Genomic DNA, 72089 nt, shown 5'->3' on the forward strand with positions numbered 1-72089 from the left:
AATAAATTTTAAATAGATCTTAGATAAAAATATAAAAAATAAGAACATACAAGTGTGTATAGTCTGTTCTCACACTGCTAATAAAGACATATCCAAGACTGGGTAATTTATAAAGGAAAGAAGTTTAATGGACTCACAGTTCCACAGGGCTGGGGAGGCTTCACAATCATGCTGGAAGGCAAAACGGAAGCAAAGGCATGTCTTACATGGCAGCAGGCAAAAAAAAACTTATGCAGGGGAACTCCCATTTATAAAACCATCAGCTCCCATGAGACTTATTCACTATAATGAGAACAGTATGGGGAAAACCACCCCCATGATTCACCTGATTCAATTATCTGCACCTGGCCCCATTCTTGACACATGGGGATTATTACAATTCAAGATGAGATTTGAGTGGGGACACAGAGCTGAACCATATCAAGTGCAACATAAAAAGTGAATTATTTTATAATCTCCAAGTGTGGAAAGTTTTTTTCTCACAATGACTCAAAACCCAGAAGCAGTAAAGAAAAAATCTTAATACAAAAAGTAATGAGAAAAAAACCACCATGAACATAGTCAAAACACAAATAAATCAGAAAATAATTCTTAATTATATTAAAGAATATCTACTGAAATGTAAAATGTTCTTAAAAAATAGCGGTGACAAGACCTGAAAACTTGTCAAAAAAAAGAAACAGGAAAAAAATTTAAACATGGAGTTAATGGGGGTAGGGGTAGTGTGTGTGGGAAGTGGCTCTTAGATATATTAAAAAGAGAAATGCAGAAAACTACCTGGAAATATTACTTTTTGTCTATTAAATTAGCAAAACTCCTATTACCCACCTATATTAGTCCGTTTTCATGCTGCTGCTAAAGACATACCAGAGCCTGGGCAATTTACAAAAGAGAGAGGTTTAATTGGACTCACAGCTCCACGTGGTTGGGAAGGCCTCACAATCATGGCAGAAGGCAAGGAGGAGCAAGTCACATATTATGTGTTTGGTTGTAGGCAAAAAGAGAGAGCTTCTGCAGGAAAACTCCCATTTTTAAAGCCATAAGATCTTGTGAGACTCATTCACTATCATAACAGCACAGGAAAGATCCACCCCCATGATTCAATTATCTACCACCTGAAACCTCCCACAACACATGGGAATTATGGGAGCTACAAGATGAGATTTGGGTGGGGACACAGAGCCAAAACCTATCACCACCCTCCAGCCCATTCTCCACTTCCCAGAAAATAAAATGTGTTGGCAAAACTGTTATGAAAAAGGCACTGTCACACATGACTGGATGAAATGAAAAAGAGTACAAATGTTATGGAGGAAAATTTCATAACATAAAACAAAATTACACATGTACTTTGCTTTTTAATCAGAAATCTAATTCTTAGGAATCTTTCCTAAAGATATACCTCAATGCATATCAAGAACAAAGACACAAATTTATTCTCTGTCCAGAAGTAGGGAGTGTTTAAATGAGGATTTTCTGATACTGCTGCAAAATAGAATACCATGAGAACTTAAGACATAATGAAGATTACCTCTATGTGCTGATTTGGAATTATCTTCAGTATGAATTATCAAAAGGAACAAATCAAGGCTCAGAAGAGTATTCACATAATGCTTTCATTCCTGTTAACCACAGGTTCTCAACTTGGGGTGATTTTGACCCTCAAGGCAATATTTGGCAACATCTGGAGATATTTCTGGTTTTTATAACTGGAAAGGTCCTACTGGTATCTAGTGGGAAGAGTCCAGGGATACTCAGAACAACCCCTACAACAAAGAATTAGCAATGAAAACATCTAGCAATCAGATCTTGGTTTCCTCATTAAAGGAATCATGGATCTTTGGGGGAGTGGCTGGTACTCGATCTAAGATAGGGAATATGTAAATTGAGTTTGGAGCATCTTCTTGTGCCAGAAAGCAATGATGCATCAGAGTCTAGGGTAGGAATGTCAAGAGAAATAAGATGCCAGTTTGCAGAGGCTTTCATTGACCAATATGGGCAAATTTGAAAGTAAAAAGTTGTGTACAAAAAAATACCTATAATTGATTGTAAAGATGAAAGAGAGAAAGAGAGTTTTATCTGCTGCCTCTTATAAGGGCACTAATCCCATCATGATAGCAGCATCCTCATGATCTCACTTAACCCTAATTATCTCCCAAAGACCCCATTTCCAAATACTATCACACTGCTGGCTAGGGGTTTAACATATACATCTTTGGGGGAAATGCAAAAATTCAATATATAACAGTTGATAAAGGATTTGCTTTTTTTTTTTTTTTTTTTTTTTTGTAGAAGAGTACCAGTTAACGTAATGAAGAAACAATAGATTTAGAAAATCAATATTCAGCAAACTTTAAAGAAGTAACTGACTTAGGCAAGAATCACCAATGGATGCTAAAATGATTAGGTGGAAGTTTGTGGGAAACAGAAAATTTCCAAAGTGCTAGAGCCCCACTCCACCAATTGTTTATAAGTTGCAAAAGAAAATGATACCTTTAGGATCAAGAGATCTTAACCAAATAATCAAACTTAGTATTGCTAATAATTGGCAATTTGATATGTGCATTTTGATGTGGTAATGTGTTATACCATAGCATCACCTCTAGAGGTTTTTTTTTTTGACAAAAATGTTTTATCTGAATTTTACAAAGCCTTTTAGACCTAAATTCAGTTTTAAAGAGATACAGATCAAATAACAGGTTAGCAACATAATGAGGAAGCAATCAGGTAACTCTAAAATGTGGAACTGTTTATATAACAACTGACCTATTTTGATAATGAAAAAGAGATTGGTTTAGAAAGAAAAAAATCATAATCATACTTTGGAGACAGTTAGGGAAATTTGAATTTTATCTACATGTGGAAATGTAGATAAAACAAATATGGTAAAATATTAAAATTATCTCATTTTAAGATGATTATTTTGAATTTTCCATATATTTGAAAATTTTATAATAAAAATAGAATAAATACCAGAACGTTGATAGAATAATAAAGGGAGTGAACTCCTGGGCAAGAGAGAGTGGTACACACACGCCTTATCTCCCTACCACCCAACTCCCAATACATAAGAATTGTGTGTGTGTGTTTGTGTGTGTGTGTGTGTAAGATACATGATGATAAAATGTGTGTTCAGATAAGAAGAGAAAACTCTAAATAGTAAGAATAAATTCTAGTACCAAGAAGAAAGTGGAGGAAAATATAGGCAGAGTGATTTAGGACTTTTAAAACCATGTTAAATCATGGCAGAGAACACAATCTACATGTCAGAGTTAGGGGCTGGATTTAGTGCTAGTTAGTGAACTCCAGTTCAAATAAATTTTACAACTGTTGTGGGTATGGTCAGAGAAGCACCTCTTGCCAGTGGCCTAGGAAGAAAGAAATGCATCTAAATGCAAACAAACAAGAGAGAAGTGACAAAACAAAAACAGAGTAACAAAAAAGAAATACCAAAAGCATGCAGAACAGCACTAGCAGTTGAGGAGGAAAGTGCAAAATGCAAATATAGAGGTACTAAATAAAAGTTACTGAACACATTATGAAAGACTCAACATACAGAACTCATATGGAAAGAAATATTAAAAATAATGTCATCCAAACAAAGTAGTTATTATCTTTGAAAACAAGAGAGAACTTTTCTTTAAAAAGGAGTATATGAAAATGAAATGATTGCAGGTATCAGAAACTAATATCATATTTATTAAAATAAAATTTAGGAGAAATATTTAACAGAATGATACAACTGGAATTAGTGAATTAAATAGAACTGAATAAAAATTGTTAAAAATTTTTAAGAGACACGGAGGAAGGATAGAATGAAAAGTTTCAATATACATCTTATAAGAGAGAAAGCAAGTGGGAATGGAGCAGAAGTGTAATAATGGGAGAGAGAAAATATTTGGATTTGAGTAAATCTGTGAATGTTCAACAAAAAGTGCAAAATAAAGAGCAGGATATTTGTTCTTTCATATTTTGGTAACAACACCCCGTAGAAATTTCTAGGCCTGGCTGATGCCTCTTTCCAGAAAAGAATATATTAAATTTGTGAGTCAATTATTCTAATTAATTTTGATTTATTCAAATATAATTTCCTTGATTTTCATAATAAAGTCCTATTTTCTATATGAAATTTTATTTTTCTTGATTCTTCTTCCCAGTGGTTCATATTTTACTACTGTTTTAAATAACCAACTTTGGATTTTTTGATTACATTAATTTTGTTTGTTTTTATTATACTAACTTATGCTGTTGATTTTATTTCTTTTCTTATACTTTTAAGTTCTTGGGTATTATTTTTTAATAGTTTCTGAGATCGAATGCTGTATTTATTTGATACAATTTAGCATCAAATAACCTTACATCAAATATCATACTTATTGTTGAAAATTTAGAAGAGAAATAAAAGCGTGTCTGTTATCACTCTATTATTTCACATTTAGTAGCGATCTCAACCAATATAATAGGATAAGACAAAGAAATGGGATGTGTGAATATTGGAAAGGAGAGAAAAGCTTTTCATTTAATTTCTTTCATTTCTTTTATTTTGCTTTCTCTTTGTGTCTCAATGTTTGTATACAGTATAATTGTCTACATATATACCCACATGCTGAATCAATAAGCTTAATAAAATAGATGATAAAAACAAATAGCGGCCAGGTGCAGTGGCTCATGCTTGTAGTCCCAGCACGTTGGGACGGCGAAGCAGGTGGATCACGAGGTCAGGAGTTCAAGACCAGCCTGACCAACATGGTGAAACCCTGTCTCTACTAAAAATACAAAAATTAGCTGGGTGTGGTGGCACACACCTGTAGTCCCAGCTACCCGGGAGGTTGAGGCAGGAGAATTGCTTGAACCCAGGAGGTGGAGGTTGCAGAGAGCCGAGATTGCGCTGTTGCACTCCAGCCTGGGTGACAGAGCAAGACTCCATGTTTAAAAAAAAAAATAGCACTTTTCTTTAATAGCAACAGTGAAAACCATTCGCAAAGCAATTTTTTTAAAAACTTCAATAAGGTCATTTGGAACTTCAAGAGAAAAATACAACTGTATAAAAATAGATGTTTAGTTGGGTAAACAGAGAAACAGTCCATGTTCTTAGATGGCATGACAATATTATAAAGGTATAAATATTCTTCAATTATTTTACAAATTCAATTCAATACCAATAAAATCTCATTTGATATTCTGAGAAATTTAATAACTTAATTTTAGTTTGTATATGGCAGAACTAAAACTCAGAAATAGATGAGTAAACATTTGACAGGAAGCATAAAGCATAAAAATGGAGTTATGTGTTCTCTCAGGTAATTTGATATATTACACTTCTCTGGAATTGAAAATAATGACAATGATGCAAGAATAAATGAACAGTCTAATGCAACAGAAAAGAGCTCAGAGGCAGACCCATGTATACATAGGATCTTATTTTATTAAATTTTTACAATATATAGTATATGTATAGAGAAGTATATATAGACAGAGTTCACTTTTTTTGCATTAGCTTCACTGTCTCATCATTTAAATATGTCATTGTCCCCCTTTGTGTTGAGGAAATTGTCATTGAACACAGAATTACAGTTAGGCAGTTATTTTCTTCCTGCACTTTAACAATGTAACTCAATCATTACTGTTTCTGGCTTGAAGTTAGCTGTAATTTTTACCGCTCCTTTTCAGGTACTCTGGGTGCTTTCAAAACTCTTTATGTTTTTGGGTTTCAGCAATTTTCCTATGGTGGGTCAAGTGTTATTTCATTTATCATTCTTCTTTGGGTTTGTAGTACCTCTTGAGTTTGTGGCATTGTATCTAAATGAGTTTTGAGAAAATTCTCAAATGATAGCTTTTCTCATTGTTGCTTATACCCCATTCTTTTTCTTCCTTTCTTCTTCCTTAATATAGTAATCACCCATTTATTAAATTATTTCATTTATATATAAATATATAAAATGTAAGTGTGTATGTATATATATATGTATATGTATAAACAATCACATATTAGATTTAATTTTATTTTTATTAATATATGTGTGTACTTCCAGGACACATGATAATTAAATACATTCACATAATTTATAAAGATCAAATCAGTGTAACTGAGATATCTATCACCTTAAATATTTTTCTTTCTTTAATGCTAAAAATATTCAAATTTTTGTCTTCTAGCTATTTGAAAAGATACAATAGAGTATTGTAAACTATAGTTCCTCTGCTAATCTATAAAACACTAGGTCTTATGTCTTCTGTCAAACTGTTCTCACACTGCTAAAAATAACTACCTGAGACTGGGTAATTTATAAAGAAAAGAAGGGTAATTGACTCAGAGTTCCACTGGCTGTACAGGAAGCATAGCTGGGGAGGCCTCAGCAAACTTAAAATTATGGCAGAAGGCGAAGGGGAAGCCAGCACGTCCTATATAGCTGGAATCAGAGGAAGAAAGAGAGCAAAGGGGAAGGTGCTACACACTTTCAAGGAACCAGATCTCATGAGAACTCCATGATGACACAGCACTTGGAGGATGGTGCTAAACTGTAAGAAACCACCCCTATGATCCAATCACCTCCCACCAGGCCCCACCTCCAACACCTGGGATCACAATTCAACATGAGATTTGGGTGGGGACACAGAGCCAAACCATATCACAAACTGTATGTTTGTACTCATTAATCATCCTTTTCATCTCTTCCATCCTCACCCTTCCTGGTCCCTAGTAACCACCAATCTACTCTTTATCTTCATGAGATCCACCTTTTCACCTCCCACATATATGTGAGATTATGTCATATTTATCTTTCTGGCTGGGCTTGCCTTATTTTTAATTACCATAATATCCTTCAGTTCAAACAATATTACTACAAATGACAGGACTTTATTTTTTTTAAGGCTGAGCAGTACTCCATATTGTGTGTGTGTGTGTGTGTGTGTGTGTGTGTGTATGTGTAAGTATCTTATCACATTTTCTTAACCCATTCATTCACTGATGGGCACTTAGGTTGATTACATAGTTTTGCTATTAAGCTGATTACACATTTTTGCTATTGTGACTAGTGCTGCAATAAACATGGGCATGCAGATATCTGTTCAATATATTGATTTCCTTTTTTGCCTATATACCTAGGAGTAGAATTGCTGAATCATATGGTATTTCAATTTTTAGTATCTTGAGAAACCTCCATACAGTTTTCCACAGTGACTGCACTATTTTATATTCACACCAACCGTGTACAACCATGTTTCCATTTTCTCTACACACTCACTGGCATTTGTTATTTCCTGTCTTTTTGATAAGTCATTTTAACTGGGGTGAGGTGACATCCCTTTGTGGTTTTGATTTGCATTTCTCTGATGGTAAGTTATGTTGAGCATTTTTTACATATCTGTTAGCCATTTAAATGTCTTCAGAAATATATATTCAGATCTATTACACAGGTTTAAAGTCAGATTTTTTTCTTAGTTGGTTGAGCTCTTTATATATCCTGGTTATTAATTCCTTGTCAGATGAATAGTTTGCAGCTATTTTCTCCCTTCCTGTGGGTTTTCTCTTCACTTTATTGATTGTTTCCTTTGCTGTGCAGAAGCTTTTTAGCTTGATGTAATCCCATTTGGCTATTGTTGCCTTGGTTGCCTGTGTTTTTGAGGTCTTATACACAAAAGTCTTTGCCCAGATCAAAGTTGTGTGGTATTTCCCCAATGCTTTCTTCTAGTAGTTTTGTAGTTTCAGCTCTTAACAGATTTAATTCATTTTGATTTAATTTGTACATATGTTCAAAGATGGGGATTTAGGTTCTTCCTCCTGCATATCCAGTTTTCCCACCATCATCTATTGAAGAACCTGTTCTTTCTTCATTGTATGTTCTTGAAAATTTCATTAGAAATGAGTTTGCTATAGCTGCATGGATTTATATCTGGGTTCTCTATTCTGTTTCATTGGCCTATGTATCTGCTTTTATGCCAGTTACCATGCTGAGTTGGTTACTAGAGCTTTGTAGTTTATCTTGAAGTCAGGTAGTGTGATGCCTCCAGGTTTCTTCTTTTATCTCAGGATTGCTTTGGCTATTTGGGGTCTTTTGTGGTTCTATATTATTTTTAAGATTGTTTTTTCTAATTCTGTAAAGAATATCATTAGTAGGCAATTTGATAGAGATTGCACTGAATCTGTAAATTGGTTCGTGTAGTATTCCCATTTTGACAATATTAATTCTTCCACTCGTGAACATGAGATACCTTTCCATTATTTTGGTCTTCTCTTCAATTCCTCTCATCATTGTCTTATAGCTTTCCTTGCATAAATCTTCCTTTTCATTGGGTAAATTGAATCTTAGGTGTTTTATAGTCCTTGTAGCTATTGTAAATGGGATTTGCTTTCTCAATTTCTTCTTCAGATTGTTTGCTGTTGGTACATATAAATGATGCTAATTTTTGCATTTTGTATCCTGCGACTTTATTGACTTTGTTTTTTGGTGGAGTTTTTAGGGTTTTCTAAGTATCAGAACATATTGTCTGTGAACAAGGATAATTTGGCTTCTTCCTTTTCAGTTTGAATGCCCTTATTTCTTTATCTTACCTAATTTCTCTGGCCAAAACTTTCAGTATTATGTTGAATAAAAGTGGTGAAAGTGGGCATCCTTGTCTTGTTCAAAATTTTTAGAGAAAAGGTTTTAAAGTTTTCCCCATTCAGTCCGATGTTTGCTATGAGTTTGTCATATTTGGCCTTTATTATTTTAAGGTTATGTTTCTTCTATGTCCAGTTTAAATGTTTTTAATCATACAAGGATATAGAATTATATCAAATACTCTTTCAGCATTTATTGAAATGATCACATGGGCTTCGGTCTTGGTTCTGTTAATGTGTGTATCACATTGATTGTTTTACATATGGTGAACCATGTTTGCATTCCAAGTGGAGATTATCCCACTGGATAATCCCCACTTGCTTGCAGTGATTTGGTTTTTTTTTTTTTTTTTTTACTATGTTGCTGAATTTTGTTTGCTAGTATTTTATCGAGGATTTTTGCATCTATCTCTATTAGAGATCATCCTGTAGTTTTCTTTTTTATTGTGTCTTTGTCTGGTTTTGGTATTGGGGAAATGCTCCTTTGTAGAATGAGTTAAGAGGCATTGCTTTGTCTTTATTTTTTTTTGAAAATTTGAGTAGAATTGGTATTAGTTTTTCTTTAGATGTCTGGTAGAATTCAGCAGTGAAGCTCTCAGGTCCTGGGCTTTCCTTTGATTGAAGAAATTTTACGTTCTGGTTTTCTATTTGTTTGTGGTTCAGTGTTGGAAGATTGTATTTGTCTAGGAATGTGTTCGTTTCTTCTGGGTTTCCTAATTTGTCAGTACATAGTTACTCACGTTAGTCTGTAATGATTTTTTGTATTTCTGAGGTTTCAGTTGTTACATCACAATTTTTTTTGTCTGATTTTCTATATTTGGGTGTTCTCTTTTCTTAGCCTGGCTAAAGGTTTGTCAATTTTATTTATCTTTTCAGAAAAATGTTTATTTCTGCTGGCATGGTGGCTCACACCTGTAATGCCAGTACTTTGGGAGGCCAATGTGGGCAGATCTCTTTAGGTCAGGAGTTTGAGGCCAGCCTGGTGAACATAGTGAAACCTCTTCTCTATTAAAAATACAAAAATTAGCTGAGTATGGTGGCAGGTGCTTGTAATCCCAGCTACTTGGGAGGCTGAGGCTGAGGCAGGGGAATAGCTTGAACCTGGGAGGCAGAGGTTGCAGTGAGCTGAGATTGAACTACTGTACTGCAGCCTGGTGACAGAGTGAGACTCTGTCTCAAAAAAAAATATTGCACTGATATACTGAATTTATTTTTGTCCTAATTCCCTTTGTTTATGCTCTAATTCTTTACTTATTTCCTGCTACTATTTTGGGTTTTGTTTGTTCTTGCTTTTCTAGTTTCTGGAGGTACATAATTAGTTTTTGTATTTGAAGTCTATATATTTTTTGTTATAGATACCTATTGCTATAAATTGATCTTTTAGTACTGCTTTTGTGGTATCCCACAGAGTTTGGTATGTTGTATTTCCATTTTAGTTGTTTCAAGAGATTTTTTTTTCCCTCTTAATTTCTTCATTGACCAGTTGATTATTCAAGAACATGTTGTTTAATTTTTATGTATTGTGTATTTTACAAATTTTCTCTTGTTACTGATGTCTAGTTTTATTTCATTTTGTCAGAAATTATTCGTATAATTTCTAGATTTTTGAATTTGTTGAGACTTGTTTTATGGCCTAATATATGGCTTATTCTGGAGAATGTTCCATGTGCTGATGAAAATAACAGGTATTCTCCTAAAGAATCATCAGTTAGGCCTATTTGGCTTCAGGTATAGCTTAAGTCTGATGTTTCTTTGTTGATTTTTGTTTGGATGATATGTCCATCACTGAGAATGGGGTGTTGAAGTCTCCTACTATTTTTGTATTTCAGTTTATCTCTCCCTTGACATCCATTAATGTTTGCTTTATATGTTCTAGAGCTCCAGTGTTGTGTGTGTATATGTTTAGAGTTATTATATCCTCTTGCTAAATTGATCCCTTTATCATTATTTAATGACTTTGCCTATTTTTACTGTTTTTGGCCTAAAGTCTGTTTAATCTGATGTAAGTATAGCTACTCCTGTTCACTTTTGGTTTCCATTTGCATGAAATATCTTTTTTCATCTTTTTACTTTCAGTCTGTCTAGGTCTTTAAAGGTTAAGTGGGTTTCTCGAAGGCAGCATATATTTGGCTCTTGTTCCTTTATTTGTTCAGCCATGCTATGCCTTTTAATTGGAAAATGGAGTCCATTTATATTTAGTGTTTTTATTGATAACTAAGGACTTGCTATTGCCATTTTATTACTGGTGTTCTGATTGTTTTATAACTCCTCTCACCTTTTCTTACTGTATTTTTTTGTGATTGAGTGATTTTCTTTTGTGGTTGTATGTTCTAAATTGTTGCTTTTCATTTTTATTAGTTACAAAATATAATAGTTATTATAATTATATGTTCTCACATTGTGGTTTCCATGAAGCTTTCCAAAAACATCATATAGGTATAACAAGTCATTATAAGGAGATGACAATTTATCTTAGACAACAAAAGAGAAATAGAAACAGAGAAAAAAAAATTTAGTACTTTAATTCCATCACCCCCACATTTTGACTTTATATTGTCTCAAGTTAAAATATAAATTTAAAAAAATATTGCCTATCTTTCAATAGGTTGCTGGAGCTATTATTTTGAATAAAATTTCCTTTTGAGGTTTATATTAAAGTTACTAGTGGATTGGACACTAATGTTATTAGGGTATTCTGGGTTTGTCTGTGTGTTTAATTTTATCAGTGAATTTTATATCTTCAAATGTTTTCTTGTTGCATATTAGTGTTTTGTTTTCTTTCATTTTCAGATTGAAGAACTCCCTTTAGCATTTCTTGTAAGATCATTCTGGTGGCAGTGAATTATCTCAGCTTTTGTTTATCTGGGAAAGACTATCTTATTTAAAGGATAGCATTACTGGATACAGTGTTGTTGCATGGCAATATTTTTCTTTCAAGACTTTGAAATTATTGTCTCACTTCCTCCAGACTTGTGTGATTTTTATTGAGAAATCTGTTGCCAGAATAATTGGAATAAAATAATTATTAGATGCATTGGGGTGGTCTTATTTGGGTTAAATCTGTTTGGTGTCCTCTGACTCTCCTGTACCTAGGTTTTTATCTCTTTCTCAAGTTTTGGAAAGTGTTCTGTTATTATCTTTTTGAATAATAGCTTCCCATACCTTGCTCTCACTACTTCTTGAAGACTAATAATTCTTAAATTTTGTCTTTTGCAGTAATTTTTTAGGTAAAAATTTTTTAGGCAAGTTTTTGTAGGCAATTTTTGTTTCTTTTCATTCTTTTTCTTTTCTGACTATGTATTTTCAAATCCCTTGTCACTGAGCACATTGATAACTTTCCTCTACTAGAACCATTCTGCTGTTGAATCTTTAATAAATTTTCCAGTTCTGCACATGTATTTCTCAGTTGTAAGATTTTTGTTTGACTTGTAAATTATTTCCATGTGTTTAAAAAATTTATCTGATACATTTCAGAATTGCTTTTCTGTTATGGAGATCACTGCATTTCCTTAAAACTGTTAGTTTGTATTCTTGGTCAGAGTATTCACATACTGCCATCTCATTAGGGTTAGTCATTGGTTACTTATTTTGCCTGTATGGGAAGGTCATGATTCTCTGCTGCTGTTTTTTTGTGGATGTACATCAATGTCTTTGCAATGAAAGATTTGTTATTTTTTCCAGGCTTCTCTGTGTGACTTGTTTTGATTATTACTAAATACGTTTCCTTAGAGAAACTTGGAAATTTACCTACTAATTTTCCTCCTCCTTTTTTTTTGCCCACTAGGTCACTGCCTCCTTTTTGTCAATCAATGGTACCTTAAACCCAGGTTTGCCTTGGTTCTAGTAAACTATCAAGAGTTCTGCCCATCCCAAATAGTTGAGGTCCCAAGGGGAAAATCCCAGAAGCACAGGAAGGCTGGATAGTCATTTTTGCCCAGGGAACTTATGGACAAACCTCCTACAGTTGTGCTGCTGAATATGATTTAGCATTTCCTTTGGCTGGGTTACAGAGCAGAATTTCTAGAGCTGAGGATGGTAGTTAGCCTATCCCCTTGTCTCTGGCTGTCCTCAGGGATATGTCTCCCTTCAGATACTCTCAATGCTTACTGGAGGTTGAGGTAAAGGCAGGTATCCTGCCAAGGAACCAAGATGTGGTGAAGCTGGTTGTCCACCTTAATCTTAGTTTTTTTGAGACTGAGTCTCGGTCTGTCACCTAGGCTGGAGTGCAGTGGCAAGATCTCAGCTCACTGTAAGCTCCGCCGCCTGGGTTCATGCCATTCTCCTGCCTCAGCCTCCCGAGTAGCAGGGACTACAGGCACCCGCCACCGCATCCAGCTAATTTTTTGTAATTTTAGTAGAGACAGGGTTTCACCATGGTCTCGATCTCCTGACCTCGTGATCCGCCTGCCTCGGCCTCCCAAAGTGCTGGGATTACAGGTGGGAGCCACAGACGCCTGGCCCAATCTTAGTTTTTTTCAAGGTTGAACTTGAGTCAGAGGAAATTTTCTGCACTCTTGGTGCTGCAGATTTCAGGGAGGTGCATCTCAGATACGTATGTCCAATTCTGCTACCATGTTCTTAGGGTTTTTTTTTTTTCACTTCTCTGTGACCCCAGGAAATGTCTTACTATCATAGGGGAGTTCTGAGATATTTCTAGTAATAAATTCAGCAGTATGTGTTTGTTTCTGATTTTCTGTTGAGGGAGAGTGAAGTTAGCTTGCTTCTATGCTGCTATTTTGGAACTGGAAGTTCTCCCTTTTGTTATATTAATTTGCCTCTTATGTTCTCTTCTACATATCTTCTTGTGTCTCTTGAACTTTATTCTTCAGATATTCTTTTGATCCACTTTCCAAATTACTAATTATTGAGCTTGGACCATGTTTTAAAAAACCCTTTCACTAAATTCCTAATTTTACTTATTATATTTTAGTATCTAGAATTGTAATTTTTAAAAATGAATAAATAAAACATGGAATATTTATTCAATGAAACACTATTTAGCATGTAAATAAAAGCTATATCTTTATAAATTATCCCTGATGTTTCTCAAAAATATGTCTAATAAAAGAGGACCAAATAAAATGTTTAGCATATCATTTATATATCATTTTAGAAGCATTAGAAAACAATATTCTAAATCACACATGGATACAAGCATACAGACTGAATAGACTGAAATAGACACTGAAAATATATACATTGAATCACTGTGGTTTTGCAGTGGGCGGAAAGAGGATGCTGGGGGAGGTATGAAGACAGAACCTCAACTGCATGCTGTATTTTAATTCCTCAGAAAGTAAAAAAAGACTTGAAAGAAATGTAATCTAGGAGAGGGTGTAGGGCATGCCCAAGATGGCTGAATAGGAACAGCTCCAGCCTCCAGCTCCCAGTGTGAGCAACACAGAAGATGGGTGATTTCTGCATTTTCGACTGAGGTACTGGGTTCATCTTACTGGGGCGTGTCGGACAGTTGGTGCTGGTTCGTGGGTGTAGCCCGACCAGTGAGAGCTGAAGCAGTGCGAGGCATCGCCTCACCTGGGAAGCACAAGGGGGAAGGGAAATCCTTTTCCTAGCCAAAGGAAAGTGAGGCCCACGACACCGGGAAAATCGGGTAACTCCCACCTTAATACTGCACTTTACCAAGGGTGTTAGCAAATGGCACACCAGGAGACTATATCCCACACCTGGCCCAGAGGGTCCCACACACACGGAGCCTCCTTCATTGCTAGCACAGCAGTCTGAGATCTAACTGCAAGGCAGCAGCGAGGCTAGGGGAGGGACGCCCGCCATTGCTGAGGCTTAAGTTGGTAAACAAAGCGCTGGGAAGCTCAAATTGGGTGGAGCCCACCACAGCTCAAAGAGGCCTGCCTGCCTCTGTAGACTCCACCTCTGGGGACAGGGAATAGCTAAACAAAAAGCAGCAGAAACCTCAGCAGAGGTAAATGTCTCTGTCTGACAACTTTGAAGAGAGCAGTGGATCTCCCAGCATGGAGGTTGAGATCTGAGAATGGACAGACTGCCTGCTCAAGTGGGTCCTTGAGCCCTGAGTAGCCTAACTGGGAGACATCCCCCACTAGGTGCAGACCGACACCTCACACCTCACACGGCGGGGTACACCCCTGAGACGAAGCTTCCAGAGCAAGAATCAGACAGCAACACTTTCTGTTCAGCAATATTCTATCTTCTGCAGCCTCCACTGCTGATACCCAGGCAAATAGTGTCTGGAGTGGACCTCAAGCAAACTCCAACAGACCTACAGCTGAGGGTCCTGATTGTTAGAAGGAAAACTAACAAACAGAAAGGAAACTCACACCAAAACCCCATCAGTACGTTATCATCATCAAAGACCAAAGGCACTTAAAACCACAAAGATGGAGAAAAAGCAGTGCAGAAAAGCTGAAAATTCAAAAAATCAGAGCGCATCTCACCCTCCAAAGGAATGCAGCTCATCGCCAGCAACGGAACAAAGCAGGATGGAGAATAACTTTGACAAGTTGAGAGAAGAAGGCTTCAGTCGATCAAACTTCTCAGAGCTAAAGGAGGAACTAATAACCAGTGCAAAGAAACTAAAAACCTTGAAAAAAGATTTGACGAATGGCTAACTAGAAACACCAATGTAGAGAAGTCCTGAAAAGAACTGATAGAGATGAAAACCATAACATGAGAACTACATGAAATTCAGAAGCTTCAGTAACCGACTTGATCAACTGGAAGAAAGAGTATCAGAGATTGAAGATCAAATGAATGAAATGAAGCGAGAAGAGAAGTTTAGAGAAAAAAGAGTAAAAAGAAATAAACAAAGCCTCCAAGAAATATGGGATTATGTGAAAAGATCAAATATACGTCTGATAGGTGTGCCTGAAAGTGAGGGGGAAAATGGAACCAAGTTGGAAAACACTCTGCAGGATATCATCCAGGAGAACTTCCCCAACCTAGTAAGGCAGGCCAACATTCAAATTCAAGAAATACAGAGAACACCACAAAGATACTCCTCGAGAAGAGCAACTCCAAGACACATAATTGTCAGATTCATCAAAGTTGAAATGAAGGAAAAAATGTTAAGGGAAGCCAGAGAGAAAGGTCGGATTACCCACAAAGGGAAGCCTATAAGACTAACAGCAGATCTCTCAGCAGAAACTCTCCAAGCCAGAAGAGAGTGGGGGCCAATATTCAACATTCTTAAAGAAAAGAATTTTCACCCCAGACTTTCATATCCAGCCAAATGAAGTTTCGTAAGTGAAGGAGAACTAAAATCCTTTACAGACAAACAAATGCTTAGAGATTTTGTCACCACCAGGCCTGCCATACAAGAGATCCTGAAGGAAGCACTAAACATGGAAAGGAACAACCGGTACCAGACATTGCAAAAACATGCCAAAATGTAAAGTCCACCAATGCTAGGAAGAAACTGCATCAACTAGCGAGCAAAATAACCAGCTAATATCATAATGACAGGATCAAGTTAACACATAACAATATTAGCCTTAAAAGTAAATGGACTAAATGATCCAATTAAAAGAAACAGACTGGCAAATTGGATAAAGTCAAGACCCATCAGTTTGCTGTATTCAGGAGACCCATCTCACATGCAGAGACACACGTAGGCTCAACAATATTAGCCTTAAAAGTAAATGGACTAAATGATCCAATTAAAAGAAACAGACTGGCAAATTGGATAAAGTCAAGACCCATCAGTTTGCTGTATTCAGGAGACCCATCTCACATGCAGAGACACACGTAGGCTCAAAGTAAAGGGATGGAAGAAAATCTACCAAGCAAATGGAAAACGAAAAAAAAGCAGTAGTTGCAATCCTAGGCTCTGATAAAACAGACTTTAAACCATCAAAGATCAAAAGATACAAAGAAGGCCTTTACATAACGGTAAAGGGATCAATTCATCAGGAAGAGCTAACTGTCCTAAATATATATGCACCCAATACAGGAGCACCCAGATTCATAAAGCGTGTCCTTAGAGACTTATAAAGAGACTTAGACTCCCATACAATAATAATGGGAGACTTTAACACCCCACTGTCAACATTAGAAAGATCAACGAGACAGAAAGTTAACAAGGATAGCCAGGACTTGAACTCAACTCTGCACCAAGCAGACCTAATAGACATCTACAGAACTCTCCACCCCAAATCAACAGAATATACATTCTTCGCAGCACCACATCACACTTATTCCAAAACTGACCACATAGTTGGATGTAAAGCACTCCTCAGCGAATGTAAAAGAACAGAAATTATAACAAATTGTCTCTCAGATCACAGTGCCATCAAACTAGAACTCAAGATTAAGAAACTCAATCAAAACCACTCAACTACATGGAAACTGAACAACCTGCTCCTGAATGACTACTGGGTACATAACGAAATGAAGGCAGAAATAAAGATGTTCTTTGAAACCAATGACAACAAAGATACAACATACCAGAATCTCTGGGACACATTTAAAGCAGTGTGTAGAGGGAAATTTATAGCAAGCACTAAATGCCCACAAGAGAAAGCAGGAAAGATCTAAAATTGACACCCTAACATCACAATGAAAAGAACTAGAGAAGCAAGAGCAAACACATTCAAAAGTTAGCAGAAGGCAAGAAATAACTAGGATCAGAGCAGAACTGAAGGAGATAGAGACACAAAAAACTCTCCAAAAGATCAATGAATCCAGGAGCTGGATTTTTGAAAAGATCAACAAAATTGATAGACCGCTAGCAAGACTAATAAGAAAAGAGAGAAGAATCAAATCGATGCAATAAAAAATGATAAAGGGGATATCGCCACTGACCCCACAGAAATACAAACTACCATCAGAGGATATTATAAACACCTCTACACAAATAAACTAGAAAACCTAGAAGAAATGGAGATTTTCCTGGACACTTACACTCTCCCAAGACTAAACCAGGAAAAAGTTGAATCCCTGAATAGACCAACAGCAGGCTCGGAAATTGAGGCAATAATTGATAGCCTACCAACCAAAAAAGTCCAGGACCAGACGGATTCACAGCTGAATTCTACCAGAGGTACGAGGCGGAGTTGGTACCATTCCTTCTGAAACTATTCCAATCAATAGAAAAAGAGGGAATCCTCCCTAACTCATTTTATGAGGCCAACATCATCCTGATACTAAATCCTGGCAGAGATACAACAAAAAAAGAGAATTTTAGACCAATATCACTGATGAACATCGATGCAAAAATCCTCAATAAAATACTGGCAAACCGAATCCAGCAGCACATCAAAAAGCTTATCCACCATGATTAAGTGCGTTTCATCCCTGGGAGCAACACTGGTTCCACATATGCAAATAAATAAACGTAATCCAGCATATAAACCGAACCAGAGACAAAAACCACGTGATTATCTCAATAGATGCAGTAAAGGCCTTTGACAATATTCAACAGCCCTTCAGGCTAAAAACACTCAATAAGTTCGGTATTGATGGAACGTATCTCTAAATAATAAGAGCTATTTATGACAAACCCACAGCTGTATCATATTGAATGGGCAAAAACTGGAAGCATTCTCTTTGAAAACTGGCACAAGACAGGGATGCCCTGTCTCACCATTCCTATTCAACATAGTGTTGGAAGTTCTGGCTAGGGCAACCAGGCAAGAGAAAGAAATAAAGGGTATTCAGTTAGGAAAAGAAGTCAAATAGTCCCTGTTTGCCAATGACATGATTGTATATTTAGAGAACCCCATCGTCTCAGCCCAAAATCTCCCTAAGCTGATAAGCAACTTCAGCAAAGTCTCAGGATACAAAATCAATGTGCAAAAATCACAAGCATTCTTATACACCAGTAACAGACAGAGAGCCAAATGATGAATGAACTCCCATTCACAATAGCTTCAAAGAGAGTAAAATACCTAGGAATCCAACTTACAAGGGATGTAAAGGACCTCTTCAAGGAGAACTACAAACCACTGCTCAGTGAAATAAAAGAGGACACAAACAAATGGAAAAACATTCCATGCTTATGGATAGGAAGAATCAATATTGTGAAAATGACCATACTGCCCAAGGTAATTTATAGATTCAATGCCATCCCCATCAAGCTAGCAATGACTTTCTTCACAGAATTGGAAAAAACTGCTTTAAAGCTCATATGGAACCAAAAAAGACCCTGCATTGCCAAGACAATCCTAAGCCAAAAGAATAAAGCTGGAGGCATCATGCTACCTGACTTCAAACTATACTACAAGGCTACAGTAACCAAAACAGCATGGTACTGGTACCAGAACAGAGATCTAGACCAGTGGAACAGAACAGAGCCCTCAGAAATAATACAACACATCTACAGCCATCTGATTTTTGACAAACCTGACAAAAACACATAAAAGCCCTACAAGAAAACATAGGTAATACCATTCAGGATATAGGCATGGGCAAGGACTTCATGTCTAAAACAGCAAAAGCAATGGCAACAAAAGTCAAAATTGACAAATGGGATCTAATTAAACTAAAGAGCTTCTGCACAGCAAAAGAAACTACCATCAGAGTGAACAGGCAACCTACAGAATGGGAGAAAATTTTTTCAATCTACTCATCTGACAAAGGGCTGATATCCAGAACCTACAAAGAACTCAATCAAATTTATAAGAAATAAACAACCCCATCAAAAAGTGGGCAAAGGATATGAACAGACACTTCTCAAAAGAAGACATTCATACAGCCAACAGACACATGAAAAAATGCTCATCATCACTCACCATCAGGGAAATGCAAATCAAAACCACAATGAGATACCATCTCAAACCAGTTAGAATGGCGATCATTAAAAAATCAGGAAACAATAGGTGCTGGAGAGGATGTGGAGAAATAGGAACACTTTTACACTGTTGGTGGGACTATAAACTAGTTCAAGCATTATGGAAAACAGTGTGGCGATTCCTCAAGGATCTAGAACTAGAAATACCATTTGACCCAGCCATCCCATTACTGGGTATATAACCAAAGGATTATAAGTCATGGTGCTGTAAAGACACATGCACACGTATGTTTATAGTAGCACTATTCACAATAGCAAAGACTTGGAATCAACCCAAATGTCCATTAGTGACAGACTGGATTAAGAAAATGTGGCACATATACACCATGGAATACTATGCAGCCATAAAAATGGATGAGTTCGTGTCTGTTGTAGGGACATGGATGCAGCTGGAAACCATCATTCTCAGCAAACTTTCGCAAGAACAGAAAACCAAATACTGCATGTTCTCACTCATAGGTGGGAATTGAACAATGAGATCACTTGGACATAGAAAGGGGAACAGCACACACTGGAACCTATTGTGGGGAGGGGGTGGGGGGGATAGCATTAGGAGATAATGTAAATGACGAGTTAATGGGTGCAGCACACCAACATGGCACATGTATACATATGTAACAAACCTGTACGTTGTGCACATGTACTCTAGAACTTAAAGTATAATAAAAAAAAAAGAAAAAAGAAATGTAATCTGTATTAACAGTTGTTAATTCTGTGTGAATATACAAGTGATCATTATATTTGTGGTTTTCTGCAATTATAAGATTTCAATATTTAAATTTATATATCCCACTGAATAGTTTGGAAGGAAGTACACAAAATATTAATGATGCTGTCCTCAGGGTGGTGATGTTATAAGTATTTTTTCTTCTTTAAGTTGTAGAATTATAATTTTCAATACTTTTGTTTAAATCTGCTGTAGTTCTTTATCTTGCCTTGGATCCTCTTGAATATTAGCATATGTTTTACTTTTATTCTCTTTTCTCCTTATGACTTCATAGAAAGTTAACTGAGTCTGTGCTTCAGCAAAATAAAAGATTAAACCAAGTGAAAAGATAGTGATCCAGAAAGTGAGGGGATTAATACATGAGAGAAGCAATTGAAGTCCCAGGAAGGCAGTCATACCATATGCTTATAAGATAACAGGATAATTAGAATAGGTAAATTGTGGTTTGGCAGAAGGTCTTTAGGGAGAAAACATTTAATTGGTAGAATTCTTATTGCCTTTGAGGAATTAGAATTTATTACTGATTAATTATTTTTAGGAAAAATGGTGTCAGTTACATAAAATAAAAGCAAATAAAAGATTGAGGCAAATAGATGAAACAAAATGTTAACAAGAAGAAATATGTAATCATAATGTGTTACTTGACTCAGCAGTGAAGGCAAATATTGGTTAACAAATTGTTAAAGGATTCTATTGGGAAGATAAGGAAAAGGGAGAAATACATACACTTTTATAAGAGTAATAAACATGACTTATTTTCAGAGAAGATAAAATAAGGTCTAACACTGACAAATCAAGAAGCAGAAATTTAGGTGCCTTATTATTCAAATATGTGAGTGTTAATATAAAGGAAAAACTTAGAGTTGAAAAGGTTGCCTCTGTGTAGCAGGACTAGCAGATAGCATGTATGAAGCATAGACTGTTTCATTATATCTTTTAATATTAGCAGTATTAAAATAATGTAATATGATAATTTTAAATTAAAAATAATGTGCATGGCCGGGCGCGGTGGCTCAAGCCTGTAATCCCAGCACTTTGGGAGGCCGAGGCGGGCGGATCACAAGGTCAGGAGATCGAGACCACAGTGAAACCCCGTCTCTACTAAAAATACAAAAAATTAGCCGGGCGCGGTGGCGGGCGCCTGTAGTCCCAGCTACTCAGGAGGCTGAGGCAGGAGAATGGCGGGAACCCGGGAGGCGGAGCTTGCAGTGAGCCGAGATCGCGCCACTGCACTCCAGCCTGGGCAACAGCGTGAGACTCCGTCTCAAAAAAAAAAAAAAAAAAAAAAAAAAAAAGTGCATTTATTCCTTTTATAGAAGTTAACATTAATTGAAAAGTTGTGACATTGCATCTTACTTATTGTATGTATTGAGGAAAATTACTACAATTCCCTTAGTTTACTCATGTTAACAAACATCAGTGTTACCATCTGATCTTTGACAAACCTGACAAAAACGAACAATGGGGAAAGGATTCCCTATTTAACAAATGGTGCTGGGAAAACGAGCTAGCGATATGCAGAAAACAGAAATTGGACCCCTTCCTTACACCTTATAAAAAAATTAACTCAAGATGGATTAAAGACTTAAATATAAAACCTAAAACCATAAAAACCCTAGAAGAAAACCTAGGCAATACCATTCAGGACATAGGCATGGGCAACGACTTCATGACTAAAACACCAAAAGCAATTGCAACAAAAGCAAAAATTGACAAATGAGATCTAATTAAACTGAAGAGCTTCTGCATAGCGAAGGAAACTATCATCAGAGTGAACAGGCAACTTACACAAGGAGAGAAATTTTTTTTTTTTTTTTTTTTTGAGACGGAGTCTGGCTCTGTCGCCCAGGCTGGAGTGCAGTGGCCCGATCTCGGCTCACTGCAAGCTCCGCCTCCCGGGTTCACGCCATTCTCCTGCCTCAGCCTCCCGAGTAGCTGGGACTACAGGCGCCCACAACAGCGCCCAGTGAATTTTTTGTATTTTTAGTAGAGACGAGGTTTCACCGTGGTCTCGATCTCCTGACCTTGTGATCTGCCCGCCTCGGCCTCCCAAAGTGCTAGGATTACAGGCATGAGCCACCGCGCCCGGCTAAGAGAAAAAATTTGCAATATATCTATCTGACAAAGGTCTGATATGCAGAATCTACAAAGACCTTAAACAAATTTACAATAATAAAAATAAATATATCAGGGCTGGCTGCAGTGGCTCATGCCTGTAATCCCAGCACTTTGGGAGGCCGAGGCAGGCGGACCATGAGGTCAGGAGATCAGGACCATCCTAGCTAACAGGGTGAAACCCCGTCTCTACTAAAAATGCAAAAAATTAGCCGGGCGTGGTAACCGTCGCCTGTAGTCCAAGCTATTCCGGAGGCTGAGGCAGGAGAATGGCGTGAACCCAGGAGGCGGAGCTTGTAGTGAGTGGAGATAGTGCCACTGCAGTCCGGCCTAGGCGAAAAAGTGAGACTCCGTCAAAAAACAACAACAACAACAACAACAAAATCAAACTGGGCAAAGAATATTAGCAGACACTTCTCAAAAGAATACATTTATGTGGCCAAGAAACACATGATAAAAAGTTCAGCATCACTGGTCATTAGAGAAATGCAAATCAAAACTGCAATGAGATACCATCTCATGCCAGTTAGAAAGGCAGTCATTAAAAAGTCAGGAAACAACAGATGTTGGCAAGGATATGGAGAAATAGAAACACTTTTACACTATTGGTGGGAGTGTAAATTAGTTCAACCATTGTGGAAGACAGTGTGGCAATTCCTTAAGGATCCAGAACCAGAAATTCCATTTAACCCAGCAATCCCGTTACTGGGTATATACCCAAAGGACTATCAATCATTCTATAAAGACACATGCACAAATATGTTTATTGCAGCACTATTTACAATAGCAAAGACATGGAACCAACCAAAATACCCATCAACTGATAGACTGGATAAAGAAAATGTGGCACATATGCACCATGGAATACTATCCAGCCATAAAAAAGGATGAGTTCATATCCTTTTCAGGGACATGGATGAAGCTGGAAACCATCATCCTCAGAAAAACTAACACAGGAACAGAAAACCAAACACTGCATGTTCTCACTCATAAGTGGGAGTTGAACAATGAGATCACATGGCAAGGGGAGGGAAAGCTTTAGGGTAAATATCTAATGCATGCGAGGCTTAAAACCTGAATGAAGGGTTTATAGGTGCAGCAAACCACGGTGGCACATGTATACCTATGTAACAAACCTGCGTGTTCTGCACATGTATCCCAGAACTTAAAGTAAAATTAAACAACTCAATGTTTACCAATGTTTATAATTATTTAATAATTATATTATATATGTTTACTTAAATTATTTCTTAAATTTAATTATATTTATTATATGCAGTACATATTAATACATAATAATGTTGTTAATATCTACCCTTAGATATTAATATATATAAAGTCCTCAGCGATACATCTAGTACTTAATCAAAATTTATTTTCCTACCTATATTAATTTTTCTTGTAAAGAATTCTAAGGAATCATGTTAAAAACTACTGATAGTAAAAACTGTTGGGTAGAGAATTTTTCATGGTATCTTGTCCTCTCCCACTTCCCATTGTCACAACCTTTTCTCATTACAGTGAAAATTCTCTCGAACAATTGGCTATAACTCAATAGAAAAATCAATATTGCTAAAAGAATACAATATATGGATAGTACCAGACTAAGCACTCAACACAATATTTCTTATAAGAAAGCAATCATTAGAAAAATAAATTTTAAAACAGATTATGTCCTCACAGCAGAATTTCTTGAAAACAATGAAAAATGAAATCAGAGTAAATGTTCAAATTTCTCATCTGTTAGCCAAGCAGGAAAAATAATTTGCCGATGTTGAGTTAATTAAATCATGTTTGATTTACAACATGCAAAGAAATGTATCCAGAAAAAATAGCTTGTTTAAGGTATTAGCATTTTGTTGTAAACAGCTTCTCAAAGAGTTGAAGATGTTTGGAGTAATATTAATAGTCAAATAACAAGACAAAAAGTTTGAGTGGTTGTCTTTGGTTCTTGAATAGTTGACAGATGTTACTAGTAAAACTCAGATGTTTATTTGAGAAGTCAATGCCAAGCCTGAAGTGACTGGAGAATTGGATTCTGTGGATAATCTGTATGAAACATTTACAAGCAAGAATGTTTCTAAAGAATCTGAGAAAATAATAATTCAATAAAACCTGAAGTGGAATCTGCTAAGATGTGTTACAACTGATACTGCCAAAAAAATTGTGAAACAAGAAAAGGCATAGTTGGAAAAACTTACAAAGCTTGTGAAAATATAAGGCAGTCAATGCCTAAGGTTATTTATTGTATTACTCATCAGCAGGCACTCTGCTGAAACTATGTATGTCTATCATGTGGCATTAAACTTGTAGTCTTGATGATGAATTGCATTGACTTTGTGTGGGCTTAACCGTCATTAGCTTTATGAATTTCTGTTGGAAATAGCAGCTGACTATCCTGACTTGTCCTATCCTATAGTGGGTCTACAACTTAACAGTGGTAACATTTGACTGCAAGTTGTTGAGTTCAGGACTGAGATTTAGAATTTTTCTGAATGAGAATCATCCTCAACCATTATTATCAAATACTGTTTGGCTTTGGAGATTAGTTTTGCTTAAGACTCATAATGTTTTTAAATTTTAAAATTACAAGTAAAACCAGCATTTATATGTGAAGTGTATACTATGGTAAAGTAATTTTGACAACTACTGTTGCTTGAATCACAAGTAATGACAAGCTGATTTGTATATTTCTTATACTGTTAAAAGTTAAGATGAGAAGTGAGATCTTTAATTCCACCCAAATATGCAGCAAATCTAATTTCCAAGTTCAAGCTACAGTTCTAGCATCTTCTTTCAGACCTCAATGCAAGTACAAATAAAATTTCCATACTTCAAAATCCATTTAATGGTACAGTTGAAGAGATTCCACATAACCTTCAATTAGAAGTGATTCATTTGTAATGTAATGACATGCTAAAAGCCAAATATCAAGAGAAAAATCTAATAGAATTCTATAACTTTCTTCTAAATGATGAATATTTTAAATAAAGTTACATGCTCATGGATTGATATCTGTATTTGGCAGTACCTTTCTGTGTGAAAAGACATTTGTAAAGTTAAAATATGTAAAATCTCATTACAGATCACATTAACAAATGAACATTTGCAATTGATTTTGGTTAGAAAGAGTACTTTTAATTCCATTTGAGTACAATGTTATCTCCCTTAAAAAAAGAATTCTAGTCTGGGCAACATAGCAAGATGACCACAACAAAATTGCTGGGCGTAGTGGTACCTGCCTGTAGTCCTAACCAAGGAGGGAGAAGTGCTTGAGCCCAGGAGTTTGAGGCTGTAGTGAGCCATGAACATGCCACTGCCCTCCAGCCTGGGTGACAGAGCAAGACCCTTAAAAAATTCCACTCTCATTAATAGACCAGGAATATAAAAAAATGTACTAAGTTTACATTTTGAATTTCTTAGAAGGTTGCAAAACATTTTCTTTTCTTATTATATAATTCCTACATAAAGTCCTCGATTTGCCTCTTGGTCCCCAAAGCCTGGAATGCCTAATGTTGTGCCCTTTACAGATAAGTTGCTGATCCTCACTACAGTTTTTTTTTCAATACCTGATTTAAACTATGTATAATTATCCTGATTCAGGAGTACTGAAGTGGGTCTTAAGGGAGGGAGTCTCCTCAAACGCAAATTAATGGTGTTTCTAGAAGCAGAAAATCTTGTGTGTAAGTAAATTAAAATGGCCACTACTCCAATCATACCTAGGTTTGCCTTATTTCCAGCTGTTCTGAGGGTAGTTATTTTACTTCCAAAAAAGTTCTATCTGAAAACCAGACCAATTACAGGACAGCAGCTAATATGGAGAAGTGGCAGCATAAGAAAAGTAAATATGAAAGAGCCCTTTGAAATTTCCAACAAGAGGCAGTGATGATGGAGTGTGGCACTACTCTAGGTACATACCAAGGTATTGCAGCAGACCTGCAGCTTCCCTGCCATGTCCCCTCTGGCATTACAACCCTAGTGCTCAACTTCCCTGACTTCCGAATCTCTCTGAGAGTACTATGTGGCAGCCAGAGCCTGCACATTCTAGGCCCTCGATGGTTGAAGTGTCAGAAAATTAATGTTTCTTGGATCAACCCTCAGCTAAATATCTCTCTGAAAGGATGACTCTCAGACACTTGTGCCACACTGACTTCCAGCTTAGTCCCACTAGGTACTAAGATCCAGTGAATTAACATGACAACATGTACTTTATAAACTGCCTGTCCTCTATCTTACTTCCCAGATCTTCTACTGATGCCTACTACTGGGATCACCCCTCAAAGAAACCACTTGCCTTTGAGCACTTGCTTTCAGGTCTATGACTAATGATATAGAATCCCGGCATTTAAATATTTTTTGCAAATTATCTGTCCTCTATAAAAGCATTAAAAATATGGATGCCATTTGCATTAATCACCTTGTCTAGAAGTGCACTTTTTACATGTCTTCAATAAAAATTGAAACTAACATATATAGTTTGAAAACATAAATAGTATAAGAAGTTAAAAATATAATAACTGAGAATCTACACCTATCTCCTCCTTTCCACAATTAACTATTATTAATTCCCTTATGATCTCTTCTATGTAAAGCAGAGAGAGAGAATGAGAATATCAGTTTTAGTTGAAAAGTTACTAATAAAATTAAATCATTAAGTTTCTTTAAAACTTACTCCAAATAATGTCTGTCTGTAAATAATTAACTGTCTTGTAGTGAAGTGATCTGCAATGTATACACATAGTTTAAGTGGTGGCATGATGATGTTGTCCTGGTCCCTTTATATGCCACGGATTAACTCACCAGTAAAAATACACATTAAGTCTCTGTTAATTGAGAATAGTGACTAGCACTGAAACTCCTACCTTCACTCCCAGGGGAAAATTTACTTTCACAAAATGGCCAACATTTTTACAAATGAGTCTGTTAAAACTCATGTATTTGAGTTTGTCAATCAGTATTGTTGATGTCTTTGAGCCATTCTTACAGAAGCTTTTCAACTCTGACATTAGTATGAAAAAAAATTGTCATATGCTTTTACAATTTTATTTTTTGGTATTTAAATATTTAATTTTGCTGATATTTATTTATTTATTTATTTATTTTTGGAAGAAAGAGAGGCCTGATGTAGTTATTCTATAGCTGGATTCTGCAGCTTTTCAGGTGGACCACAGAATAATGGGAAAAAAAAATAACACATAAACAGAGAAGCCCACACAATATTTTCAGAAGAGGGTTAGCTACCCAGGACAGGAGGAGACACAGGATGTGTCTCACAGGCACATCTCGTGGCTTTCAGAGTCTTGAATGATATCCAGGAGCTGTGGAACATTTATTTCTCTCAACGGCAGGGCATGCTGAATCTAGAATGCTTAGATAGTGTCATGCCACAACTCTTTTTGACTTGCTGCATATGATCCCTCCAGAGAAATGCACACAACAACATACAACACACACAATATATAGGCACACAACACACAAGACACAGCACACACACACACACATCCATCCCAACTAGGCATTTTCATTTATGGAAATATATAGAAACATCCAGTTACTCTGTGGAAGCTCTATGTCAGCAAACCTCTATTATCACCTGGGAGAGAACAGTGAGACCCATATCCAGGTGCTGTTGAACAAACATCTCAGCTTCTCATTTCCTATTATTCTGGAAATCTATTTCTTCCTAGCTACCCATTTGTCTCAACACAATATATTGACTGCAGCTTTCCCCTCAATTATTTGAAACACCTCCTCCTGTATCAAAGACAAAAATCCCATGGGCATTTAAATCAATTCTGGATTCTATTCTGTTTCATTTATTTTCCTGTCTAGCCCTGTATTGGTATCCACCTACTTGTGCTACGGTTGTTATTATACTTTCTCTCTGATGGGCTAGTTATTTTTTCCCCCTAACACTTTTGTTTTAGGTATCTTAGGTAACTTCTTATTATGAATGCATAATTTTTTCCACATAAACTAGTTTGCTATGTTCTCTGTCAAGGCTGATTCATTAGTAGAGAAAACATGAGAAAAATCAAAGTAAGAGAATGATACAGTGCTTGATTTACACAATTTACAATCTTAATAATGAATCTGTCAGTACTACAACTCTGTTATATGCCCACTGAACATAGGAAGACAAATATTATCTGTTGATATATACGGTAGAGCCTTGACAACACAAGAGTTAGGAGCACTGGCTACCCTGCCCCCATGCAGTTAAAAATCCACAAATAATTTGACTAGCCCAAAGCTTAACTACTGATAGTCTACTGTTGACCAGAAGCCTTACTGATAACATATTCAATTACCACATATTTTGTGTGTTATGTCGATTGTATACTGAAGTATTCATATGATCAAGTAAGCTAGAGAAAAGAAAATGTTATTTAAAATATCATAAGAAATAGAAAATAGATTTACTATTAAGTGGAAATGGATCAACATAAAGGTCTTTATCCTTCTCATCTTCATGTTGAGTAGGCTGAGGAGGAGGAGGAAAAGGAGGGGGGTTGAGCTTGTAGTCTCAGGGGTGGCAGAGATGGAAGAAAATCTGCAAGAAAATTTGTGGACCGATGCAATTTAACCCATGCTGTTTAAGAGTCACCTGTATACATATCTGAAACATATATATATATATAGAGAGAGAGACACACACACACACACACATATATGTATATTCAGCTTTCCCCCTACATATACATTTTCCCATATGTATATATATGTATGTGTAAAAGCTTACTAATTGTTTTTAATAGTTGAGAGACCAGTAGGAATTTTGATAAATACTCAGGAAATACAATGTAAAAATCAGAAAACTCTTCACAGGTAAGTAACCAGAGGTATAATTAAAAAACAGCAAGTGTATTGCTTCTTAGAACTCCAGCTGCCTAAAAGTGAAGGCCTCACTCAAGGCTTCAAATCTAGCGGGTTTTAGGTGGGTAAGTTAGGGTAGAAACTTAGGAGAGCTGAACTACTCTGTACAATTATGAATAAAGTTATGGGGACCTGGAAGAAAGTGACCAGCAAGGTGGGCCACTACCTGGGCAGAGAGGAGAGATTTGAGATGCCTCAGAGACAGAGCAGCCCAAGAGATACTTCATAGACAAAAATTACTAAATTTAAATTACCACATTGTTTGCCCATGAGATGTGCTATCACTTATTTCCCACTCTGTCCCCCTGTGGTAGCTTTATCAGGCTGCGTTGATGACTGTTTTTTTTTTTTGTGCAAGTGGACTCCTTTGCAGAAACTTGAAATGCCTGGGCTAATACAATGCAAGACCAGATTATGTAGGGAGGCTGAATTTGAGGATACAGGAAATCCTGAAAAGCCTAAAGATCTGACAGTTAGCAAAAATCCTTGGGGAAACTTCAAACTTGGAGGGCTGCAGAATTAGTGACATCAGAGCTGAGAATAACAAAAGGTAAAGCTGGCTGATTTGTATTTGCATAATATAAAATTGCACTAACTATGTATATGACATGCTGTAAATTTGGAGTTGGAAAGCAGCAAAGCCCAGAATAGGATGGAGGGATTTAGCCATCCAGTCTGTCCTGTGGGGTCTGGATGGTAGGGGCAGGATGGGAGGTTCAACTTCCACTTTGTGGCCCCACCCTCATCCTTGACAGCCATTGGTGACTGTTCCATGGCTCCCTGATGCAAGCCTGAATCTCTAGGCCAAAATACACAGGCTCAGGGCCCAGTGCTCAGTGCTGCTCAAAGAAGCCACACTGTATTAGTCTGTGCTTGCACTGCTATAAAGATACTCCGGATTAGAGACTTAAATGTTAGACCTAATACCATAAAAATCCTAGAGGAAAACCTAGGTAGTACCATTCAGGACATAGGCATGGGCAAAGACTTCATGTCTAAAACACCAAAAGCAACGGCAGCAAAAGCCAAAATTGACAAATGGGATCTCATTAAACTAAAGAGCTTCTGCACAGCAAAAGAAACTACCATCAGAGTAAACAGGCAACCCACAGAATCGGAGAAAATTTTTGCAATCTACTCATCTGACAAAGGGCTAATATCCAGAACCTACAAAGAACTCAAACAAATTTACAAGAAAAAAAACAAACAACCCCATCAAAAAGTGGGCAAAGGATATGAACAGACATTTCTCAAAAGAAGACATTCATACAGCCAACAGACACATGAAAAAATGCTAATCATCACTGGCCATCAGAGAAATGCAAATCAAAACCACAATGAGATACCATCTCACAGCAGTTAGAATGGCGATCATTAAAAAGTCAGGAAACAACAGGTGCTGGAGAGGATGTGGAGAAATAGGAACACTTTTACACTGTTGGTGGGATTGTAAACTAGTTCAACCATTATGGAAAACAGTATGGCGATTCCTCAAGGATCTAGAACTAGATGTACCATATGACCCAGCCATCCCATTACTGGGTATATACCCAAAGGATTATAAATTATGCTGCTATAAAGACACATGCATTCGTATGTTTACTGCAGCACTATTCACAATAGCAAAGACTTGGAATCAACCCAAATGTCCATCAGTGACAGACTGGATTAAGAAAATGTGGCACATATACACCATGGAATACTATGCAGCCATCAAAAAGGATGAGTTTGTGTCCTTTGTAGGGACATGGAGGCAGCTGGAAACCATCATTCTTAGCAAACTATCACAAGAACAGAAAACCAAACACCGCATGTTCTCACTCATAGGTGGGAACTGAACAATGAGATCATTTGGACTCAGGAAGGGGAACATCACACAGGGGCCTATCATGGGGAGGGGGGAGGGGGGAGGGATTGCATTTGGAGTTATACCTGATGTAAATGACGAGTTGATGGGTGAAGGACACCAACATGGCACAAGTATACATATGTAACAAACCTGCACGTTATGCACATGTACCCTACAACTTAAAGTATAATAATAATAAATAAATTAAAAAAAAAAAAGATACTCCCTGAGACTGGGTAATTTATAAAGTAAAGAGGTTTAATTGATTCACAGTTCCACATGACTGGGAAGCCATCAGGAAACTTATAATTGTGGTGGAAGGTGAAAGGGAAGCAAGGCATGTGTTCATGAGGCAGCAGGAGAGAGAGAACGCACAGGGGCAACTGCCACTTTAAACCATCATATCTTGAGAGAACTCCTTCACTATCATGAGAACAGCATGGGGGAAACTGCCCCCATGATCCAATCACTTCCTTTTATTTACATGTGGAGATTACAGGTCCCTCCCTCAACATGTGGGGATTACAATTTGAAATGAGGTCTGGATAGAGACACAGAGCTAAACCATATCATTCCACCACTGGCCCTTCCCAAATCTCATATTCTTTTCACATTTCTAAACCAATCATGCCTTTCCAACAGTCTTCCAAAGTCTGAACTCATTCCAGCATTAACCAAAAAGTCCAAATCCAAAGTTATATCTGAGATAAGGCAAGTCCCTTCCACCTATGAGCCTGTAAAATAACAAAAACAAGTTAGTTACTTCCAAGATACAATGGGGGTCCAGGCCTTGGGTAAATGTTCCAGTTTCAGATGGGAGAAATTGGCCAAAATGAAGGGGCCACAGGCTCCATGCAAGTCTGAAACCTAGTCAGGTAGTCATTAAATCTTAAAGCTCTCAAATCTCCTTTGACTCCATGTCTCACATCCAGGGCGTGCTGATGCAGGGGATGGGCTCCCACAGCCTTGGGCATCTCTGCCCCTGTGGCTCTGCATGGCACAGCCCCTGTGGCTGCTTTCATGGGCTGGCATTGAGTGCCTGCAGCTTTTCTAAGCATGTGGTGCAAGTTGTTGGTGTATCTACCGTTCTAGGGTCTGGAGGATGGTAGCCCTAGGCAGTGCCCCATTGGAGACTCTGTCAGGGGGTGGGGGGGGCTCCAAAACCATATTTCCCCTCTCCATTGCCCTAGTAGATGTTCTCCATGAGGGCTCCACCCTGGCAGCAGACTTCTGCCTGGATATCTAGGTGTTTCCATATATCCTCTGAAATCTAGGCAAAGGTCCCTAAACCTCAAATCTTGTCTTCTGTGTACCCATAGACCCAATGCCACATGGAAGATGCCAAGGCTTGGAGTTTGCACCCTCTGAAGCCACAGCCTGAGCTGTATATTGGCACTTTTTAGCTGGAGCAGGAGCAGCTGGGATGCAATGCAGCAAGGTCTGAGGCTGTACAGAGCAGCAGGGCCCTGAGGCCAGTCCACGAAACCATTTTTCCTTCCTAGGCCTCCAGGCCTGTGATGGGATGGGCTGCCATGAAGATCTCTGACATGCCCTGGAGACATTTTTCCCATTGACTTGGAGATTAACATTTGGCTCCTCGTTGCTCATGCAAATTTCTGTAGTTGGCTTGAATTCCTCCTCAGAAAATAGGTTTTTATTTTCCACCACAGGGTCAATTTGCAAATTTTCCAAACCTTTATGCTCTGCTTCCCTTTAAACGTAAGTTCCAATTTCAGACCATCTCTTTGTGAACACATATGACTGATCACTTTCAGAAAAAGCCAGGTCACCTCTTGAATACTATGCTGCTTAGAAATGTCTTCAGTCAGATACTCTAAATCATCTCTCAAGTTTAAAGTTCAACAAATCTCTAGGGCAGAGGCAAAATGGCATCAGTCTCTTTGCTAAAGTATAGTAAGAGTGACCTTTGCTCCAGTTCCTAATGAGTTCTTCATGTCCATCTGAGACCACCTCAGCCTGGACTTCATTATCAATGTCACTATCAGCATTTTGGTGTAAATCATTCAACAAGTCTCTAGGAAGTTTCAAACTTTCCCACATCTTCCTATCTTCTTTTGAGCCCTCAAAAGTGTTCCAAACTGTTCCAAACTGTTACCTAGTTCCAAAACAGCTTCTACATTTTCAGATTATCTTTATAGCAGTACCCCACTCTGCTGATACCAATTATCTCTATTAGTCTATTCTCACACTGCTATAAAAATACTATCTGAGACTAGGCAATTTATAAGAAAATAGGTTTAGTTGACTCAGAGTTCTGCATGACTGAGGTAGCCTCAGAAAACTTTTAGTCATGGCAGAAGGTGAAGGGGAAGAAAGGTGTGTCTTCACAAGGCATCAGAAGAGATAGAGTGCAGGGAAAAGTGTCACCTTTAAACCTTCAGATCTCATGAGAACTCCCTCATTAGCATGAGAACAGCATGAGGGAATCCCTGCCCCTCATTGATCCAATTGCCTCCCTCCCTGGATGCATGGGGACTGGAGGTCTCTCTCTCAACATGTGGGAATAAAAATTAGAGATGAGATTTGGGTGGGGACACAGAGCCAAACCATATCACAGACCCTTCTGAAAATGGAGACAGATCTCTGTTTTCTAAACAGCCATGGAATTCCATGGATGAGCTCAAGTGCAGCCTAATGGGTCATTTTATCTATCCTTTTCTTCCTGCATGATATGGGGCTCCTCCTTCTTTTTCTGAACTCCCTCTAGATAAATCTATTTGTAAAAAACACAGAAATAAATAAGGTGAGGGAATCCTAGATCCAACCCCCTAGTGTAGATGGGCTGGTGTTTTTCTTATTCCTTTTCCCACTTAACTCAGTCAATTGTATTACTGCAGCAGACATCTGACGTGGGTCCTGTTGGAAAAGATTAGAAAATTTTCCTTCTGGAGACCAGGGTGAAGACAGAGGTCTTCTATCCAAAACTCATAGATCAACTTACCTGGGAGTGGTAGAAGACTCCAGGGTAGAGGATAGAGTCCCAAACCCTGTGATTCTCTGTCCCTGGAACGATTATTGAGTGAGTATAAAATGTGTCTAGAGGAACAGAGTCAGACAATGATAGCTCATTACTTCTCTTATCTGATGTTTCTGGGCCAATGCTGTGTCTTAGAAATGATTCTTAAGAGCCAGCCCGAGACTCTGAATGCCTCTGATTAGATGTTTAAAGCAGCTCTGGCCTCAGGGAACAGAATTCTGTCTGAGGGATCATATATGCACCTAAGATCAGCAATTCTGTACCTGTCCTTGACACTGATTGGAAAATTTTTGGAAGATCATAAGCAGAAAGCCATTCTTTCTGAAATTTTTGAATAATAAACAATAGAAAATATTTTTACTTTCTGTGAAAGAAGAAAGAGAATGAAACAGTCTCAAATTAAAGGTAGAAAGTCATATCATTCATGAATAATGATGGTCTCCAGTTTGTGTAAAGACGAGAGAGTGAGAACTGAATCCCAGACCCTCATTCTTTCAAGGTCAATGAAGTCAAGGGAAGAATGAACTCACCTGATCCCATACCCTCTCAGAAAATCTCTCATCAGACTTGGCTTATCCAGGGATCCTTCTAGTCACTTGCTTCCATCATCCACTACTGACCTCTCTACTTCAATACAGCACATACCATCACAATGCTGACTCAGTCTGACTTGCTTCCCATTCTGTTGTGCACTGTCTCAGAGAGCTCATCTTCAGAGTGTTGGCCTCTTCTTTTCCAACATTCTTATGCCTGGGAAGTTCACGTCTTGACATTTCAGCCTCCTACTAGAGGTGCTTGTCTGGTGAGAGTTTATTCTCTTCATCTTCCCGCACTGGGTTTTTCACAAAGCCTCTTTCCTTGTATTGCCCACAGTCCTTTCTTGGGAGATACACTGCAAGGAGGCTAATGGCTTCTTTATTATCTTAAACTTACCATACAGATGCACCTGTATATATGAGTCATAAAGAGAATGGATATTCAGATGTGTTTAGATAAATAAAAGCAGGAGAGATCATTTCCAAACAATTGAAGCAAGACTATGAACTGAATTCTAGAAAAGCCTTAGAATTACTTGCTGTTGAGCAGGATGCCCCAGCTCCTTATACCTTCCTGAACTTTGAAGGCAAACCAGACCAATTGTACAAGAAAACCATCAAGATGCACCTGAGGGCCAGTGGCCTTGGGAGTTCTCAACTCAACATAGAGAAGCGAATAGTCTGGATGAGTACTGGATGGTCCAGTACTCATTTCCTATACCACTAAGAAGGTTGGAGAAGGGAAAGATCTAGATAAATCATGTCTGAAAGACCATCTTGGAGAATCAAAGCTCCAATTAAAGGGAGGAACCAAAGGCCATGGCTGCACCTCTGAAGAACCCCTGACCCAGATATTTTGTCTTCTGAGGACTCTGAGTCCCAGGCCCAGCGTGTGTAATGAAGAGATGTGGCCATTTCCAGGGGTACTACATCTACTTAGAGGACAGAGGGAGTGATCTGGTGTGGCAGGAGTACAGGAATTTTAAGGTTCAGGCTCCACAGTGGGGCCAGAACATCAATTTAGACCCAAGTTTAGAAAACAGTACACAGTCTCCAATCAGAGACTTCAATCCAAAAGAGAATGCAATGTTGGGGACTTCCCTTGCTAGAGAGATGATGAGCCACCCTGTCCTGGATGGGGACCAAGAGAGATACTATTGACCAAGACACTCTGTCACTGTTCCAGAAGGGATAGGCTCCTCAAAAAAGTTAATCCCAGCAAAGGATGAGTAATTGGTTACAGTGGATTTATCCCAAGAGAAAAAAGAAAAGTCAGCAAGTTCCCCTGAAACAAACTGGATCAGTGTTAGTCTCCACAGCCTCCAGCTGTGCTGAGGCCTCCTCCCTCCACATCTTGCAGTGAGCCAGTGTGTTCCATCAAGCCCCACCTGGACAATGCCCAGGGTGCTAGGTCCCATAGGCTGTCATGAGTACTGTCCTCTGCTATGTATCATGGCATCTGTTTCCACTCAGCCAAAAGCCCTCCCCTATCCATTTAGTATGGTCTGTTTTACCTATTCCTCATTTTTTTTCTTAAAAAAAAATATATATATAATATATATAATAGGAGAATTAGTGTCTTTTCCTTTGGAGGATTTGGGACTGGGTTTAGGGAGTTCCAGTGGCTTGGGCTTAGATTAAAAAGGGAAAAACTTTAGCTCCTGTTGAATGCCTGCTTTGGCTTCTAAAAGAAGCTGTTTTGTGATGGGTATTCTTGGAAGCTTTATTTTTGCCAGTAATTTTGGTTCGTTTGTTTCTGTCTCTATAAAATGTGCCATGATGGCAGAAGTCTAGTTTTAAATCTTTTGCTGGACATTCTGTGTGGAACACAACTGAGTGTTTTCAAGTCTAGACCATTCCTCCTGGGGATGTTGGAGGGATCAGTAGCAGTGCCATGCCAAGCCGTATTGGAAACTAATTTCCACAAGATGTTTCAGATGGGATATGCTAGCTGCTTCTCACTCATATACCTTTCCTTACATAGTCCTGGAAAGCTAAAGTCCAAAATCTTGTCATTAGCAAGGCAGCTCTCCTTCTGAAGGCTCTAGGCGGAAATTCTTTCTTGCCTCTTCTAGCTTCTGGTAGCATCAAAAGTTCCTTGGTTTACAGCTATACTACTCCGATCTCTGCCTCCATGTTCACATGGCCTTCTCCTATGTCATTAAGCATTTAAGCAGTAGACATCTGTATCTATTGGGATGGAATTGACTGGGAGTCTCTAGGTAAGCAGGCAGCTGAAGTCACCTTGGGGAGGCACAGCACCAATAGGGACTACCATCACATTGATAGAAAGTTTCAGATTTGCCAGTGAGTAATCACAAATCTTGAGCCATGGAAAAGAGATAATTTACTGCCTATTTGCAAAGAAGTCAGCCTGGGCTAAAAATGTGGATAAAACTGATTCATTATTTGCTGGAGTCTTTATTTCACATTTCAAGAATATACACATAGCCAAGATGTTTGTAGTAAAGCTGGCAAAATCACCTGTGCAATAAGTCATCTTCCTCTGGGGTTGCAGGGCTGGTCTACCTGAAGGAATTTAGGTTTTCCCCTTACATTCTAAAACTGCAGTTCTACACCTTCTTTCAGCCAATGATTTTTCTTTTTCTTCCTACTAGCAACATCAACAGAGCAGTTTATCATTGATTACTTGAAAATGGATTGAATTAATAAGCCATAAAAGCTAACACTGGCACCTACTGTGTGCTCCTCTTTTTTCCCCTGATTACTTCCTAGAAGCAACCACTCTAGAGCCTGTACTGTGTTTAGGATACGAAGCAATGGGTCTGGCAGTTGGTGGAAATATTTCCAAGGGTGGGAAGGCAATTGCCAGCACCCCAGCAGCTTGCAAGGCAGGTGGCTGCCTGGCCTGATGTGCTCCCCAGGGATGCTGTCTGTCTGTCCAGCTCTTATTGTGTTTGATGCAATTCAGTCTCCACTAAGCAGTCAAAGATCAAAGGGCTTTTGACAACAAATGAAATCAGAAGAGGACAGCAATTTGTCATCCTTCCCTCTAAGCTGACCCCCAGGATGCTGGCTCATTAATATAAGAAACCACAAAGGTTTCTTATAGGGCCAAGCCTGGGCTAGATGGAGGAGGGGTGCTTGTAAGCAACCCCTGGCTGCTGCTTCTTGAACATAACCCATTGGCCTGCTGCAGCCTAAAATTTTGCCTTTAAGGGATCAGTCTTTGTCTCCCTAGACAAATAGTTCCTTATGAAAAAAACTCCCTTGGAGGGTTAGTACTACATTGTCTCTCACATTTTATGTTGGGTTATATTGTCAGATTTTCTTCAAGATAGCTGGGCAGTGCAGAGGCAATCAATGGGAATGAAAATATGGAGTGATGCCTTTCCCAACCAAGGCAAGAATGGAGTGCCATAGGTTCTGAGGACAGCAGAAGACACCGAGGCATCTGGGCCCCTGGGAGTAACACAGACCAGGAGATATGTCTTGACAAATCAAATCTGCATGCTGAAAGGGTAACAAGGAGAAAATAAAGGTGAGAGGAAGTGAAAGGATACAAGAAAGAGAAGGAATGAGAACAAGAAAGGAAAATCCATTACTTCAAAGAGGATGGTTGTATCTGTCACTGTGCCAGCCACTCCCACATGCATTTTATTTCATTGAATCTTCACAACAGCTATGTCAGGGCTTTATTATCTTCCTGCTACACAGATGAGGATCTTAGACTGGAAGGAGATTAGGGGCTTGCCGAAGCTGGGGCATGGGATAAGTAGGTTAGGTTGGAAGGTCAAACAGAGGTGCTTCCATACTGAGGCACAAGAGATCCTGCTTATAGGCTGTGCCATTGGGGGGTGGGGGGGTGGGAAGGAGCATGAAATCCTACCTAAAAAACAGACAGTGACTTGTCTTTCTAGATTACTATATAAACATTACACACCTGTAAATAGGTATGGATAACACCTTAACTCAGATTATTTGATCAGGCTAGCTCACGTTAGCATAGAAGAATTTAACCATTCTAGAGCTGGGAAATAGAAGGAAAAGTTTTGATGGAAGAAGGTAGATGAAATAGTATGGAATAGGGGTTGTGGCAAAAAAATAGACCTAAACGGATGGCACAGAACTGGGAAGGCAACTGCTGCAAAGTGACTTGGTCTATATAGTGTCATTTTTCAGATAAGTGTTTTTCAAGTTTTGAATTATGGTTTAAAATATATGAAAATAGAATATAAAACAGTAAATTACATATTGTAAAGATAAATAGCTCATAAAACCCTGTTTTCAGTTATGAGTAGTCGTATGAATATGCATACTGGATTATGATATTAGGTATACTTTTTGGTCAGATTTTAATGTGTATAGATTTTTGGGGAGAGTTTATTAAAACTTCATGACTGAGCCCCACCTTTGCCAACATAAGAGCTGTGAGATGAGTCCCAGAAATTTGCAGGGTTTTTTTTGAAATGGATTCTCACTCTGTCGCCAGCCTGCCATGCAGTGGCACGATCTCAGTTCATTGCAGTCTCTGCTTCCCGGGTTCAAGAGATTTTCTTGCCTCAGCCTCCCTAGTAGCTGGGATTACAGGCATACACCATCACACCCAGCTATTTTTTGTATTTTTAGTAGAGACGAGGTTTCACCATGTTGGCCAGGATGGTCTCCATCTCCTGACCTCGTGATCCACCCGCCTAAGCCTCCCAAAGTGCTGGAATTACAGGCGTGAGCCGCCTGCCCAGCTGAGGCCAGAAATTTGCATTTTCATTAAGCTCCTCAGGAGCCACGCTTTAAGAAATACTGGTCTTGGGACATCCTTGGAGGAAGGAATCTGCTTGAGGATACACTGCAACTCATACCCAGAGTGGAAATAACTGAAAATATGACCATATGGCATTGAGTTTTGAATAAATTGCATGATGACTACTAACTCAACACATCTCACAAAATATTCTGGGGACATGAGCTTGGTGAAAGATTTTTTATCTTTGATGAAGGGCAATTTGAAGGCCACCAGAAGGCTCTTTTCTAATATCCACCTACTCATTCATTAATCCGTTCACCATTTATCCATCCAAGGGTTATTAACAGTTATGAATGTGGGCTCTGCAGTCATCCAGCCTGGGTCTAATCCAGCCTCTGTTCTTTATAAACTGTAATTTAAAATTACGTCATCCTTCTTTACCTCAGTTTTCTCATTTGCACGTGGATATAGTACTAGTAGTTTCCTCCTAGGATGGTGAGATTAGGTGAAATTGTATATGTGGAGTGTGGGGAGGCTTGCTGGGCACACAGCAACCACTCAGGAAGTGTTATGATTGTTTTTCCTGGAACATTCATTCACTGTTTTCTGTGTGATGAGCCCTTGATTTGCATGCAAAGGGGTGACAGCATAGCCTGCCGACATGTGGCTTGATCAGACACTCAGTGGTCCCACATTTCATAAGTTAGCCCTCAGCTCCTGAGCCTGCTCTTCTATCCTTCAGAGGCTGATGACCTGATCTTTCTGGCTTCATCCACTGTAGCCATATAGAGTGTCTATGTATCTTAAAATATACCATTTACTTCCTGGAAAAGAAAAACTTACTGTTGCGGGACAGGGGAGCCCTGAAATTGGGGTTTAGCCCGGGAGGGTTTTTGGCTTCACCCATGAAACAATTGAAGAGCAGGAGAGTGGTATAACATAGCAATCTTTTATTGAATGATATTCTCCTTGAGGAGCAGGGCTAACTCATAGGCTGTGCACTCAGAGTCCACAATATATAGGCTCTTGGCAACTGTATTTAGACTTGCATAAACCCACTTTCAATTATATGCAAAGTAAGAGGTGGGTTAGTGCAATTGAGGGACAGGTTATTTGTTAATAGAACATTCTAGGAAAGGGGTAGTAATTCTCTGTCTTTGCCCTGGAAAGGATTAGTAACTTCCAAGTGGTTGCTGTGACATTTGTAAACTGTCATGGAGCTGGTGGAAGTTTCTTATGCCAGTGAGTAAATGAGGGCAGCCAGAAATCATATTTGTTGCCATCTGTTGGTTCCTGCCAGTTTTTTCACTTTATCCTGTCTAGACTGGATTCTGTCTTGGTCAGCAGGGTTGTGACCAGAAAACGAGTCCTGCTAATTTCCTCCTCACTACCTGTTATGGAAGGTGAACTCCTATTATGTCTTCAAGAGTTGTCTCAAAGATTATGGAAGGTGAACCACTATTACATCTTCAAGAGTTGGTTCAAAGAAGAGTTTTCCTAATCTTCCTTCCACTCTTCCCATGGGTCCTTGGTAATCCCCCTCCTAAGGTGTTTTCTTTACTCTGTTATAAAAGCTCTCTGAATTGATATGATTTGGTTATATTTCAGGCTGAGCCTCCATTTTCCCTGTAATAGGCATAAATAGTTGACATTCAGACATGTGCAAACAAAACACTGGTTTTGTTATCTTGACTACAGTTCTTCTTTGAACTATGAAACCTCAGTTTACTTATATCAGAATACTTTTTCTGTTCTTGTGAATTCAATTTAACTCAGCAAACTTTAAATTTAATTTGGTTAGTAATAGCCACTTTATAATTTTAAACTTACTTTGGCCTTTATCCATTCTTCCTTTATCTTTCTCTCTCCTCTCATTCCCACTTCTAATCCTCACAGGGCCTTTTTCTTTCAGCATATGTGGACTTTAACAGCAAGGGAAAAATGAAGAATTATGTCAGTTTTGGGGTTTATTCAGGAAGTATTCAACTTTGTTCTGTCTCCCTAGCAAGGAGAACACCCAGGGGTAGTAGCTAGATCTTCCTTTTGTCTATATTAGATCAATGGTTCCTTTACCTCCTGTCCTTTGATTAACCTCATAGTACCTTCCCTTGGGGGTTGTAAGAGCCAGGATGGTCGTTTTTAAATCTCCCTAAGACCCATGGGCAACTGGTATGGGGATATCCTGCCCCCTTCATCTTCTCCTTCCTAACACACTACACTACAGTTCCTTCATGCTCCACTGACACAAGGTGCTCCCATGGCTTCACACTCTGAAAACTCCAGAAGAGAGGGAATGCTGGTCTCTGTGCTCACCTAATCCCCGACTTCAGAAGATATGTCCAACATGCTGGTACTTCCATGAGAACAGAGGAAATAGGTCCCTCACACTTTATAGCATGTGCCATCCTAGTTGCAAAATCTACCCAATCATTTTTGATTTCCTTAGAACTTTGAAGCCGATTAAGGTTTAGTACCCCTGTCTCCCTAAAATAATGTCCCTTGGGAGTTGGCCATTTTAATTGAGCATCATTTTTTAAATCGTAAGATCCCATCGTAGTGATCAATGTATCTTTTGCTAGTCATTGAATAGCTAGCTGATACTGGGGATGAGAGGGCGAGGAAAAAAGGGTAATGATTAATGTTTTATATATTTATGTAAAATTCTAAGTATCTATAAAATAGGAAACATAGAATATTTACCTGTGAATGTCACTATAACTTGACCAGAATGCCTGGCAAAGAATTGTAATGCAATAATTATTTATACAATGAAGGGATGCCCTGAACCCTTATAAGTGATGTCCCAAGAGAATGCGACCAGACTTTAAGAGGATCTCAGTCAACTATAGAAACTTTGCCTTCAGTAGTCGAAGCCAAGGATTCATGCAGAAGAACAGATTCCATAGCTGATGTTACAGGAATAATGATAGACTAGAAGCAAGAAGAACTCTGACCACTGATTAATTAGGGAATCAAGGAAGAGATGCCAACATTTCTCATCCTTAGTTTTCTTTGTCAAATGAATGGTGACATGTAATTCTAAGTTTCCCTTCAAATTTAAGCATTTTATGATGTACTCAGCTAAATAATGAAGATACTGAACCTTGTATTTACTTAACCATTTTTTCACTTATTCACCAACAATATTTTGTGTGTCTACTAGGGCTTCTGCTTTTTCTAAAAAAAAAAAAAAAAAAAAAAAATCTGGGTAGAGATGGTGAGTTTTAGGATTATAATTGCAAAGTTGGCATTAACCTACTATTTAGATGGGTTAAACCTTTGTTCCAGATTTAAGAGTTGGACTTTCTGAGGCCTTCCTGGCCTAAAGGCAGTGAGTACTACTCTTCACTTGTCCAGGGACTTAGAGGCTAGTGGAATTGCTCAGAGGCACAGCTTTCACAAGATGAAAGGCTAGGTGTAGACTCTAGACTCTGTTACATAATTTAGCCAAAATTGTTCTATTTTCTGTTGGCAGACCCTCATGTTTGGAGTAATTCTGGAGACAATGTAGTTGGAAGATAGAGAAGGGCTCTCAGCAACATAGACATTAACTGAAGACCTGCTTGGTACAACTGTTGTAGGTTGATGAGTGAATTTCTCCTCCAACAGGCACTGTGGGTCTTTGGGAGGTATTTCTCTGGCACGTCTCCTTTGGGGCCATGGGAAATATGTCCACCTGACCCAGGCATTGAGTCTGGGGGATTCTTTTTCATACCACCTTTTCTCAAGATTTTGTTATTAGCTCCACCTGAATCTCCTCCATTGTGACTTGTGTTAATCAAACATTTACTGAACCCTATTATGTGCCAGGTGTAGTGTAACATGATGACAGCAGTAGATGTAAAAATTTTAAAAGACAGACTCCATTTCAAGAAGTTGACAGTCAGAAATAGAGAAAAATGCAAAAACAAGTTAATTAAATTACAATAGGAGAGATGCTGTAGTAAATCTAAATAGAGGGTTATAATGATCTAGAGGGTAGATTTGCCAGAAAAGGTGAAAATTGAATGCCAGGTTTTATTTAAGTTGGAACTTTCCAGGAAGATAATATGTGAAGGTCCATTCTGGGTTAGATATAAAGGCAGAGCTGATCACCTGGGTCAGGTGGCCCAGCACACAGTGGCAGTGTCAGGACCTGAACTCAGGCTCCAGTTCTAGTCTGTTAGTCTTGTTAGTAATAATAATGTCACATTATATTTCACAATCTACTACATGAATTAGTATAATTTTAAATGCACAATTTTTATAGGAAACTATGATAATTGCTAATTGGAATAAGTATCAATAGCTACATTTTATTTTCATAGAATAAGGCTCGGAGAAATATATCAAATTAAAATTTCAGGTAACAATAAAATGTTACTGCTAAAAGATGCTCTAAAGATAGTCTTTACTAACTCCTTGATTTTATAGACAAGAGCTCTAAATATGTCAAGTGACTTGAAAAAATTAAAAAAAAAAAAAAAGAATCACGTAAAATGGTGAAGGTCATACTGTGAACCCAGCGTGTAGAATCCAGATTTCCTGATCCTAAGGTTTGAGAGATTTTCACTAAACAACCTCTCTCTCTAGGCACAGGTCTAAACTGCTTCTATTCCTAGGCAGACACTCTTCAAGGATATATGACAGCAGGTGAACAAATTAAATGCTGTAAAGTGTCTTCACGTAGGTCCTTATTTGGAGGAAAGAAGAGGGCAGAGCAGAGGGGAGGAGGGAGAGCACAGAAAGGCAGCTCAGGCGGTCCCTCAACTGAGCTATGCCTGTTGATATCTCAGCTTTTGAGGTCAGCTGTGCTCATCTCTAGCCAATAGAGGAGCCATACAATAAACTACTTCATGTAAATTATGTTCTCATTCCACTGAGCATGGGACACAATTCTCTTGTATTTTCTGATAAGGCTGATAATGAAGTGATCAGTCTATAGGATGCCCGAGTGGCAGTGAACCTGCATTTGCATAATGATATTATAGCGTCTGTTGAACCCACTAGTGGTAATCCATCCATATGCAAGGAATATAGGTCAGCAAAGACACAGCAGCAATGAGAGACGCAGGGCTATTCACTTATTGGAGTAAGGAAGGTCTTCTCTATCCTTTAGCTCAGCAGGACAGAAATAAATGGAATGGAATAGATCAGGGGATTCTATTGGCTTTTGAACAATAAAAGGAGATGCATCAATTTTGTTTCATGGTTTAAATTCCATTTAAAATGTACTTAATCCTGTCATTTCCATTAGCAGAGTATTCCTCATACCCTTCTCTGCCCAACTGAGAAGAGGCAATGCACTCTAATAGCAATGTGTGCAGAGAGATCAGGAGTCATGGTGCCCCATTTAGTGGGGGTTGGGCAGTAGGGGTTAAGAAAATTAAGTATCATGGTTCTCCCTTGTGTTACCTGACCCCATCATCCCTCCTGTTTCAAAGATCTGTGAGATTTCTTGTCCAAACATGTCCTTCCATTTGGGGCCTTTTATTATTCTATTTATTGTCTTTATATTCATTTTGGAACCCCATGTGCTCTTCGATCATACTTTTCCTGTGCTCTTCTTCCCACTGTCTCTCTGAATCTTATGTGTAAATAATAGATCTTGCTTCTCTTACTACAATAATTGTGCGTTTTCCAAAGGCAAATCCCTGGCCTTTTTTTTTTTTCTTCTGGAACTCACTCACCAAAGTCACTATTCAGGCTGAACACCGATGGAAGGCCTTCTAAGACTCAACTGAATTGCATTAGATTTGTATTATCACCATAGAATTAAATTCAAGGAGGCTAAGAGACCTTAAGAGATCACTTAGATCATCTCAGAGCCAGGCAGTAGTACAACTACAACATCTAGGGGAAATGGCTGAATGGTTTATCCTTAACTTTTTTTTTTTTTTTTTTTTGAGATGGAGTGTTGCTCTGTCTTTCAGACTAGGGTGCAGTGGTGTGATCTCAACTCACTGCAACCTCCGACCCCCGGGTTCAAGTCATTCTCCTGCCTCAACCTCCTAAGTAGCTGGGATTACAGGCATGCACCACCACGCCTGGCTAATTTTTGTATTTTCAATAGAGACAGGGTTTCACTATGTTGGCCAGGCTGGTCTTGAACTCCTGACCTCAGGTGATCCACCCTCTTTGGCCCCCCAAAGAGCTGAAATTACAGGCATGAGCCACCACACCCGGCCATCCTTAAAATTTTTAAATGAAGTATACATTATCTCAACTAAAACCTAACTCTTATAACAGCTATTGGAACACATCTTATTTGAAAAGATGTTTTCCATCAGACTAGCAAGACACTATAATTGTCCTCTAATGATTTAGTGGTTAAACAAATAGAAATTGATTTTATTTCACTATGTATATATAGATTAAGTGAGATAAAAATATATGTAAGAAAACATCTGTTTATTGGAATGTTCCTTGTGTTCATATTTTATTAAAATGAATGTGTTAAATTACTCTGACAGAAAATATGTATGCAGTGTACACATATATAATGCCCCCACACTTATTCATATACTCATACATCTTTTACAACAATTAGACTATGGCCATTTGTGTGTGTGTGATAACTGAGACATTCTGGGATAACTGGAAGGGAAAACTCCTTATTGCCTGGAAGTGAGTTCAATGTGATGATTTTATGGACAGACTGCAAGTGGCTGTGTTGTTTAACACAGGGTAGATTTCAAAGTTAAAATGCTAAGCAAGAAAAGAATCAAGCCTAATTCTTGGCACAACGTAGTAGGGCTATTCAGCCCTAGCTAGCTCAACTTGTGGCAAAGGAAGGAACATGAGGTTTGACTAGTTCCCAGGAACTCTGGAAGCTGTATTATCCCAAATGAAAGAGTTGGACTTGGATGGAAGACAAAAGTTTATTTCTTTTTTGGTTAGACTTCAGTCTTCTTTGTTCTTGATCTCTGATCTCTGGGCTGCCTTCCCACCATCTCCAGGCTCTGCAGATCTTGCCAGTCTGGATCTTGTCCACAAACTGGAGTCAGTAAGAAAAAATGCCTGAACCTAAGAAAATCCAAAGCCAAAATATTGTAAATCACTGCCACTGAAGGAGAAAGAAATTATATTTTCCCTTTGTGAACTACGACTGAAGTTTTATGTTGCCTGCCCATCATATTAAACTATGAGATCATGCCTTGGAGTTAGGCATTTTGGCATGTCCTGCAGCTATTGTTTCCATGGTTGTGGTCAAAGCAATTCTGTGGACCCTAATTCACCTTGCTGACCTGGCATCTGGGGTGACTGTCTCCTGATAGGGGGTATTTTGTGAGATACAATTTTAAATGTTACTGTTTTGTTTGGGAAAAGAAACACACCACCCCTCTCCCCTTCCAAAACATCTTCAGGAAAAATACACATCAGATCATCATGCACACGACAACTATGAAAAACTGGAATGACTATTCCGTTAGTCTGATTGTCTTGTTTTATAGAGCAAATGGGGAAAAAATGGGATTTGAATGCTAGCGAAACCATCTGTTTATTGATTGCCTAAAAGACTAAAAGCACTTGCCCCAGAATCTTGGATAGAAATGAAACTTGGAACTTCCTTGTTGTTATCTATTGTGTGTCAGAATTTTTGTGGCAACTGAAATGTCACAATTTTTCTTGGAACAACATTCTGGCATCATTTGGTTTATTTATTTTAACTGATGATTTTCATTTCTCATTTTGTATCTAACGACTTCTGACAATGTTTCTTGGAGATAAAAGCGTCGTGGGAAATTATTTGGTTTATGTGACTTTTTCTTATACAATATGCTCAGTTTATTTGGGGGTAGTGGAATGTGGGAGAAGAGGATGGATGTTTGACTTGTTTTTACTAATGATTGCCTTGGTATTTTACAAGATTGATGGCTTGCTTGCTTCAAAGGCATCGCTGTCCCACTTTCCACAAAGGCAGTTGAAGTCTGACTCAGGACTTTAAGAAATCTCAGTGACCTCATGACTTACCCTGCCTCATTCTTGATCTTTTTGCTGTTATGTTGATGTGGGTGTCATGCATTAAAATTGAACAACAATTTTGTTATTGTTGCTGTAAGGCTAGCCTAAGCCAACTCCATAATTTGTTCCCTTTTGATGCAATATTGCCCCACTTTGGATACTTTCATTCTCCCTTTTTACTTTGATTTGATATTAGACAAAAAGCATACACCATTTTTCAAAGTCAATTTTGGGACCTGAAAATATGCACTTTATATTTGGTACTAAAAGGCATGCTCGCTTTATTTTATTTATTATTTTTGTGGTTTTTGTTTGAGGGGAGTGGGTAGTAGGGGTGGCAGAAACCCGTTAAATTTAAACTATCGTAGGTTTCAGAACAACATGTTATATTAATTGTGCCATTCATATTAGTAGCTTGATTACATTAAACAAACTTCTGAACTCATTTGCATGTGTAGACACTGCTTTTTTTTGTGGTGTTTCTACTGTATGTCCCTTTCATACATTTTATGAAAAATAAAATGTAATTAAATAGTGTGATAAATTCCTGTCAGAACTGTTCTTTAAAAAACAGAGAATTATTCAAGATACTTATAAAAATGATTGATGAGTACAAAATAGAAAAGGATACCTGGGACCAATATTTAGGCATGGATAGTGACTTTGGTGGGTATAGAAGAGAGGTCAGCAAATTCATTCATTAGCCTTATGAGTCAAAAGGCAAAAATCAAAGCTATTATGTAGTTATTTATGTGACAAGAGAATAACATTTTGTATGTTATTATTGAAATTTAAAAAAATAATTATAATAATTAAGTACAATTTTTAAATAAAATATGTGTAGCGTAGTATGTTGAATGGTTAATACTTCCCCTTCCCCCAAAAAGGCATGTTCAATTCTTAATTATTCTAATTATCTGTTAATTGCTTTCTAAATAGTATAAAGAACTAGTTTTCAGGTGGTTTATAAAATTCACCAGCCCTTCTGGATAGTGTTTAACTGAACATTCCACACTCCTTCTTTTCTTTTAAAGAGATCTACTTGCTTTAGTTATTTATCAATCATTCCCACTAAAATGAAGTTTTCTGGCCAATTCCAAAACCTAAAACAGGTCATGATGACCATAAATTTGTAACTGGGAGATAGATTTTGGGAAACAGAGATGTAAAGAAGGCTAGGGGTTATTCCAGGGAAAGCCAGCATGTAATCTTAGAGTTGAATGCCAGGAAACCCAAAAGGATAGAAAAATAAAATATTTGGGCAGGGTGTTAGGGAGAATAATTTTTCAACTAAGAGCAATGCAGAAATAGATTAGGAAGACTTGCTAGAATACAGCTTTGCTCATGGAATAGTGAGAGCAGTTATATTTGAATCCCTAGATTATTGTTCCTGGATTTGCTCTCTAATCCAGAGACTAAAAAAGAGTGGAAGAACTATAGGAATGGGTGTTAGAGGACACCAGAAAACAGGCTGATAAACAAGGCTACACTACTGGCTTGCTGCGCAGTAGAGGAGGGAGTGGGTTAGCAGCCTTCGCTCAAGGCAGAGTGGAATACAGGATCTACTACTCTGGCTAGAAATACTTATGTGTCCCAATTTCTTAATTTATTATTTTACTTATGAAATCTACATAGAAGTCCTTTATTTAAGTTGACTGAAATAGTCACCGAGAATACATAAAAAAAGGGTGAGAGAGTATTTCAATGAGGGCATAAAATAATAACTTCAGGGACACGATTTGAATATGTTATTCATGTCAAGTGTTTATTTCTTCAGGTTCTCTAAATCAAACATCTGTACAAAGGTGCGGTACATTCCTATTCACTGTCTGACACCTTTTCTCTTCTCTATTTTCTTTCTTCTTTAAGACCAGTAGCAATAAACGCGAGAGAAAAAACTACATCAGGAAGGGTACCAGGTAAAAATGGTTTAACAACATCAGAATCACGTCATGGTCATCATATCTGGAGACATTGTCAGTTACGATCTTTAGTGCTTCTCTGTGATTTATTAAATGCTTGCAAACTATTTTAATGTAAAAATTAATTTAGATACTTTTTCATTTTTTTAGGAGTCAGAAATTCAGGATAAGGTCCATTGACATTTTTAAGCCACTAACAACCCCCAGCACATTGTAAACAAAACTTCACATTGAGATCTTGCATTAAAAGATTTTAAATTAGTTTTATTAAATAAAGTATACTTTTTAAGGACCAATAAAATATCCTTATGTAATTACAAAGACTTTATTTGGACAACTACTTGCTAAATCATCAAATAAATTTTAATATGTGCATGCACAGGATTCAATAACTTTAGAGAAAAGAAAGGAAAATGGTTTTCCAGATGAGGCAACCAAGGCCAACGAAGTTTAATGATTTTCCAGATGCAGTTTTAGCTACTTGAATAGCAAAACTAGAACTCAGGGACCTTTGCTGCCACACCTTGTTGTACAGCTAGTGGAGGTAGAATTGGGATTTAGGTACAATTAGTGAGGTTTTAAATTCCGTGCCCTTAGCCACCACCTTCCACTGCTGCTCTGAATGGAGCACACCTCTCTCAAATCTGATCTCTTTTCACTCCTCTACAGACTACTTTCTTTTTGATTGTGGGGTTGATTTTCAGCTTGTCTTTATAAAAAATCTATCAACAAAGAAAACACAAATGTGAATTGTCAGTAGATAGCTAAGTCAGATCTTCTATCCAGAATAGACACAGCTACTTAAGGGAGTTAAGATATAGGACAAAAATCCCAACTTTGCAATACTTTCTTTTTTGAAATTATATTGCTGGATGGTCTAATGAGCCTTTATGTCAGTACATGGGGATATTTCAAAAGAGGATGACACATGTCATTACAACAAATGAATCTGTCTCAGATACTGAACAAGTTCACAGACTTCAATAAATTGTAGTGTTTTTCATCTCTCACCTGTGTTGTGCACACATCACTCCAGTTTTCTGGAAGAGAGGTGATTAACATCTCAGAATAAGACTTGTTTTTAAGTTGAATAGGTTTTTTTTTTCCTTTTACAAAGAATACAGATTAATTTTTCATTAAGTACATATGGAGATATCTTGCAATGATGCTTCAGAAAGCCCCATAGACATAGGATAATTTGTCTCCACTTCATCATCAAATGAAAATGAAATACTTGTTTGGGGACCAAGAAAGATAGACCAAGACAGTTGAATTATTCACATCTGAAGGTTTCCAGTTCAAATGTTTTGCAAGCTCATTTGCAGCTGGGTTGCAGCAGGCTCCATCCACGTCTGTCTAATGAAACTCATGCTGAAAATCTCAGTTGGAAGTTCAGGGATTCAGAGCCATTCATCAAACATCGTCATAATTATTTAATAAGCAACATTAAATGTTCAGTCAAGTCTTTAACTCATCAGTTCAGTTATCACAGTTTAGTGCATGCAAACATCATTTACACGGTTTCCTGCTGAACGATAGAGGATACAAATAAACCCCATAAATTAAACCAACCCTCAAAATAACCTTCTCCTGACTGCCTGCCCCCTGCCTCACCTTGTCAATGCTTGAAATGCTTGAAAAGGGTTTCTCAAACGGACTCCCTCACTAGAAAGATGGGTAGATGGGTGTTTCTTTTAGCTGGTGTCAGTTTCTGTGTGTGTGCATATGCATGCTCTACTGGATCAGGGAAGGTTCACATTTTATCAAGGCTTCATGTAGCTTGCCCCTCTCAGTCTGTCTAGCTGGTGCAGATATGTTCGTCACTAATAAGTAAGCATTTTAAGCATTTAAGTATGCATTTAAGAAGTGAACACTTGGCTCTATTTATTTTTCCCATGATAATCAGGACATATAATCTAAATGATAGAATTTTATGTAGAGGCAGCATATGAGAGAAAATAAAGCAAGGAAATTGAGGAGGAGGAGGAGGAGGCAGAGGAGGAGGAGGAGGAGGAGAAGGAGAAGGAGGAGGGGAAAAGGAAAAGTGAGAAGCAGTCTTTAACATAGACGTTCTCAACTGAGGTTGTAGGACAGACCAATGTGCTGTTACATGTCATGAGTGTGGCACAGGAAATTTGCCAGGAATAAGAGGCTGCAAGTTTTGTAATTTACTCCTAAAATATATTACAACGGATTCAAGGTTATTCCTGTTACAATGTCACTGACTCATACGGATTCTGTTATGCTTTCTTAGGAGGGAGAGAAAGGTTTTGATCACATTAGTGAAGGTATTTTTTATAGAACTCTGTCTCTTTAGGCTGCAGCCCTGGGTATGCTGGCTGTACAGATATCTTATTCTGGTTTGTGTGTGTTTGCACGCATGCACACATGTGCTCATGCTAACACATCTGTGCATGTAAATGAGATTTGTTGCCTTAGGAAACATATGAAAAGAAAATTAGATGCTCAGAACTTAGGTTTCTCCGGTGGTTCCAGTCAAGTGACTGCAAAATTTCTGGACTGCCGTTTAGGCTGTCGGGGATCAGCAAGCTCCACAGCGTTTTTGGGCAGTAGAATGAATGATGTTTGAGGAGCCCTGAGGTCTAGGTTTTCACTCCACTTTTGTCATTAACTAGATATGTACCCACCTGTAAGTCTTGGTTTTTAAAATTACAGTTGGTATGCCAAATTTCTAAAAATTTTGTTAAATGAGTTCTTAAATAGGATATCTCCATGTGTACTTTAAAAAAACAAAATGCCCTTCAAATCCTAAAGTTTCTAGTTTCTACCTCAAGCATGAATATACATGAATATATATATATTTATATATACATTCTATATATTCTCTCTCTTTATATATATATCTATATATATGCACACACTCATGCTTAAGGTAGAAACTAGAAACCTTAATATATATGAATTTATACATTTAAGGAGTTCTGATGAGCAGGAATGATTAATACTTTAGAACTATACTCATTATGATTTGGGATATACTCTAACTTTTGGGAGGTGCTCCACCCAAATGATACCAATTGAAAGAATATTCATGGTCTTTCCATGGTTGAACATAGCACACTGAAATAAATACCAATATTTTGCACATAATAGTGGACTTGGTGGATATATTGTATTAAAAATGTGCTCTTGAAATTGCCGTTCAAATAATTTCAAGGTCTTATGAAGCATATCATATTTCCTTTGCATTTCGTGTACCCACCTCATGATGTCACTGGGATTCCTTTAGCTGATCCTCAGGAGAAACTCTCTCAACTTACAAGCTCTTCTAATTATGCTGTTCCTCTCCCTGAGCCATTCTTTCTTATTCCTCCCAGAACACACATCTGGTCACCTTGCAGTTATAGTTCAGCTCTGACATACATTGACTTTTCTGAAGAAGTCAAATCTATCTCCAGTTCTCAGTATGCTGCAATTACAACACCATGTTCTCTTCTTCTTTGCACTTGTCACAATGGTAAACTTAGATTTATTTTACTACAATTGTTGATTGTCTGCCCTCCTAGTTCATTACAAATGCCCTAAAATCAGAGAGCAAATCTACTTTGCTCACTGTTGTTTTCTCAGAGCCTCTCTCGGTGCTTATGACTGTAGATCAGTGAATATTTGTGGAAAGGATGGTTCGTTCCTGCTCCCCCACTGGCTTAACCAGGGTTATCCAGAGCTAGGAAACAGTACAGTGCTCAAGGAGTGACTCATCACTCAGCTCATTCAGTGCACATGCAGCCATTATGTCCCCGTTCTAGGCCAGCCTATGGGATGCAGTCATTCAGTGAGAAATGAATCACTTTGGGGAAATTTAAATGAATAGGATTTAAATGACCAGAAAGAAAAAATCAGAGGGCATTCTAAGTCAAAGAGGAAGAACAGCATCACAGAAATGGGAGAGTAAAACATAGTCAAGTGGTAATGCCTCAAGGGGAGTGATGTAAGGAAGACAGAAAATATGTGTAAGAATCATATTGTGGGTTATCTACACAGTTACAAGATGATTAGATGTATCCTTATGGGCATTTGGCAACAGTTGAAATTTTAGTCTTGGCCTAGTCCAGTTGCTTGGAGTTCTTTATAACTTTATTTGTGAAATCTTTCTATTCATAGTTTCACACACTTCATACATAATATTTAATCCTCAGATCTGCCATTTGCCTTTTACAGAGGAGAAATCTGAAATGTATAGCTGCAAATTAACTTGATCTAGGTCCTTGTGTAGTAAATAGTAGAGCTAGAAGTTGAGTCCAGGCAGTCTGTCTCCAGAACCCATACCCTTAACTTGGATGTTGAGTTGTTAGATGTCATTTTCATAAGAGGGCCTGAGGTCTCATCATTTCACTTTGCACCACAGTGCAGATTGTGGCTTCTGTGCACTACAGACTTGTAACAACTTTTGCATCTCTGAAGGAATGTAAATTTCATTTAATAAATTGAATTTCAAAAAGACACAGCACAAGCTTATGAAAATTATTGTTTTACCAATGAGGAGAAAAGAGGCAATACATACTACTGGCTGAGGAGCAATTAACACCATTCTAGCTCTGCTGCCATCCCTAATTATCATGGAATCTGCTCTTTGGCCTGCAGTTTCCTTACCCATAAAATACCAGGTTCAGCTGGATTATCTCTAAGATCCTTTATCACACTACTTTTATGCTCCTCTTCAAATCCTCTTGGTCTCAATCGCTTCTGACTTTGGCCTCTGATACAGGGACTCACAGGCTTTGATCAGCTTCTTGCAGATGTACCTCCCTGGGGCCATGCTGTAGCCCTCTCTGTTTCTGGCCTGGAGCTGTGCTTATGCTAGAATCTGCTTGCATGACCCTGCCTGGAACTCAGCATGCACAACCTGGAAGTCGCCTTTCATCCTCTGGAAGATGATTCTGAATGCAATTCATGAGCCTACTCCAAAGCTCTTGCAGAATTGAGAGTGAGCAAGTGGTCCTGTGGTAACCAGCTCAACAAATCTTTTATTGACTACCCTTCTTTCATGCTTGATTCCCTCTCTTCCTCATTCCTCATAAATTACTCTCATGCAAGGCTTTGTGTTACATTCTCAGTTGAAGATCACACAAGCTAAGAGTGGTGCCTTCCACAGTCAGGTTGTTGACTCTATGATCTAGTAAAATCGACTCTAAGAACATCTTGGTGGGGCTGAGTTGACTGAATAAATTCCTCAGACCCTTTCCAGGCTTTCCAGTTTAACTTTTGGAAAGTTGCTAAGATAATTGTTGGATACTCCTTTAGGAAGTGTTGCATATTTACAAAAGTCAGGAAGAATAAAAACAGGTATTCAAAGGATTATTCTAGTCACCCATCAAAGACTACAATGTCACTTTTCTAAAATTAGTTGGAAAGAGATTTTGAACTCTTTCCAACTAATTTGAAAGCTCAAACGTTGAAATTTGAAAGCTCAAATTTCAAGGCATTGTAATTTTTAGCATGAGTTTTCCAAATACCTGAGAAATTATATGTTCATAATATTATCTTTCTTAAAGATTATTTCCCAGTAAATGTATATGAGTGTGAGTTTTCAGAAGGAAATATTAAAATCTAGCAAGTTTTGGTTAAGGAGTAATGAAGTTTATGTGGGAAACGTGAGGAGGGAAGAGAAGGAAAGGAGATTAACGAGCCAGTAGGCAGACAGAAGAGACATGATGCTGTGCAAAATTTTAGGATCCCTTGAGGCAAATCTTTTTAATGGAAGCTTCATTGACCCCAATAAAGTATTATTATTTCCAAATTCTAGATAAAATCATCTTCATAAATAAGTCCTCAAATATATTCCACAGCAAAGCAGGAAAATGGAAAGAGCATTCAACTTGCGTGATATTGGGTAGTTCATGAACCTTTGTTTACTTATCCCTACAATTAAGATGTTGAATCGCTCAGTTCTTCAAACTCCAGTCTGACAACTGGGTCCTAGAAAACAAATGTCTGTGAGTTTAGACCACTGCTGCCTCTGCTCTTGGTGTTTTTTGAATAACACCGACCATTCTTTGTACTTGCATAGCCTTGAGTTAATGGATCAAACCTTGCAGCTTGTGACATTGTTGTGAAGATCATATGTAATACACATAGAACGATACTTAGTGTACCATGAACCTTTTTGAATTTTAGCATTAAACATCCATGGAAAAATTAAACATAAATGGCTACTGTCTAAGGTATTCTATTATAATGAATATGAAAAGTAGAGTAGAATTGTCTAGTTATCAAAATTATTGGCTCAATAAACAGAACCAATGCTGAAAATTGTTTGAAGAAAATGCAAAATGTCTTAGTTGTCACCACACTCAGGAAGACTTAAGAGTGTGATACAGAGGGCAAAATGGCTATTTCATTGCAAGTTTTCCCTTAACTGCATAGTATTAATGATCAAGTACTCACAATGTTCTGGGCATTTCTATAGATACATTACATGAAATCGCACAACAACCTTACATAGTCACTTGCTGTTCACTGTTCCTAGAGACAGTGTGCTGAGACACAGAGGTTAAGTGACCTGCCCAAAGTAACATAGCTACCAAGTCGGAGAGTTTGGGTTTGAACTTACACAGTCTGTCTTTGGGATAGGTGCATGTAACCAGTATTTTATACAGACTCTAAAGTTGGCCAAATGAAATTTATAAGCATACTCAAGAGAGAAATACATTACTACTCTATAATCAAAGTTCAAGTCACCTTTTCATCCCCATTTTCTATTACACTCCAGCCCTACTCCATGTTTCAAGAAGTAGAAATGTATTTCAAAATCTTATATGTACCACTCTATCTCTTTTTAAAACATTGCCTCAAATATCCTTTGTACTTGTTTTGCCATTATTTAAGGCCTGTCATGTGGCCCAATTATTTCAAAAGGCTTTCTCAAACTTTTTCAGCCCAAACTGACACACCTCTCCACTGAAAAAACACCACATTTCCAGTTTTTATTGATAATATTTTAAAAATCATCCTACGGGTTTTAATTTCTGGTAGGTCAAATATCAACTACCATAATCCATATAAACTAAAAGTTATCTGGCATTCACTTCTTTTGCTTTAGTTAAAGAATAAAGAATTCTTAGGACCAAAAAGTGAGAAAACCACTGTGTGAATTAGTCTCAGGCATGATAGGTCCATTTCCTGCTGTAATTGTTATGAAATTCAAAGCACTTATATTATTTGTCCCTGGCTGGGCATAGGTTTTAGTTCTAGCTCTAGAAGGTAACTTTTGTTGCCCTGAAGGACTTGATCAAAATTAGTTTGTTCCTTCCTTGGCTTTTCTTCTATTTTTGTCTACTTTGTTTTCCCTTTTTTTCTCTAGTTCTTTTTTTTAAATCATTTTTAAAAAATCTAATTCATTAGTATTTGTTTTGTTTATCTCATTTTTGTCTAATATTGTAATTTGAAACCACTGTACTGATCAGTTCATTAGATAGACTTTGTACCTGGTTTTCTTTTGAGGCAATATGGACCTAGCTTGTTACCAGCTTTTCCCAATTTTAAGCTGTCCACGGGATACCTTGCCTCCAAAGCCAACAGTAAGTCTAACATGCTGAATGGCCTTTCAGCCATCTCTGCTAAGGAGGAGACCCATATTAGCAACTACTGGCTCCTCAAGATCATTGGGAAGAATACCTTCACAAAGATGAAGTTGTCCCTGACTACAAGACCAAGGAAAATGAATTAATGTCCCTGGGTTACAAAATGGAAGATATACAGGACTCATTAATGGGCCACAAATACAATGAGGTAATGTCTACCCATCTGTTCTTGAGCTATAAGAAAGTTGAGCTGGAGGACTATACCATCACCTTGAAGTCCCTGCCTCACCTACCAGCAGAATTTGTGGTATGGCATGACCCCAGCAATAGCCAGAGCCAGAAAGGGACACTGAAAGATTCTTCACCTTCATCTACAGACACCCGTGTTTTGGGTCCACCAGAAAGAATTGGCATGAAGCTGAAAGCAGTGTGGAGATGATTGAAACTAATGTGATGAGGAGCCAAAGTGGCAATAAAAAACAAGAATGAATGAATGTGGGGAGGTCAAGCCATACTTCCTGAATTTTACATGGGATATGAAGATCATGAGAACCAAGGAATATAGTGAGATAGTGTGAGATTCTGTGCCCTCTCTGGACATGCTACCCTCAATCTTTTCCAGACATTCATGATTTTTATGTTCAGGAATTGTTTGTGTTCAGGGATTTCTATGGATACGTCATCATGTAGCATGATCAATTATTAACTCAATCACTAGCATCTCTTTTTATTTTCTGGAGGATGGGGCAGCTGAATGTTCTAAGCTTCTAATCACAGCTTGATCCTCTTGGTGACCAGTCCCATTCAGGTGCCCAACAACAGTCTCTTCATCAGAACAAAACACACCCCAATCACCTAGGAAATTCCAAAGGATAAGATACTTTGTGTCAGAAACTGGGGTCAAACACAGTGTATAGAAGAAAAGATGCACTTGGTACCTCTATCACCCAGAAAATTACAAAGGATTTAGGAGCTTGGTGGCAGTTATTGGGGCAGAGACCACATACATATTTCTTATTATACCACAAAAACACATCTTTACAGCCAAAATTGTTAAATATGTTTTAGAAGGGGTATTTGAAAAGAGATATTGAAAGTTGTTTTGAAGGAGCTGGGTTGTGGGGAAGAAACGTAAGAAATTGGGAATTACCCTTCTATGCAGACTTTCCTAACAGTTTTAGAAAAACTCACAAGAATTTTAGTGCTGCTGACATGTTTTAATTACCATCAAAATGTCCACAATAGGATAATGAAGTCCTAGAAACCAGAATGTTGGGAGTTAGAAAAGTGATGTGATTATGGTCACCCAAAGTAGCTTGGGGAGTCACTTAACTGTGACCAAATTTTCTGACTGTGTATTATAGCAAGAGTTAGGCCTTCACAGTGAGATTTTTTTTTCTCTTTATAATAGAAGTATGGAGTAGTCACTCTAAAAAGCTTAATTGAGGTAGGAGCCAGCCTGAGTTTCCAAGAGGTACTCCATGGTCAGTCAGATGCCCTGGAGTTCCCAGAGCTAAGATTTATGGCAAGAGACAGCAGCCCAGAGGGATGTAGTGGATGGCAAGAAAAGTGGCTTTTAAAAGCAAGTTGCGGGTTCTCAAGTTCTCATCTCCAATGTGGGCACTGAATTGATGATATTAGAAACCCATAAGGGAGCTTCGCCAAGGGTTCCTTTGCAACCTAAGGAGCATCCCACAAAGCCAGCAGGTACCCATCACCCTCAATCTGCCTCCTCCACAGTCTTCTGGGTGTTGATCATCTTGACATCCCATAATGTTTTGCATTCTAAGTACATTTTATGAGCTTTATTCTCTTCCCACACTTGGATCAAAAAGTCATTGAGTTTAGAACCAAGCTTTATTCCTCTTTTCTTCTGTGTCCAAAGCCTTGTAAATTTATCTATAAATTGTTGACTTAATAAATAAATATTAATAAATTGATGGTACTAAACCAAAGGTAAGATATTTTATAGTTATTTATTAAAGACTTGGGCTGAGTCTTTGAAGAATGTAATTTAAATATAAATAGGATGAAGGATGGGGTTGCAATTTTATCAAAGGCAAAGAAGATGCACATAAAATGGAAGAGTTGAAGTAGGGGCATTGGGCATGTGATTCAATGAACTGGCTCACACCTGAGGCATAAGGAATATAAAATAGGTATAGTTTATTCATATTTTGTAAGTCCTACTATAATATTGGTATTTGTGGAAGGTGCACAGAGAATGTACATGATATATTAAGTGGTTTACATTTATAGATATCAGTTGAATACATGAAGAACATCAGTGAGTCAGGATATTTATAGATTGAGGTACACTAAAACAACTATAAAACATAGAGATTTTGTAGAGTGGAAGGAAAAGTATAATTTGAAGAATGTCTAGATACCTATTGCTGCAATATCTATTGCCCAAAACTTAGTAGCTTAAGACAATCCATCTTTCATGATTCTATGGGTTGACTGGAATCAGCTAAAAGGCTATTACTTGGGATCCATCATGCAATTGTCATAAAATGGTGTCTGAACCTGGAGTTGTCTGAAGGTTTGACTCAGCTGTGTACCCAACATGGCTTACTCAGTTGATTCTTGCTGTCAGCTGGGAACTCAGCTGGTCTGCCAACTGGAGAATTTACATGTGGCCTTTTTTTGGCAAATTGGCTTTCAGTATTTTAACGAGCTTCCCAGCGGAGAGTCATATAATTTTTTCTAAGATATTTGGATGGAAGTTGCAAGTCTTCTTATGACTTTCCAATGAAAGTCTCAAAACTTGGGGGGGGCGGAGCAAGATGGCCGAATAGGAACAGCTCCAGTCTCCAATTCCCAGCGTGAGCGACACAGAAGACCGGTGATTTCTGCATTTTCAACTGAGGTACTGGGTTCATCTCACTGGGGAGTGCCGGACGATCGGTGCTGGTCAGCTGCTGCAGCCCGACCAGCGAGAGCTGAAGCAGGGCGAGGCATTGCCTCACCTGGGAAGCGCAAGGGGGAAGGGAATCCCTTTTCCTAGCCAGGGGAACTGAGACACACAACACCTGGAAAATCGGGTAACTCCCACCCCAATACTGCACTTTAAGCAAACAGGCACACCAGGAGATCATATCCCACACCTGGCTGGGAGGGTCCCACACCCACGGAGCCTCCCTCATTGCTAGCACAGCAGTCTGTGATCTACCGGCAAGGCAGCAGCGAGGCTGGGGGAGGGGTGCCCGCCATTGCTGAGGCTTAAGTAGGTAAACAAAGCTGCTGGGAAGCTTGAACTGGGTGGAGCTCACAGCAGCTCAAGGAAACCTGCCTGTCTCTGTAGACTCCACCTCTGGGGACAGGGCAATAACAAACGCAGCCGAAACCTCTGCAGACGCAAACGACTCTGTCTGACAGCTTTAAGAGAGCAGTGGATCTCCCAACACGGAGGTTGAGATCTGAGAAGGGACAGACTCCCTGCTCAAGTGGGTCCCTGACCCCTGAGTAGCCTAACTGGGAGACATCCCCCACTAGGGGCAGTCTGACACCCCACACCTCACAGGGTGGAGTACACCCCTGAGAGGAAGCTTCCAAAGCAAGAATCAGACAGGTACACTCGCTGTTCAGAAATATTCTATCTTCTGCAGCCTCTGCTGCTGATACCCAGGCAAACAGGGTCTGGAGTGGACCTCAAGCAATCTCCAACAGACCTACAGCTGAGGGTCCTGACTGTTAGAAGGAAAACTATCAAACAGGAAGGACACCTACACCAAAACCCCATCAGTACATCACCATCGTCAAAGACCAGAGGCAGATAAAACCATAAAGATGGGGAAAAAGCAGGGCAGAAAAGCTGGAAATTCAAAAAATAAGAGCGCATCTCCCCCGGCAAAGGAGCGCAGCTCATTGCCAGCAACGGATCAAAGCTGGATGGAGAATGACTTTGACGAGATGAGAGAAGAAGGCTTCAGTCCATCAAATTTCTCAGAGCTAAAGGAGGAATTACGTACCCAGCGCAAAGAAACTAAAAATCTTGAAAAAAAAGTGGAAGAATTGATGGCTAGAGTAATTAATGCAGAGAAGGTCATAAACGAAATGAAAGAGATGAAAACCATGACACGAGAAATACGTGACAAATGCACAAGCTTCAGTAACCGACTCGATCAACTGGAAGAAAGAGTATCTGCGATTGAGGATCAAATGAATGAAATGAAGCGAGAAGAGAAACCAAAAGAAAAAAGAAGAAAAAGAAACGAACAAAGCCTGCAAGAAGTATGGGATTATGTAAAAAGACCAAATCTACGTCTGATTGGGGTGCCTGAAAGTGAGGGGGAAAATGGAACCAAGTTGGAAAACACTCTTCAGGATATCATCCAGGAGAATTTCCCCAACCTAGTAGGGCAGGCCAACATTCAAATCCAGGAAATACAGAGAACGCCACAAAGATACTCCTCGAGAAGAGCAACTCCAAGACACATAATTGCCAGATTCACCAAAGTTGAAATGAAGGAAAAAATCTTAAGGGCAGCCAGAGAGAAAGGTCGGGTTACCCACAAAGGGAAGCCCATCAGACTAACAGCAGATCTCTCGGCAGAAACTCTCCAAGCCAGAAGAGAGTGGGGGCCAATATTCAACATTCTTAAAGAAAAGAATTTTAAACCCAGAATTTCATATCCAGCCAAACTAAGTTTCATAAGTGAAGGAGAAATAAAATCCTTTACAGATAAGCAAATGCTTAGAGATTTTGTCACCACTAGGCCTGCCTTACAAGAGACCCTGAAGGAAGCACTAAACATGGAAAGGAACAACCGGTACCAGCCATTGCAAAAACATGCCAAAATGTAAAGACCATCAAGGCTAAGAAGAAACTGCATCAACTAACGAGCAAAATAACCAGTTAATATCACAATGACAGGATCAAGTTCACACATAACAATCTTAACCTTAAATGTAAATGGACTAAATGCTCCAATTAAAAGACACAGACTGGCAAACTGGATCAAGAGTCAAGACCCATCAGTCTGCTGTATTCAGGAGACCCATCTCACACGCAGAGACATACATAGGCTCAAAATAAAGGGATGGAGGAAGATTTACCAAGCAAATGAAGAACAAAAAAAAAGCGGGGGTTGCAATACTAGTCTCTGATAAAACAGACTTTAAACCATCAAAGATCAAAAGAGACAAAGAAGGCCATTACATAATGGTAAAGGGATCAATTCAACAGGAAGAGCTAACTATCCTAAATATATATGCACCCAATACAGGAGCACCCAGATTCATAAAGCAAGTCCTTAGAGACTTACAAAGAGACTTAGACTCCCATACAATAATAATGGGAGACTTCAACACTCCACTGTCAACATTAGACAGATCAACGAGACAGAAAGTTAACAAGGATATCCAGGAATTGAACTCATCTCTGCAGCAAGCAGACCTAATAGACATCTATAGAACTCTCCACCCGAAATCAACAGAATATACATTCTTCTCAGCACCACATCGTACTTACTCCAAAATCGACCACGTAATTGGAAGTAAAGCACTCCTCAGCAAATGTACAAGAACAGAAATTATAACAAACTGTCTCTCAGACCACAGTGCAATCAAACTAGAACTCAGGACTAAGAAACTCAATCAAAACCGCTCAACTACATGGAAACTGAATAACCTGCTCCTGAATGACTACTGGGTACATAACGAAATGAAGGCAGAAATAAAGATGTTCTTTGAAACCAATGAGAACAAAGATACAACATACCAGAATCTCTGGGACACATTTAAAGCAGTGTGTAGAGGGAAATTTATAGCACTAAATGCCCACAAGAGAAAGCAGGAAAGATCTAAAATTGACACCCTAACATCGCAATTAAAAGAACTAGAGAAGCAAGAGCAAACACATTCGAAAGCTAGGAGAAGGCAAGAAATAACTAAGATCAGAGCAGAACTGAAGGAGATAGAGACACAAAAAACTCTCCAAAAAATCAATGAATCCAGGAGTTGGTTTTTTGAAAAGATCAACAAAATTGACAGACCACTAGCAAGACTAATAAAGAAGAAAAGAGAGAGGAATCAAATTGACGCAATTAAAAATGATAAAGGGGATATCACCACCGACCCCATAGAAATACGAACTACCATCAGAGAATACTATAAACACCTCTATGCAAATAAACTGGATAATCTAGAAGAAATGGATAATTTCCTGGACACTTACACTCTTCCAAGACTAAACCAGGAAGAAGTTGAATCCCTGAATAGACCAATAGCAGGCTCTGAAATTGAGGCAATAATTAATAGCCTACCAACCAAAAAAGTCCAGGACCAGATGGATTCACAGCTGAATTCTACCAGAGGTACAAGGAGGAGTTGGTACCATTCCTTCTGAAACTATTCCAGTCAATAGAAAAAGAGGGAATCCTCCCTAACTCATTTTATGAGGCCAACATCATCCTGATGCCAAAGCCTGGCAGAGACACAACAAAAAAAGAGAATTTTAGACCAATATCCCTGATGAACATCGATGCAAAAATCCTCAATAAAATACTGGCAAACCGGATTCAGCAACACATCAAAAAGCTTATCCACCATGATCAAGTGGGCTTCATCCCTGGGATGCAAGGCTGGTTCAACATTCGCAAATCAATAAACATAATCCAGCATATAAACAGAACCAAAGACAAGAACCACATGATTATCTCAATAGATGCAGAAAAGGCTTTTGACAAAATTCAACAGCCCTTCATGCTAAAAACGCTCAATAAATTCGGTATTGATGGAACGTACCTCAAAATCATAAAAGCTATTTATGACAAACCCACAGCCAATATCATACTGAATGGGCAAAAACTGGAAAAATTCCTTTTGAAAACTGGCACAAGACAGGGATGCCCTCTCTCACCACTCCTATTCAACATAGTGTTGGAAGTTCTGGCTAGGGCAATTAGGCAAGAGAAAGAAATCAAGGGTATTCAGTTAGGAAAAGAAGAAGTCAAATTGTCCCTGTTTGCAGATGACATGATTGTATATTTAGAAAACCCCATTGTCTCAGCCCAAATTCTCCTTAAGCTGATAAGCAACTTCAGCAAAGTATCAGGATACAAAATTAATGTGCAAAAATCACAAGCATTCTTATACACCAGTAACAGACAAACAGAGAGCCAAATCAGGAATGAACTTCCATTCACTATTGCTTCAAAGAGAATAAAATACCTAGGAATCCAACTTACAAGGGATGTAAAGGACCTCTTCAAGGAGAACTACAAACCACTGCTCAGTGAGATAAAAGAGGACACAAACAAATGGAAGAACATACCATGCTCATGGATAGGAAGAATCAATATCGTGAAAATGGCCATACTGCCCAAGGTAATTTATAGATTCAATGCCATCCCCATCAAGCTACCAATGAGTTTCTTCACAGAATTGGAAAAAACTGCTTTAAAGTTCATAAGGAACCAAAAAAGGGCCCGCATCTCCAAGACAATCCTAAGTCAAAAGAACAAAGCTGGAGGCATCACGCTACCTGACTTCAAACTATACTACAAGGCTACAGTAACCCAAACAGCATGGTACTGGTACCAAAACAGAGATATAGACCAATGGAACAGAACAGAGTCCTCAGAAATAATACCACACATCTACAGCCATCTGATCTTTGACAAACCTGAGAGAAACAAGAAATGGGGAAAGGATTCCCTATTTAATAAATGGTGCTGGAAGAATTGGCTAGCCATAAGTAGAAAGCTGAAACTGGATCCTTTCCTTACTCCTTATACGAAAATTAATTCAAGATGGATTAGAGACTTAAATGTTAGACCTAATACCATAAAAATCCTAGAGGAAAACCTAGGTAGTACCATTCAGGACATAGGCATGGGCAAAGACTTCATGTCTAAAACACCAAAAGCAACGGCAGCAAAAGCCAAAATTGACAAATGGGATCTCATTAAACTAAAGAGCTTCTGCACAGCAAAAGAAACTACCATCAGAGTGAACAGGCAACCTACAGAATGGGAGAAAATTTTTGCAATCTACTCATCTGAGGGCTAATATCCAGAACCTACAAAGAACTCAAACAAATTTACAAGAAAAAAACAAACAACCCCATCAAAAAGTGGGCAAAGGATATGAACAGACACTTCTCCAAAGAAGACATTCATACAGCCAACAGACACATGAAAAAATGCTCATCATCACTGGCCATCAGAGAAATGCAAATCAAAACCACAATGAGATACCATCTCACACCAGTTAGAATGGCGATCATTAAAAAGTCAGGAAACAACAGGTGCTGGAGAGGATGTGGAGAAATAGGAACACTTTTACACTGTTGGTGGGATTGTAAACTAGTTCAACCATTATGGAAAACAGTATGGCGATTCCTCAAGGATCTAGAACTAGATGTACCATATGACCCAGCCATCCCATTACTGGGGATATACCCAAAGGATTATAAATTATGCTGCTATAAAGACACATGCATTCGTATGTTTACTGCAGCACTATTCACAATAGCAAAGACTTGGAATCAACCCAAATGTCCATCAGTGACAGATTGGATTAAGAAAATGTGGCACATATACACCATGGAATACTATGCAGCCATCAAAAAGGATGAGTTTGTGTCCTTTGTAGGGACATGGATGCAGCTGGAAACCATCATTCTTAGCAAACTATCACAAGAACAGAAAACCAAACACCGCATGTTCTCACTCATAGGTGGGAACTGAACAATGAGATCACTTGGACTCAGGAAGGGGAACATCACACACCGGGGCCTATCATGGGGAGGGGGGAGGGGGGAGGGATTGCATTTGGAGTTATACCTGATGTAAATGACGAGTTGAGGGGTGCTGACGAGTTGATGGGTGCAGCACACCAACATGGCACAAGTATACATATGTAACAAACCTGCACGTTATGCACATGTACCCTACAACTTAAAGTATAATAATAATAAATAAATTTAAAAAAAAGTCTCAAAACTTCACTTTACCGCATTTCATTGGTCAATACAAGTCACTAAGATCAGCATAAATGCAAATGGATAGAGATTGAACTTCACTTGATGTGAATAGGAGCAGACACATAAAGAGAAGGAAGAAATTGATGATAGTCATCTTTTACTATCTGCGACAGAGAATTAAAAAAAATTACTGAATAGCTTTTTAAAAAAAGTATTGATTTAAGAGGTATTTCCTGACCACCTGTAGTGTTCCAGATTTTAGGAATTGTAATAGCAATATTATAGTGGAAAAAATAAAAGTTTTGACTTTGTGAAGGTTGTATCCAAGTACAGAAAACAATTAGAAGCAAATAATCCATGGTCAGAGAATGATGAATGCTATGAAAAAAAATAAAATAGGGTAAATAATAGAGAATAATGGGGATAGCAACTTGGAGTTATCAAAAAGACCTCTCTTAGAAAGTAAAATAAGGATAGATTCTTAATCTATTCTTATACAGGGAGTGGGCTGTGTTATTATCTGGGGAAAGGTGCTATAGGCAGACAGGTAGGGATATGCTTGGCAGAGCATCAGGGCAGCCCGCATGGTTAGAATTATATGAGAGAGGAGAAAGAGGTTAAAAGTGAATTTGGCAGGAACCAGATAATTTAGCAGCTTGTAATCCATGAAGAAAAATATATTTTCATTTTGATTTTATTTTAACTATGAAGAGAAGCCATTGAAGAACAGGGGAGACCTATGGTCTGACTTATATTTTATATGATTGAATATAGCTGTTGTGTACAGACTAGACTATGGGGCCGAAAGAGGTGGGTGGGCATCAGGGCAAAAATGGAAGCCAAGAGAACAATTAGGAGGTTTGCAGTGGTTCAGGAAATAGTTGATGGTGGCTTGGCTTAGAATATTGGTATTGCAAAACTTAAAACAAAATTTATTCAGTTATATTTTGAAGGTATAGACAACATTATTTGTTGATAAACTGGAGTGGTAAGTCAAAGACGACTCTAAGATTTTGGCCCTGAGTGAATAAGTGAATAGTGGTTTTTTTCTGAGACAGAATTTCTGAGGAAACAACAGCATTGAAGGGATAGAAGGCAATTGATTGCTTTTTTCTTCCTTTTTTACCTTAAATACAATGAAATGCACAGATCTTAAGTATACTTACACTGAGTTTTGACAGTTGCATACATCTGTTTAACCTAAACTCCTACAAAACATTAAACATGACCTTCACCTTAGAATGTTTCGTCACTCCTTCCCAGTTCATCTTCATTCTATCCACACAAATGACTACCTTGACTCTTTTTTCCCCATTTGAGGCTCCTTTCACTTGTTCAAGAACTTTATATAGGTGGAATCATATGACTCTGCTTACTCAGGAGAAGGTAGGTGGCTTTTTGAAACACTATGTTCAATATCTTCATTAGATATCCATGTGAAAGATGCCATGCAAGCAGGATCAACTAAAGACAGCCAGTAAGGAACCTTATTGACAAAGGTAGTAGCATAGGGTCTAAGTGAAAATGTACGAGAGGAGTCTTGCAGGAGGTGAGTTTTGAACATAGTTTTCTGAGATGATGCTTTTTAATTGGTAGACTATTTGAGAAATGACACCAGGATGGCAACATGTTTTGTCAGAAATCCATATTAGGAGGAGCAAAAAAATTGGATGAGCCTTTCAATGACAGGTCTTGTAAGTTAAAAAAAAAAAAAAAGGACTAAGAAGAGTGAATTAAATCTCTTAGGCAATGTCAGTAGATAAAGAAAATAATGTGTAGGGAAATTATTCTTTCAAACTTCTATTCCAGCATTGATTTGATAATCTCAGGCTAGTTGTGGAGTACCAAACTCAGCACATGGAACTTTGTCCATTCAACATAGTCTTGCAAAACCATGGTGAGGGGCTACAGTTTGACAGCAGCCTTGTTATGTGAAAGAAATTGCAATTTTTAATCACTTGCTTTGGGTGATACAGTGGATAACCGACTCAGAAGAGATGGTTGTTATTTATTGCAGGTTGTGGGTGGTCTGTCTGCTTGGCACAGTCAATCTGGAGCTCTGAAAGTAAGCCAGAAGAAGGTTTCGTTTTGCTTTTTTTCTCTTTTCAAAGGCAATTGGAGAGTGGGTCTTAATCCTGGAACTGATATCACAGAAAGTCACAACTTTGCCCTTTTCTCTTAAGATACAAAATAGCAAAAGAAAGCTCATTTAAGAATATATTATCTATCAGACAGATGTCTGTAGGGAGTGATTTGATGGATCCTGGAAAACTCTTCTGCCCCAAAATATCTCCTCCTCCTTGAAATCTGTCGTGCTTTACTTTGGAGCGTGAAGGCTTTGGGGATTCCGAGAGTCTCTGCTGCCTTTGTAAATACCTTGGGGAGGGAGAACATATTAAGTTCTCATCAGTTGGGGGATTTATTTCATTTATCTTGAGGGCAAAGCCCTGTGGGAACAGAAAAAGCAGAAGGGAGGTGGTGATGCTAAAAGGAATAGAGCCTTGAAGTGGGGGCAGTTTGTAAGGGCGCACCCCAGGGAGGTCTTGTTGACTTCAGCATTTCACCACGGTCTGGGTGTGCCCATCTCACTGCACTCAGATTCCCTTCTGAGGCTGTTCATCTATTTCTCTCCTCCCCCTCTTTAATGTGTTGCAAACTCTACCTCTTAGCCATTATCCGAAGCACTTATGCATACTCATCCATCAGGAAGTGTCCCTTTCTCCCTTTTGCCCTCTCTGTGTCCTTTTGGCTCGCCTTCTTTCTGCTCCATTTAGAAATGTTGACAAGGCATTGTTCACTGCTGACTAGTTTGGTTTTTAAGTTTAGTTATTAAGCGGCTCTTTTGTTGTTATTGTTGTTTTCTGCAGCATTGGATCTTAATAGCTGCTGAACTGCAAATAATGGAAAAAGCAAACAACTAGAAAAAGAATGTTGAGAAGTAATATTTCCCGAATAATGACACCTGAGTTGGCAGAGCAGGGGACATTTCAGTAGTTTGGGTTGTGGAGGAGATAACTGTTAAAATCATTGAGGCTGGAATTCCATTAGGTACAGTGGGGAATTAGGAAGTTTATGTGTCTCCTATTTTTAGTGGAGAAAACCGAGAGACACTAATAGCACTGGCTTGCTGCATGTTTGAAATATTCACAGGTATTAGTAGAGAAAAGGGTTTAAGTAAAGAATAATATTGGAAAAAGGGCAAATGTGTGTGTGGGGGGGTGTTTGAGCTCGGAAAAAAGGAGATGTTGGTGGAGTCTATAAAGTACCTGATGATGGTGGCAAAAACGTATACAAAATCTTATACATTTCCCCATTTGACTGTGGTTAAAGACAGGGGAATACAGAGAATGAAAGTAAGCCTTAACCAATTTAAGAACCAGTTTTCTATTCTTCTTTCTCTAAAACTTTGCTTTTATGATCATGAAAAATCAATAATTTGGGGATTTAAAAAGTCATATACATCCCATAGAGAAGGAAGGCTTCTTATTAGGGTGTAGAGTAATTACGCTAGCAAGCAGAGGATATGTACAAACAGTTACTTTGCTAATTGTTCTTCCTCAGTAGCCGAGAGTAACCAGCTTTCTTTAGCCTGGTGTGGGACAGATGACAGCTTGCCTCCCTACACCAAGTAGTCTTGGCTAGATTTAGAATTGTTCCTCAGTCAAGAATTAACTAAGCCTGGCCATGATCTCTAGGCTAAGGACAACTATGATGTATCACTTTAGTATATAGGATTATTGTAAGACAGGCCCATAGTCACCCTGGTAAAGATAGATATAGTACCATGATTTAACTTCAGAAAAAGAAATGACATTGGAAGACATGGAAATGGATGGCCTTGGTTTATTGATGAATCCAGGTGTCCACAGCATCCAGAATCAGAGACCTATAAAAGTACAGTAATCCTTATCTCTGTGAAACTTGAGACTGGTATATGATTTCTATATGCTCAGAAACCTGTTCCAGCCTGGCTAATTAAACCCAATGTTACCTTAGCACATCTGGCTGAAAGGAAGAACCTTGGAATGCAGGGAGATGCAGATTCTGGGAAACAGATTCTCATGGAGCATAACAGTGAAAAACAGAAGTAAGAGCCAGTTATCAAGCACTTTTATGTACCAGACTCCATCCTAACTGCTTTTGTACATTTTCTCATTTAGTTCTTATAATCATTATGTGAGATAGGCATCAAGAATCTCACTTTCATGTTAAGAAAACTGCATTCAAAGAAATAGAACAACTTGTCTACTTAGAACACAATTTACAAGTAGTCAAAAGAGGACTCAAACCCATACCTGTCTGACCTGAAAGGCCATGTTATTAATCACAAAGTTTAATCTTTTATGAAGCAAAAGAATGAGCTCAACATTGGTTTTGGTTTTTCACCCCAGATCAACACATTTGAGAAATGTTTTACACTGTGAAATTGCATGCTGCCTTGTATACTTTGAACATTTATGCAATTTGAGCCAGTTATATTTTGATGCATCTATCATAATCTTTCCTAGAGGAAAGAGGGAGGGTTGATTGACAGAGGAAATCCCACATTTACCATTAATTTGTGTAAAAAAATTCAATTTTAAATGTCTAACAAATTGAATTAAATTGAGAAGGGTCATAAGAGCTTATCAGTTGAGGTCGTCATGATGGCAGTAAAGAAAGTAGTTAGGAGGCTGATTTTATATTAGCTGGCAAGCCAGCCAGGTCACTCTATTAAAATTCTAAGAAAGCCTACATGGAAATGCTGCTCAATGTGACAATTAAATGTGATATGTAATTTATTCCACTACCCATTACACTGATGTGCTGAGGTAGCCACTAAAAATGAAAGCTACAGGAACGATGAATACAGTATAGTGTAGCATGCATATGGTGGGACCATGTGGTTTGTTTCATTAAAACATATTAGTCCCTGCTATTTTCCTCTCTTTGGTGGCCAAGTCTTAACTTTCAGCTGTAAACTCAGTTCTAATACATTTTTCCAACCTTGTTTATCATCCATGTATAATTAGAAATTATAACTGGTTTCCCTGTTTTCTAGCATTGAAATGCCATCCAGTCATTCACATCTCAAGGATATTGTATATACAGTTATGTTACTTGGCAGTTTAAAGTTACATATGCATGTATTTTTATCTTGAGCAAGCAAAGAAGCAGGCTCACCTGAAGCCCTCTTTGTGAAGGTCCACTGGCTTGACCTGGAGGCAAGAGAACTAGTGTCTGTTGTCAGTTCTGTGGTTCACTGGCTGTAGCATGTAGAAGCAATCACACCCTCTCCCTGGGCTTTAGTTTGCTGTTTTTGTAAGACTTCTCTAATTCCAAAAGGCTCTTCTGCATGAACTTCCAATGGTCCTCGAGTCTAATAAGAGAATATAATCAAGAGTGCCATTCAGTCCCAGGTAATAAGAATTATGTATTGGAAACAAAACAGGCACTTCTCTGAATGATGAAACAGCAAAAAATCAAACTTCTAAATTGGATGTTGCAATAAGAGATATGGGACTATTTTAAAGGAAACAAAATTATATTTATACTTTTTATTTGCTAACAATAAGCAAGAGGAAATAATGTCTAGCACATTTTGTAGAGAAGAAATTATTATCCATGGTATACAAAGAGCCATTAAAATAAATAGGAAAACCATTATCACCTCAACTGAAGAAAAGGCACAAATATGTTTATTATTTATAAAAAAAGAAAAATATCAATAATATATTTTATCAAAATTCTGGAGTTTACTCATGTGAAATATATCATACCTTTTAATGAGTATGTATTATTACAATTATTATTCAGTAGCACCACCTATCTTAAGAGTGAAACCAGTACATTTGAAACTTTAGTATACTCTTTTTAAAACTTTGCTTGCTAGAAGTAACCACTATTTTCAGTTGTATGTGAATCACTACCTTGCTTTTGTGGATGATGTAGCTCCATGTGTACACATGGCTTAACAGTATATTACCTGGGTTTGCCTGTGCTTTCACTTCATATGAATAGAGCCATACCGTGTGTATTCTTCAGTCACTTGTTTATGTCACTTAACTTTGTTCTTTTGAGCCATCTATGCTGTGAGTAAAGATATATTCATTTTATTTTCTTTCTACCTAGCATTCTAGCATAAAAAACATATCTTCTTTTATCTAACCTTTCTATTGAACATTTAGAGTTCAGGTTTCACAATTCCAAATAATGCTACCAAAAGCAATCACAGAGTTATTCTGTTGTACATGAATAAGAGGTTATCTCAGATAAATGTATCCGGAAGTAGAATTGTTGGTCACAGATACGATGATCATTTAGTATATTGTTCAAATTGGAACATTTCGAAAACTTGAAGAGGATAATGTTAGCAATTATTCTAAAAGTAAGTAAAGTGGACTTACTACGATGCATAATTACACAAGTACAGTATATGAGTATGTTCAAATTCGGTGAGTAACGCTAAATTATTTTCTTAAACTGTATCAATTTAAACTCCCATTTGCCATGTCTGAGAGTTACCATTGCTCTTCATCTTTACCGATGATTGGAAGTGGGTTATTTTCCTGACATTTACTAA

This window comes from Macaca mulatta, chromosome 18 (assembly GCF_049350105.2).
Source record: "Macaca mulatta isolate MMU2019108-1 chromosome 18, T2T-MMU8v2.0, whole genome shotgun sequence".
Classification (NCBI taxonomy): Eukaryota; Metazoa; Chordata; class Mammalia; order Primates; family Cercopithecidae; genus Macaca; species Macaca mulatta.